The 72,089-nt window shown below is 36.3% G+C and overlaps 2 protein-coding genes across 5 annotated transcripts in view; both read left to right on the top strand.

The window, feature by feature from the left end:
- The first annotated feature begins 4,316 nt into the window (after positions 1-4,316).
- On the top strand, positions 4,317-52,733 carry LOC138692072 (zinc finger protein 664-like). 4 transcript variants are annotated; one of them, XR_011330007.1, is made up of 8 exons: positions 4,317-4,875; positions 6,934-7,029; positions 11,137-11,283; positions 14,570-14,652; positions 39,503-39,600; positions 44,789-44,926; positions 46,557-46,639; positions 49,340-52,733. XR_011330007.1 is itself a non-coding variant. In XM_069814978.1 (5 exons), the coding sequence occupies exons 1-5, from the start codon at positions 4,453-4,455 to the stop codon at positions 33,431-33,433; spliced, it is 855 nt and encodes a 284-aa protein (XP_069671079.1). In that variant the 5' UTR covers positions 4,317-4,452; the 3' UTR covers positions 33,434-33,784. The 4 variants fall into 4 exon arrangements, 3 of the variants coding, with proteins under 3 accessions (XP_069671079.1, XP_069671077.1, XP_069671078.1); XM_069814978.1 differs by lacking the exons at positions 39,503-39,600; positions 44,789-44,926; positions 46,557-46,639; positions 49,340-52,733 and adding an exon at positions 33,328-33,784; XM_069814976.1 differs by lacking the exons at positions 39,503-39,600; positions 44,789-44,926; positions 46,557-46,639; positions 49,340-52,733 and adding an exon at positions 27,478-30,906.
- Positions 52,734-65,185: 12,452 nt separating this feature from the next.
- The window catches only part of LOC138692076 (zinc finger protein 664-like), a 20,595-nt gene continuing 13,691 nt past the window's right edge, over positions 65,186-72,089 (top strand). Inside the window, exons 1-2 of the mRNA XM_069814987.1 lie at positions 65,186-65,271; positions 69,044-69,141. Of these exons, the coding sequence (XP_069671088.1) occupies positions 69,049-69,141 (93 nt within the window). The 5' untranslated portion in view covers positions 65,186-65,271; positions 69,044-69,048. The remainder of the gene's footprint in view (positions 65,272-69,043; positions 69,142-72,089) is intronic.

Raw genomic sequence — 72,089 nt, forward strand, 5'->3', positions numbered from 1 at the left:
TCAAGATCAGCCGAGGGGATGGTGATGACGGCGCCGACGTGCCCCTCATCGCATCGGCCCCTTTTAGTTTTCCTGTTTGTGACCAGATCGGTCACAGTCCCTCCTCAGGTGTCCAGGCTCGCCGCAGGACCAGCAGGTAGGCACTCCTCGTCTTCGTCGCTCGGGTGATTTCGGTTGACGCTCCTCGACGTCGGCCGCCGCGGCGCTCCTAAGCCGGTGCGATGCCGAGACGTTCGCAGTCAACTTGGCTGCCTCCATCCTGAGGGCCGCCGCCAGAGGTGCGTTGATGGTGCGATGCTCTGCTAAGAGTAGCTGTTGTCTTATTTCCGGGTCTCGAACTCCGCTGCCGAAGGTGTAGGCCGCCTCTCCAGCGATGAAATCATTAGGTAGGCCCCTGAGGGCCTTATGGGCCAGTTGTTCCACCGCCATCGCGAATTCTTGTAGGGACTCGCCTGATTGTTGGACCCTCGTTTTTAGTTGGGTCCTAAATGCTGCAGCAAGTTGATGGTCACCATAACGTCCCTCCAGGGCCGCCATTATCTCAGCGGCTGTCCCATCTTCTGGAACGCTGTGAAGAATCTCCGACGCCTGTCCTTGAAGCGCGGTCAGCAGCTGAGTAGTCTTCTCCGCTGGGGTCCACCCATTATGTGCTGCGGTGGCCTCGAACTGGCGACGGAATATCGCCCAAGACGTCATACCGTCGAACTTCGGCGTCTTGACGTTGTGATGTCTGGCTGAAGGCGATGATTCCGCAGGGCCACTATATGGAGTCCTCAACTCTGTGGCCGCTTCTTGCATGGCACGTCGAACCTCCTCGGCAACTATCTGTTTATGTTCTCTAGCTTGGCGATCCACCATCGCGAGAATGTGCTTGTTTTCTTCAGCATGTCGGTCCATCAACGTGAGTATGTGCTTGTTTTCCTCAGCGTGTTTGTCCATCACCTCACTCGTCTGCTCTTGACGACGCTCGAGATCGCGGATTTTGCCGTCGAAATGGTCTACATCCTGTCTCAACTCGGCTACTGTCTCGTTTATAGTTGTAAAATTCTGGTTTAGTTTATCCAGATCGGCCTTAAGTTCGTCTTTCACAATGGCGACAATTCCATCTACGTGGGCCGAAACACTTTCGATTTGTGTAGTGACGTCATCTTTCACTCCGCTTATATCGTTCTTCACTCCACTTATATCGCTTTTCAATTCCGCGATGGCTTGCAGGATCAGCTGTAGGTTCTCCATTGTCGATAATGTCCCGATTCTGACACCAATGTGACTTTTATTAGTAACAACAATGTAATTTATTAGCCACAATAATTCCTTTCTACAATCCACCTTAAACGCTCTCGTCAACAATTGGATCTTCACTCAACACAGTATTCGTTATAGCACTCCACCGACGACAATGACAACTTACTTGGACTATTACGCACAACAATGAACTGTTAATCTTAACTAATATTTACACAGTACTATTTACAAATCAGAACTACCAGTTCTCAGTTCACAGTTCTTCTATCTCAGTCACTCGAGTTCACAGTATCTCGAACCACAGACCTTCAGAGACAGTTCACTGTACTCGAACTCGGGTCCCTCCAACTGCGGTCCACTGCACTCGAACTCAGGTCCCTCCAACTGCGGTCCACTGCACTCGAACTCAGGCCTTCGGATGCTGACGCAGATGCGGACGCACACTCGAGTCGAACTCCGGCACACAAGTCTGGCTTGCTTGCTCTGGCTTACTCACTGACTGAATAACTGCAAACTCTGCTGTCGTTCCTTCGCGACCGTAATTTATAATCACAGCGACGTAGCCTCGAAAATTCGCGAGTCTTCCACTTCGACGGATTTCTGGAATAGTCGGGAAGGTCGTTCCACATTCACTGCGTTAAGTAGCAGCTGCGCGCGCAGCCTCCCCTCGCGTGTAGGCCCCTTTCCCCGTGAAGCCCGCGCGATATGCTCTCTCGCGGGACGCTGGTCGTGAGTTCGAATCTCACGTCGCTGTCACAATATATTTAATACCCTCGAGCCACTAAGCAAACTTTGCCGAATCCCTTTTAATAATACAAGGTTTTTTCTCAATATATATATATATATATATATATATATATATATATATATATATTTTTTTTTTACATTTTTACAAATGGCCAAAAAGCCTAAAAGCAAGTAAAGTCAGATTATCTGTCTCTCTGTATACAATAAAAATAAGGATTACTTCTTAACATAACCTACAAAATATCAGCTTCAAAATAAGCTCCCGTTCAATGTTCTGTATTAATTGGTTCCAGAGTTCTGAGCGCTGAAAGAGGCTTGTTTTTATAAAATACGATAAATTTGTCGCTCAATAATACGAAAACCGTTTGACTTTCGATACTATATTTTTGAAAATGCACTCCCCTCAGCACCTTGTATAAGTAAGGAAAAAATTAGAGTGTATAAAAAATGCGAGGTTTTTTACTGATCGATTTCATGTGGAATAGCCGATTTATATTAATTAATCTATACTAATAATAAATCTGTAACCAAAATTTTTCTAGTAATTTTCGATTTTCCAAAAATAAAAATAATAAAATAAATAATTTATGTTAACATGTATAATTAACCATCCTTAAACCGAAAATCGCTTTTTTGAAATTTTTGTATGTCTGTCTGTCTGGATGTTTGTTACCTTTTCACGCGATAATGGCTGAACCGATTTATATGAAAATTGAAATATAAATTAAGTTCTTTGTAACTTAGATTTTAGGCATTCAAAATACTTTATTTAAAAGGGAGGTTATAAGGGGGCTTGAATTAAATAAATCGAAATATCTCCCTTATTATTAATTTTTGTGAAATATGTTACATAACAAAAGTTTCTTTAAAATGATTTCCGATACGTTTCATTCCAAGCAAAATTTTGATGGGACCAAATTGCACCAAAAACGTATGTTCTGCGAACCAAATGATCATATTTTAATTATTTGCATGTAATAACAATTAAGAAATATGTTAAAGAAATTATCATTGCACTAAATAAGTTGTCTCTGGACCAAAATGTTCGCATTTTAATTATTTAAATATAATTTAAATTATGTGACACATTAAACGACTTATCCTTCCAGCAAACATGAATGTTCCCTGGACCAGATGACCTATTTTAATTATGTAATTACTTTATATTTATTTCTAACAAGTGCAGCGGAGCGCACGGGTACGGCTAGTAGTAAATATAAATCTTGCATGCATTGCTGGAATGCGTAAAGTTGAAAGGAAAGTTATACCACAGTCTACTATATACAGTCGCGAAGCTTGAGGTGTTTTTTGCAAATCTCGTGATAAAGCGCTCCAAGCGGTTAGCAACTAAAAACAATAGACTGTCCATGGTCGACTTTGGACTGTGTCGTATTTCTATCGAGTGCTAGCTCGTTGCGTATTTCACATTGATGCTTGTGAAATGTTCGTTATTGGTTATAATGAAAATGTTAATGGCTAAAATATAATAATTGGAATAATAATATGGGACAAGGAGGAGACGTTTGTAGTGCTATAAATTGTTGCAACAGTAAGAGAAAGAGGCCAGAGTTATCCTTTTTCCGATTTCCGAAAGATTCAAAAAGGTTCCTGGGTTTCCACAAGATTGCTGTGCAGAAACAAAACTGTTAATTTGAAGTTCTTTGTGACTGTTAGAATACATTATATCCTTAAATTTCGCAATGAAATGTTTCAGTCTAACCGAAAGGACATTAGACACCGGTCAAAGTTCTGTCACTTAGGCTGCTAAATTTCCAGAGAAATAAAGGTTTGGTCTACTTTTTTTTTTTTTTCAGAGAATATATTTTTAATTGTAAGTATTAATTTTGTTATTATTTTTATGTGTTACTTTACTAAAGACGTAGAAAAATTAAGTTTGTTTTAATGAACTTTACTGATCACGTTTTATTTTCAATTCTGGTGGGATTATTATTGCTTAGGCCTAATTTTTTCTTCAAAGGGTATGTTTTTAATTATAGCTGTTAATTTTGTTGTTATTTTTATTTGTTGCTTTAACTAGAGACGTAGAAAAAGTCTGTTACAATAAAATGTATTGATCACGTTTTATTTCCAATTCCGGTGTGATTGGTAATTTTTTCCAAAAGAACACGACAACGAAAGTGTAACATATTTTGTCGGCTGCTAGGAGAGAGATCTGCGATGATGAGGCGATAGTAGCGATCCTAGTGGTGGGCAACTACCCCTGTTTGCATTTTTACTACATATTGAGCTTCGCGACTGTATATAGTAGACTGTGGTTATACCGTGTAGATGAACGTTTATTCTCTTTCTCGCAGATCGTCAGCATTAGCCGGTTTGGTTCTCAGCGTACTCCACTACAGGCGGCAGTACTGGTGAAGGGGTTCGTGACGTCATTAATCTGCCTGATCTAGAGCACGTTGTGATGTAAGTCGGTGTAACAGTGGACTTTACATTGGCAAAATGCCGCGAAGGTGCTGTGTCCCACATTGCAAAAGTAATTACACATTAAAAGGTGTTACCGAATATGTGACGTGTTTCACATTTCCCAAAGACTACACATTACGTAAGAAGTGGGTGAGCAATATTTCAAGAGAAGACTGGACTCCTTCAGATACGGCTGTTGTGTGTATTAAACATTTTGAACCAGACTGCATTCAACGGGAAGTTTCGTATCAGGATTCAAAAGGTGTGCAAAGAGTGTTCGTGTATGATAGGCCAAAACTGAAAATTGGCTCCACTCCTACAATTTTTAAAGACTTACCAACATGTGTTTCCGAAAAGCTGCCGTTTAAGAAAAGAAAGAATCCTGAAGAATGGGCTGATGGAAGGGAGTTAATAACGGGAGTTGAGGAGAAATTGGCTGTTACACATTTAGAAAATAAGGTAAGCTTAAATTAATGTTAAGATTTGAATTAATAAATTTGTTCTATATGCTGCTAATTTTGAATCTATATCACTAGAAGTCTATATGAATATAGAACAAAATCTAAGTCTGTACTTATTTTAATCTCAATCCACTTTATTGCCAAGACTTAACCCTTCAGTTCACGCGTACTTTTTGGTAACGTATTTAGTTGCTTGAGGGACAGCTGTCACCCAAGTTATATTCTTGCTTTAGAGAATGAATTTGAACATTCTTTCAATTTGAATGTTTACATAAATGTGTTATTACGAAGTATACACAGATTTCTATTACAACACTATAAATCCAAGGTATTTTATCACGTTCCTATAGCTGCTGGGACAAAATTGCAGTTGAGTTTAGTGCAAACTCCGAAAATATACCTATAAATAAATCATTTTAATTTATTTTTCAGTTATTTTTATGGTAAAAAAGTGGAAGTAGTATGATTACGCAAATTTTAACAGCTTATTCCTTGGGTAGAATACAAACGAAAATGCAACTAACACTTTTTTGGGACGTGAATACTTTTACGAAAAATACCACTTAAACCTACCTGAAATGATGCTGTAGCATAAAATCTCAAAGCAACTAGTATTTTCAGCAGTGCTGAAAATCGGCAAACCTCATGATTGTATTGTGAATTTCGGTGAGAGACACCAGAATATCCACAACAGTGTTCTTGTCGAAACGGTATCTGCTATTAAATAATTGTTGGTTATTCATTGTACATCTCTAAAGGATTTTCCATATCTCTGATATATCTTTTTTGGGTAATTTGCTAGGAGACGTCGTTGTACATAGGCCAGTTTTACAGTAATCCTAAACATTTTATTAAATATTAAACAAGTTCTGAATTATAACCTAAAATATTACACTTTCCCCGACACATATTCATAATAAGGTGAAACGAGCAACGCATGTTGTATTTTTGGTCCAGGGAAAATACTTCGTTTAACTGTGGTCTATATGCAACGACATCTCTTAGCAAATTGCCTCCATGGTATAATGAATCAGCTGATTACAATGCATATGAGGAAACACTTGAGTAAGCTGACAAGCTACCTTACTTGAACAAGTGTTCACTTCATTGGGATTTATGAATTGAAGAGTTCGCGGGAAAAAGGATGAATGTCACAGTTTTCTTAAGGTTGATGTCATTATTTAATTCAATGGATCACTACGAAATTTAATGTTGTTCTTATGAAAAATGGTAAAAAGGAGAATTATCACCACGAATACCTTAATACTTTCCTTTATTTTCTATAGAGACAGCACCACATCTTGCAGTTATAGACTCAATTAGATCATTATCTAATCTTTAACAGAAATGTGACATTCATCGTTTTTCCCACGAACTCTTCAATTGGAAATGATTATAACCAACTGCTTGAGGGTTTCCTTACGGTAAGTGTTGACTATGAATTCGGTTCATACAATCGTAATATTGTAGAATGAACTTTTCAATTTTAAGTATGTAAAAAAAAAAAAAAGAGTTGAAGTTCGAAAAAATGGAGTGTGAGTGGTTCTTTTTAATAGTTTAAAAACTTTCAACTCATTAAGAGCAACAGGAGCAACATTAATGCCGATTGTGAGTTTTTTTTGTGGTCTGTGTTTAATATTTTGTTGCTTTATACTCGTGAAGTGTAAATGTACATGTTACTCGGCAAATTTCAAGCTAGAAGTGATTAAATATGCATAAGTCGTGTAATCGATCATTTTCAATATTACTTGAATGTCCGATGTCGAAACCGGGTATGATAATCACGTGGGATTCAGTCAGTTCTGATTTTCCGCTAAAATTTTTCCTCGCATATAATATACACCCTGGATTTTTTATTAAATTATGCAAGAAAGTGCGTCTATTACTAGAATCAGTACAATAATACCAGCTTCTCCATTCGTCTCACACTCCATTCCCTCCTCCCTTTTAATATACTTATTCTGTAAGTAGTGATCAAGTATTAGCATATAGAACTTGAAATCACGATCGAAACTGCAAATGGATTACTCATTTCTGATGTGTTTGTGATTTTTAGGAAGTGACTTTATTGGATCTGCAATCGACTCAGATAAAGATGGAATGCGAAGACAACTATGATGTCATATCAGAGATAACACAAGAAGAATATCAGGTAAATATCCAATGGTAAGGTGCGATACTAAGGTTAGTTTGACTCATGCTGACACCATCTCTGAACAGTTCTCCAACAGCGCTGTTCTTTATATGAGATGGCTATAATAGTGTTAGTATCTTGATAATTGTTAAGTTTTTTTCTGATAAATCGTAGTTTTGAAGTCTAATTTGATTAATTTATTTTGAAGGAAATCAACTGTCAATTTTATCGTTTTGTAGTATATAGAGATTTGGGTAGTATAATTGACAAGGATGGTGGAGCCTTTGAGGATGTAAAGAACCGAATAGAAAATGCAAATAGTGCATTTGTCCAGTTGTACCCAATATGGAAATCTTATATTATGTCTAGATCTACAAAAATTAAAATCTTTAACAGTAATGTGAAATCAGTCTTATTGTATGGCTGTGAGACATGGAAAACAAGTAAAATTATACAAAATAAACTGCAAACATTTGTTAATAGATGTTTACGAAGAATTTTAAAAATTAGATGGCCAGATATAATCACAAACTCAGAACTATGGAAGATAACAAATCAGAAAGAAATCACAATAGAAATCAAAAGACGAAAGTGGAATTGGATAGGGCACATAGTCAGGAAAGAAGATGGAGCAGTAGAAAGAATGGCTTTGGATTGGAACCCCCAGGGTAGTAGAACAAGAGGAAGGCCAAAAAATACATGAAAGAGAACAGTTTTGGAGGAAATTGCTAGGGAGGAGAAAACATGGAGCGAAGTGAAGAAGTTGGCTACAAATAGGGTCCGATGGAGGCACTTTGTGAATGCCCTATGCTCCTCATGAGGAGATACAGGATTTTGATTGATTGAGTATATAGAGAGTGTTCAAATTTTATTTGAAGCAATTGAAGAGGTAGGTTTGAAAGTAAATCCCGAAAAGACAAAGTATATGATTATGTCTCGTGACCAGAACATTGTTCGAAATGGAAATACAAAAATTGGAAGTTCGTCCTCTGAAGAGGTGGAAAAATTCAAATATCTTGGAACAGTAACAAATATAAATGTTACTTGGAGGAAATTAAACGTAGAATAAATGTAGGAAGAGTTTGTCTCAAAAAGCTGAAAGTTGGGATTTATAAAACAGTTATATTACTGGTTGTGGTTGTTCTGTATGGTTGTGAAACTTGGACTCTCACTTTGAGAGAGGAACAGAGGCTAAGGGTGTTTGAGAATAAGTTACTTTGAAAAATATTTGGGGCTACGTGGGATGAGGTTACTGGAGAATGGAGAAAATTACATAAAGCAGAACTGCATGCATTGTATTCTTCACCTGACATAATTAGGAACATTAAATCCAGTCGTTTGAGATGGGAAGGGCATGTAGCACGTATGGGTGAATCCAGAAATGCATATAGAGTGTTAATTGAAAGGCCTGAGAGAAAAAGACCTTTGGGGAGGCCGAGACGTAGATGGGAGGATAATGTTAAAATGGATTTGAGGGAGGTGGGGTATGATGTAGTGATTGGATTAATATTGCTCAGGGTAGGGACTGATGGCGGGCTTATGTGAGGTCGGCAGTGAACCTCTGGATTCTCTAAAGCAATAAGTATGTAAGTATAGAGGTTGTTCGAGTTATAGGAATGCATTTTCAAATTTTAGTTTATGAATATTGGTGTCCGAAATCTCGAAAGCTTTTACAGTGTGGTAGTAATATAACTGTGCAAGTTTTAACAGCTTATTCCTTGGATTAAGTAAAACAAGCAATTATAATGCCAAATTCGTCCCAAATGAATACTTTTCTCAGAAAAAATATAATTTTTCCCTTGAATGTTAACAGTGTTTCATTTGATAAGAACTAGCTGTATGTTTCTGATTTTTACTCGTATCATTACAGGAAATTATAGTGAATGATTTGTCCCTTTACGGTTTTTAAATGAAATCAACGGTTTTCTTGTAGTAATTAAATAACATATTAACAATTATTGTTATATTCTATCATTAGGAAGGCTTGTAATCCTATTGCAGCACAACAGATGAAATGCTGCTTTTCAGACCAAGTGAAATTATTTATTTGTGCGTCAGCCATAAATGCGTTGTTGCCAGTCTATGCAGCTTTCAAAATTATTTTCTAATGAACCGTGCACTTAATAATCAAAGGCATTATAAGCCCTTTTCATCTATTCAATTATCCAGTTATATCTCTTCCACGCTGTAAATATTGCCATTGCTACATGACATGCATTGGAAAAATTCGTGTCCTGACATAAATGGCATTGAAAATGTGTCAACAGTGCCGTCATTTAGTTCAAGCACGAAAAATCATAATCATTTTCTGTTAACTACATTTCGTGTAGTTAAATTTTGAAGGTAATTTGCTGAACAGAAAAAAAAAATTGAGCTTTATGCTTTCATTAAATATTTCGTAAAAATGGAATGAGTCCAGAAGAATTTGAAGCAGACATGGATGTTACAGTGTAGAATTCCGCTCTAGCTTTGTTCCACTGTGGAAAAATGGTTGGCACTATTTAAACATGGTCGGTAAAATGTGCAGATGTTAAAGAACCCGTGTGCAAAGACGGTATAGCATCATTGGTTTGTGAATATAAGGGGGAGGGGAATATTTTAAGATGTGAACATTGTTTAATTTGAATTTGTGTGTCATGCTATGAACGCTTCAAACAACCCTATTTTAAGGCCCGTAACACACTTTCGCTAGCGAGAAATGTGTTGCGAGAAAGAGGCGAAGAGCCTTCCTCCACACACTTGGCGAGTTCTCGCTATCACAGATCACACCTCGCTATGATCATCTATGCATTGCCTTCATGCAGAAAGCATTTTTCTGATTATAGTAATCACTCGTTGGGGGAAATATTATAGGTTATGTATTTACGTATTTTGTTGTACTTAAATATATAACCTGTAAGTATGCAGTATTGTCCTACTTTACAAATTACGTACGAACGCTATGTTGAATCTGAGTATTCAGTTGATGAGGAAATGGAGTTACATGAACATATTTTGTTAATGAAAAGAAAGAATAGGCCTAAAATTAAAGCCAGAAATATCTGAAAATCACATTGTATCTTACGAAAATAAGGGCGAATTTTGGACACTGATTTCGATTTGAATGATGATACGTTTAGGCGTTATTTCAGGTGGAATGGACCACAGTTTTTTTGTCATTCATGATATGATAGAGGATTCTTTGCTATGTTCTGATTAAAATTATGTAAACCATTAAGACATATAGATACATTATTTTAAATGTTTATTAACACTATTAAATCTCATCAAAATAAAATATAGCCGTATTTATTTTCAGATAATCTGATATTTGTCTCCAGATTTCTTCTTTAAGTTTCGTGTTTTTATAGTTTTCATCCTGTGTATCATATAAATAGGTCTACGGGTGACGTCGTACAAGTTCAATAAGTTTCTGACTGCAATTATCAGCCATCTTTCCTCATTTGAAATAAAGCAATACAATTCATCGCCACCTGTGATATCTTTTTCTACATTCAATCGTCATAAAGAGTATAAATGTCAAAACATCTTTGATAAATGTGTCAAGAAAATTCGCTGAGCTACCGATTCCAGCGAGAAACTCGCGCGAGGTTTTTGCCTCAAGCGAGAATCTCTTCTTGTGTGTGGACGTCCATTTGAATCCATGTTATCAATTTTAAATTTTCTCGCTGGCGAAAACTCTGCAAGTGTGTTACGGGCCTGACTTTAAATACAACTGTTTCTTCTGCCATGTTAGACAGGGATTCCTTTTCTTGGTATTCTTTTAATTGTTTCCTCCTTCAGAAATGTTTGAAATCAGTTTTTAATTTTGTGACAACTCCATTTCACAAGACTTACAGATTCGGATAGAATATAATATAAGATACAGGTTTAACTATTAAAGAAGACTTTACAAATTTATCACATACATTTTGTTTTCCCTCACTCATAATTTCTGTGTTATTTATTCCCTCTTCCCCGTTATTTGTGGCTGCTAAGCTGTCGTACTAGTCCAGAAATAATTTCATAATAAATAAAAGTGAATGCTATGAGTTGTAGTGAACCTGTGGCGAGCCGACTCAGAGAGGAGCTTCTTCTAACATCCTATAATAAATTGTTCATTTAAGGTATCTCGTTTTACTGCAGGAACAAAAGTTTGTGGATGAGCTTGTGACTGGCATAAAGCAGGAATATGAGGACCACAAGGACCACAGTCTTGATGTCACTTCTGAGATTACGTTTGAGGAAGATCCTGTGCCAGTTTCGTTCCCCATGGTGAAACTTGAACCAAAGGTGAGTGGAACACAAGCTATTCACTGCGTGTTCTTCTTCCTGAATTTATCTTGTGTTTTGATTATTAAGAAGTCTACCTATGTACAGTACTTGCAGAGCCTTTTAGTGTGTGATAGATCAAAACTCTCTTCACATTATTTATTATTATTTGTGTAATGTTGCAGAGAATTTAATGTTCACCTGCGATCTGGTTTTATGTTTCAAATTTGAAAACGAAATTGAGGGTTAAACTTAATATGTAACTAGTCGGCGATGTATGCAATGGAGAGGGAGAGGAACTGGCCACCCTACCACATTATCCTCTAGTTGTCTCTTAAGTCGTGCCTTCTTGATATCACTTAAGAGCTTCAGACCTGTCTTCGGACAGTTTACTAAACAATAAACTTACTCTTAAGCTACGCATTTCGGCAATGTATTTGATAATCAGACAGGGAAGGTCAGGTGACTTTGGTGGCCAAATTTGTTTAGAAATAAGACATCCTAAAAGAGACAAACAGATCCACTCATGCTGACGTTAGAGGTGTGATAATGACTTCATTCTGCCTAATTGGAGTTCCTCTTTGTCCCAATTGACAAACTGAAGGGAGATTTGGATCTAGATTGCGGTGTCCACAGTTGTGTGCAAGAAGATGGAACCAATAATGTGGCGCCATGAGAGAGCACACCACATCCCAATTTCTTCATCGTGCAGGATAGGGTTGCCAACCGTCCGGAATTTTTCCGGATTGTCAGGAAATCAGTCCTCTATGCAGGAAACAAATTACATTCTTTTCAGGACGCTTAATGTATGGAATTTTGCTCATTGCAATATTATAATCTGAAATTGTATATTGATATTTCATTGTTAGAGATCAGGCGTAGTATGTAATGGCTTGTAGTAAATCAGTATTTGAATAACTGGAGTGATTCTGAGGTGGGAATTTTTTAAGACGGAAGCACTGAATGTGTAACAAAGGGCCATTGACTAATAGCAAAAATGATTTGATTATGATTCTTCAGTTCTTAATAAAATCACTTTTCTAGGCCTTAATGATACTTTCACATTCAGTGTCCTTACTAAAATTGTGAATATATTACATGTTAATACAGAACTGGACTTTGAAATTGGTGATGCATTGTACCAAGAGTATTGCCTATTGAAAGAGATGATGCCGATACTGATAGATCTACCAACTCTTCAAGAATGCTGAGACACTGTTTTGAAGACATATGGAGTGCCAAACTTAAAGAAAATTGCTGAACACATACATGCTCTTCCAATTAGCAATGCTCATGGGGAGCGAGATTTAATAAAAATGAAGAATCTCTGAATTGACGAGAGGAACTGGATGAGGCCAGAACTTGTAAGATCAGAACTTTTAGTAAAGACGAACTTTAATATGTCGTGTAGAGAATTTTTTTGATTATGTTTCAACAAACAAAGAACTATTTAACAAAGGCAAAGGAAGTAATAAGTATTCTTTCAAACGATGATAATGTAGTCAATATAGCGACATATATACTTATCAACCCCATTATTTGTATTTGTAAATATAGCCTGTTATTTCTACTGCAGTAGCTGATGAGACTAAATTGATTCATTAATTTTCTACATATAATATTAACCAGGGGCGTATATTGCGGATGTTCAAGGTGTGCGGTGGACACCCTGTAAATTCGGTAATCTCATTTTTTATTTTAAGTTGTTTTATATAATGCAACAATAATTTTAATTTATCACCATTTAATGCGTGGTAATCTGATTGGAAGTTGACGTATATAGTTCAAGACTAATTTTAATTCATTACCATTTAAATATTTTAAATGCCTGCTGGTTGAATGTGCACACCATCCCCAGAACGGCTTTCGTTTTATAACGTACGCTCTGCCTGACGAAGTGGGATGAGATCTGGTCTGGTTGTCCTGTCCATACAAAAGAACATCCCCTGCTGAGAGTTACTGCTATAATTATCTGCGTGCAAGGTGGCATGGTGGGGATACTCGCTTCTCTCAAGCTCGCAGGTCGTCCTGTATACAGGCAGCTCAACTTGTCAATAGCGTTACAAAATATTGTGTTTGACGTGTGTGTTTAAGTGAATTTACTGTGTTTAGGTTTTACTAGGGTTCATAGTTGTGTGCCAGCGTAGGTGAACAATTTAAATTACTTATTTAATGATAATAGCACTTGGAAATGTACGCTGTAAAAGATCTTTTGCAAAAGCCATTCTCTTCTCGCCCACTAGGAGAGAAATTACATATAGTGAATAAGGGTAGGCCTACCCCGCCACTTCCGAATTTAGTGCAGCTATATAAGACAAAAAGCGAACAATACACTAGACATTTTTCTATTTCACAATATGGAAATGTAGAATAGTTGGCGGATTATAGAACTTCAGACAGGTTATTTTGCTGGCATGCTTATTGTTTGATCATAAATAATACAATTTTGAATAACGTTATTTGTAGTTGCCTCCTTTCTCCTGCATTTGCAGGCCAGTCATTGAAACAAGGTGATTGATTTTTAAGAAGTTGTGGTGCGAGTACTTTGAATAATATTTAAATGTCATTTTCTTTTAATTTTTTGGCATTTTTCCTTTAGTTTAAGGACATTTTAATGATCATTTTAAGTAGATTTTTAGGTCATCAACATCCGCCTCATTGTTATTATTTATAAATAATACTAAATTATATATTAAAAATGGCAGTTAATGTTGACCCGATATTTCACTTAGGCCTATAACAATTGTGCGAGATAGACCAACTATATATTTTTAACAGAACACGCAAATTCCAGGTTCAGCATACGCCACTGATATTAACACTGAAGGAATAGCGCATTCCTTTTCGTGTTTTACTTCAAGAAATGTCAATGTGTTCTCTTTAACTGAAAAAATAAAAACACAGATACGGAATAAGTAGTTTCCCATTAAACTGATTTAACTAATTAATTCATTGTTTAAACGCAATCAGTAAATCCTGTCTTTCTGTCTTCTCAAGAGTCAGTCGCATTATCTCATGGCATGGATCATTAGAAATATGTTATGATTATAGTTGTGAGCCGTGACTCATATTATGTTTGGTATTAATAATAATTTCCCCTCTCCCTTAAGCCATGTGTCTGTGATATGGAGACTTCCTTACATTCCAGACAGCTGATTGCGAATATGCGAGCTAAGTTCCCCTTCAATTCCTCCATCACAATTGTAGAAGACAGTAGTCATTTCTATCGTGGAAAATAGAACAACTTCAAATGCTGACATTTCTGACATATCACCTTTGCTCAAATTTATTTCTTCTTTATCTTTAGGAAGAGTGGAATGATCCATATACAGTGAACCAGGGAATGAAGCCGGAAGTGAAGGCTGAGGCCAACGAGATTCTGACTTCCAGGTGAGTGTGGTGTGACGGTTAAGTTCATCCTTTGTTTCATTGTTTTTATTTTATTGTAGTAAGTTACTTTACGACGCTTTATCAACACTACTACTACTGCTACTTCTACTACTATTACGTCTACTACCACTACTACTGCTACTACTACTACTACTACCACTACTACTACTACCACTGCTACTACTAGTACTACTACTACTACTACTAGTACAGTTACTGCTATTACTATTACTTCCACTACTACTACTACTAATGCTACTTCTACTACTATTACGTCTACTACCACTACCACTGCTACTACTACTACTACTACCACTGCTACTACTAGCACTACTACTACTAGTACAGTTACTGCTACTACTATTACTTCCACTACTACTACTACTGCTACTTCTACTACTGCTACTACTAATTCTACTACTACTACTGCTCCTACTACTACTACTACTACTACTACTACTACTACTACTACTACTACTACTACCACCACTGCTACTACTACTACTACTACTACTACTGCTACTACTACTACTACTACTACTACTACTACTACTACTACTACTACTACCACCACTGCTACTACTACTACTACTACTACTGCTACTTCTACTACTGTTACCTCTTCTACTACCACTACCACGGTGCTGCTACTACTACTACTACTACTACCACCACTGCTACTACTACTACTACTGCTACTTCTGTTACCTCTTCTACTACCACTACCACTACTACTACTACTACCACTAGTACTACTACTAGTACAGTTACTGCTACTACTATTACTTCCATTACTACTACTACTACTGCTACTTCTACTACTGTTACCTCTTCTACTACCACTACCACTGCTACTACTACTACTACTACTACCACCACTGCTACTACTACTACTACTACTACTACTACTACTGCTACTTCTGTTACCTCTTCTACTACCACTACCACTACTACTACTACTACCACTAGTACTACTACTAGTACAGTTACTGCTACTACTATTACTTCCATTACTACTACTACTACTGCTACTTCTACTACTGTTACCTCTTCTACTACCACTACCACTGCTACTACTACTACTACTACTACTACCACCACTGCTACTACTACTACTACTACTACTGCTACTTCTGTTACCTCTTCTACTACCACTACCACTACTACTACTACTACCACTAGTACTACTACTAGTACAGTTACTGCTACTACTATTACTTCCATTACTACTACTACTACTGCTACTTCTACTACTGTTACCTCTTCTACTACCACTACCACTGCTACTACTACTACTACTACTACTACCACCACTGCTACTACTACTACTACTACTACTGCTACTTCTGTTACCTCTTCTACTACCACTACCACTACTACTACTACTACCACCACTAGTACTACTACTAGTACAGTTACTGCTATTACTATTACTTCCATTACTACTACTACTACTGCTACTTCTACTACTGTTACCTCTTCTACTACCACTACCACTGCTACTACTACTACTACTACTACTACCACCACTGCTACTACTACTACTACTACTACTGCTACTTCTGTTACCTCTTCTACTACCACTACCACTACTACTACTACTACCACTAGTACTACTACTAGTACAGTTACTGCTACTACTATTACTTCCATTACTACTACTACTACTGCTACTTCTACTACTGTTACCTCTTCTACTACCACTACCACTGCTACTACTACTACTACTACTACTACCACCACTGCTACTACTACTACTACTACTACTACTGCTACTTCTGTTACCTCTTCTACTACCACTACCACTACTACTACTACTACTACCACTAGTACTACTACTAGTACAGTTACTGCTACTACTATTACTTCCATTACTACTACTACTACTGCTACTTCTACTACTGTTACCTCTTCTACTACCACTACCACTGCTACTACTACTACTACTACTACCACCACTGCTACTACTACTACTACTACTACTACTACTACTGCTACTTCTGTTACCTCTTCTACTACCACTACCACTACTACTACTACTACCACTAGTACTACTACTAGTACAGTTACTGCTACTACTATTACTTCCATTACTACTACTACTACTGCTACTTCTACTACTGTTACCTCTTCTACTACCACTACCACGGTGCTGCTACTACTACTACTACTACTACCACCACTGCTACTACTACTACTACTGCTACTTCTGTTACCTCTTCTACTACCACTACCACTACTACTACTACTACCACTAGTACTACTACTAGTACAGTTACTGCTACTACTATTACTTCCATTACTACTACTACTACTGCTACTTCTACTACTGTTACCTCTTCTACTACCACTACCACTGCTACTACTACTACTACTACTACCACCACTGCTACTACTACTACTACTACTACTGCTACTTCTGTTACCTCTTCTACTACCACTACCACTACTACTACTACTACCACTAGTACTACTACTAGTACAGTTACTGCTACTACTATTACTTCCATTACTACTACTACTACTGCTACTTCTACTACTGTTACCTCTTCTACTACCACTACCACTGCTACTACTACTACTACTACTACCACCACTGCTACTACTACTACTACTACTACTACTACTGCTACTTCTGTTACCTCTTCTACTACCACTACCAATACTACTACTACTACCACTAGTACTACTACTAGTACAGTTACTGCTACTACTATTACTTCCATTACTACTACTACTACTACTGCTACTTCTACTACTGTTACCTCTTCTACTACCACTACCACTGCTACTACTACTACTACTACTACCACCACTGCTACTACTACTACTACTACTACTACTGCTACTTCTGTTATCTCTTCTACTACCACTACCACTACTACTACTACTACCACTAGTACTACTACTAGTACAGTTACTGCTACTACTATTACTTCCATTACTACTACTACTACTGCTACTTCTACTACTGTTACCTCTTCTACTACCACTACCACTGCTACTACTACTACTACTACTACTACCACCACTGCTACTACTACTACTACTACTACTACTACTACTGCTACTTCTGTTACCTCTTCTACTACCACTACCACTACTACTACTACTACCACCACTAGTACTACTACTAGTACAGTTACTGCTATTACTATTACTTCCATTACTACTACTACTGCTACTTCTACTACTGTTACCTCTTCTACTACCACTACCACTGCTACTACTACTACTACTACTACCACCACTGCTACTACTACTACTACTACTACTACTACTACTGCTACTTCTGTTACCTCTTCTACTACCACTACCACTACTACTACCACTAGTACTACTACTAGTACAGTTACTGCTACTACTATTACTTCCATTACTACTACTACTACTGCTACCTCTTCTACTACCACTACCACTGCTACTACTACTACTACTACTACTACCACCACTGCTACTACTACTACTACTACTACTACTGCTACTTCTGTTACCTCTTCTACTACCACTACCACTACTACTACTACTACTACCACTAGTACTACTACTAGTACAGTTACTGCTACTACTATTACTTCCATTACTACTACTACTACTGCTACTTCTACTACTGTTACCTCTTCTACTACCACTACCACTGCTACTACTACTACTACTACTACTACCACCACTGCTACTACTACTACTACTACTACTGCTACTTCTGTTACCTCTTCTACTACCACTACCACTACTACTACTACTACCACTAGTACTACTACTAGTACAGTTACTGCTACTACTATTACTTCCATTACTACTACTACTACTGCTACTTCTACTACTGTTACCTCTTCTACTACCACTACCACGGTGCTGCTACTACTACTACTACTACTACCACCACTGCTACTACTACTACTACTGCTACTTCTGTTACCTCTTCTACTACCACTACCACTACTACTACAACTACCACCACTAGTACTACTACTAGTACAGTTACTGCTATTACTATTACTTCCATTACTACTACTACTACTGCTACTTCTACTACTGTTACCTCTTCTACTACCACTACCACTGCTACTACTACTACTACTACCACCACTGCTACTACTACTACTACTACTACTACTACTGCTACTTCTGTTACCTCTTCTACTACCACTACCACTACTACTACTACTACTACCACTAGTACTACTACTAGTACAGTTACTGCTACTACTATTACTTCCATTACTACTACTACTACTGCTACATCTACTACTGTTACCTCTTCTACTACCACTACCACTGCTACTACTACTACTACTACCACCACTGCTACTACTACTACTACTACTACTACTACTACTACTGCTACTTCTGTTACCTCTTCTACTACCACTACCACTACTACTACTACTACCACTAGTACTACTACTAGTACAGTTACTGCTACTACTATTACTTCCATTACTACTACTACTACTGCTACTTCTACTACTGTTACCTCTTCTACTACCACTACCACGGTGCTGCTACTACTACTACTACTACTACCACCACTGCTACTACTACTACTACTACTGCTACTTCTGTTACCTCTTCTACTACCACTACCACTACTACTACTACTACCACCACTAGTACTACTACTAGTACAGTTACTGCTATTACTATTACTTCCATTACTACTACTACTACTGCTACTTCTACTACTGTTACCTCTTCTACTACCACTACCACTGCTACTACTACTACTACTACTACTACTACCACCACTGCTACTACTACTACTACTACTACCACTAGTACAGTTACTGCTACTACTATTACTTCCATTACTACTACTACTACTACTGCTACTTCTACTACTGCTACTACCACCACTGCTACTACTACTACTACTGCTACTTCTACTACTGCTACTACTAATTCTACTATTACTACTGCTCCTACTACTACTACCACCACTGCTACTACTTCTACTACTACTAGTACAGTTACTGCTACTACTATTACTTCCACTACTACTACTACTGCTACTACCACTGCTACTACTACTACTGCCATTGCTACTACTACTACCACTGCTACTACTACTGCTACTACTACTACTACTACTACCACTGCTACTACTAGTACTACTACTACCAATGCTACTACTAGTACTACTACTACCACTGCTACTACTAGTACTACTACTACCACCACTGCTACTTCTACTACTGCTACTACTATTGCTTCTACTGCTACTATTACTACTACTACTACTACTACCACCACTACCACTGCTACTACTACTACTACTACTACTACAGTTACTGCTACTACTATTACTTCCACTACTTCTATACTACTACTACTTCAACTACTGCAGCTACTGCTAGTGCAACTACTACTTCTAGAATACTACTGCTGCTACTACTACTACTACTGCTGCTGCTGCTGCTGCTACTACTACTACTACTACTACTACTACTACTACTACTACTGCTACCACCATCGCCACCACCATCACTATCACTGCTACCACCACTCTTGACACTGATGGCACTGTTTCATTATCCTACAAACCTTAAGAACCAAGGAATTGTTTGCATGCCAAACTCCCCCTCTTCTATTATTTACTCGCGAATCTGCCTCCGTTAATTTGAACTGGATTTCTTTAAGATCATGTTCTACACTGTACAGCTACTTTTTTTTGTCATCTACTTTCATTTCTGCACCATACCTAAATAGCTAACCCATTTGAGTCTTCTTTTAGTTGTGTCGCTGTTACTATATATATATATATATATATATATATATATATATATATATATATATATTATTTCTTTGGACTATCATTTATTCTTATTCTTCAAATTTGAAAGCCTTTGTGTAATTATGGTTCAATTTTTATTTCTCTGTTTCATGCATTTAATTTCTATCGCGTCTATTTTCTGACTCTTGCTTAACCTGAATTGAAAATGAATAGTAATAGAACTGAAGAGAATGATTACTTTCATTTGTATTCCCTATAATGTATGTATATCGTTTACATGAGGCAAGTTTCGCTTTCAACTTTTAGATATATTGACTTTTTAATTATCCTCTATGTTTCTAAAATGTCAAATTGCTTTGTGTATTGCTATAATATAGTAAGATTCCCTCACTAGAGGTCCCAAACTACCATTTACTTTAAGTTTGTCTTGGAGTTTGGATGCACATACCTTGAACAATGTAAAAGAGGATTTAACACCTCGCGATAGGTTTGGACTCTTCCAGTGACCTTGATTGACTTTTGTTCCGCTACACTGCATTTCGGTAGTGTTGGCTCCAATTTCTAGGAACTAACAAGGTACACAATCGAAGAGCGCGTGTTCCTCATTCGAAAGTATTGGCAAATGGGTTCATTTAAAATTTGTCAGAGGGCATTTCAGATTAAATTTAGTTTGAGACATAGTACGAAATAGAAATTTAAAAATTGAAACTTTATCTTCTGAAAAGGTGGAAGAATTCAAATATCTGGGAGCAACAGTAAGATATATAATTGACATTCGAGAGGAAATTAAACGCAGAATAAATATGAGAAATGCCTGTTTTTATTCGGTTGAGAACATTTTGTCATCCAGTCTGCTCTCAAAAAAACTGAAAGTTAGAATTTATAATACTGTTATATTACCAGTTCTTCTGTATGGTTGTGAACCTTGGACTCTAACATTCAGAAAGGAACAGAGGTTAAGGGTGTTTGAGAATAAACTGCTTGGAGCAGAGAGGGATGAAGTTACATGAGAATAGAGAACGTTACACAACGCAGATCTACACGCATTTTATTCTTCACCAGTTTTAATTAGGAACATTTCTTTTGGAATAAATTTATATTGAAAAAATTAAGTCGGTGTAACTTTCGTTTAGCTTGTATTGGGATGCAAAATACAAATTCGTCACTATATAATTAGGGAGAATTTGAAGTCAAGTATCAGTTTTCACTGTAATACATACAAATGTCTTATAAATTTTATTATTATTTTTAATATTAGTGTGAATATGTGTACTGCCCCACAAAAAAAGGTATCCGAAATAGGTTAGTAACATTTTGAAGAAAATGATAGCTCTAACGTACAGCTATGTGTTATACATGTTTTCTACGATTTTGTACGACATATTCCACCAATTTTATCATACTAGTGATCACAACATCACACTACTACCACAGTGTAGTATATTCAGTCACGAAGCTCAATACATAGGGAATATGCATGGGTGGGTAACTCGTGCTCTCAAAGTGTCAACACAATCTCAGTGCAGGTAGAACGGACTCTGTACTAGCTGTACTGTCTGTGTGCGGTTCTTTCAAGACACAAGTTCGCTCGCGTCTGCAGTAAGTGGCGGCTCGTTTTAAGTGAAAAATAATATTCCCAGATTATTTTCCTTTAGTTACGAGTAAAAAGAGAATTTTTTTATTAAGAAGAGAGGTAAAGCTTGTATTCTAATACACTTTCTTACGCATGATATTTTATGCTACAAATAAACAGTGAAGGTTTTAATAAAGAAATACTGTCTGCATCTGCTTTAGAACAGCTAAAGGTAAAAACGGGATATCAACATGGTGAGACTGATATCAAATATCGTTAGCACGTTGTGCGTGCGAGTTACAGAATTGCACGACATATGATCGACTAGCTAAGAACATTTATGGATAAATTTGAAATGTGGCAGTATCATGTAGAACATAGACAACTTCACTTTCTTTGACTATAAACTGTCTTGAAGAGTGACAAGAAAATCTTCTTATCAAATATAAGACCCTACTTCAAGACCTACAGCTGAATTCACTGCTAAGTTTGGAGAAACAGTGACAATTGACAAGGAATCGAAATTTTTCTGAAATCTTATTGGCTTACGTCGATAGAAAATCCTGAAAAATTATGGCTTTAATTAATAAATCTACAGAACAGCACGCCACTCAGATTCTAGCAAAATCAGGAATCGAACTGTTCGTAATGTTGCCTAAGTCAGAATTTCCAAACATACTCTTTGCTTCCATATATATACTGTTATGTCCTTGAGGCAAGTTTAATACAAGAAAGAAGTGTAAAAGCTCTGAAAGTTAAGAAAGAGCTCAGAAGTAAGCTTATTTCATCTGCCGTGACATGTTATACTTCCTTGAATTTGTTGTTGTTTGCGAATACAGACTATTACCTTTCTGAGAACAGAGGAATAGCTACCCTTTAATGTATAAAGACTTGTAAATTCTAGCGTTCTACGTTTCAAATAAGACATATAATAAGAAATATTAACAAATAGTGTAATAATAAATAAGTGTTGCAGCTATATTTGTTGTATCTGGAAAAGGTTGTATTCAGTTTGTTTTTCCAGTACTAAACTAATTTACAAAGCTAGAAAATAATATAATTTTGTAATGTGTTCAGGTATAGTCTGTCTGAAATTACTATAATTATTGTACTATGCGTCATTCTGAAATTCAAATCGTGGAATAGATATCACGATCACCTGCATGAGCCGCCAGAGCGTACTGTGGCTTTTGCAGCGAAACTACAAACAACGGAACAACTGGATAATACCCACGCAGAGCAATATCGATAGTCGACGTTACTCGCTGGCCACTAGTCACCGGGCCGTACCGAGCCGTGCCAAACAAAACACAATCGAAATGGTGGTAGTAAAATTCGCTACTATATTCTTAAATAATTCACTGCATTAGTCAAGTGCAAGATTTTATGTAGTGCAGCGGCGGTGTTTTGAACGCATTGAAAGAAATGCAGATGTAGTAAGATCTTAAAGTAGGCTATCACAAGGAAATGAACATGATAAAAGGCGTGTTTGACGGAATATCATTCAAATGACGGAAAGTAAATTTGCGGTTAATGTTTGCCAAAGCGTTAAGTACGTAATTATGACCGCGTTGCCGTTTTATTTCTGGCCTAGAGAAAAATACCTAGCCTTTTACAAAAAAAAAAAAAAATTAGGGTCCATGGTATTATTCACCGCTTTCTTTATAGGCCTGTTATTGTTTATCAATATTACGAAACAAAAACTGTCATAAAGGCCATGACCGACTAAATAAGTTTCAAACAATTATAAAATAAGATAATTTGGTCCAGGGAGCATCCGTTTTTGATGCAAATATAATTCGTTTGGCTTATTTCTTAAATGAAATTACGAAATGGCGTTCCTGTGCTTAACATTTAATAGAAAGAGAAATAATTATAGCAAAACTGTTTTGTCTCGAGACTCTCATCTAAGTCACGTAATAAGTTTCAAACAATTATAAAATACGATAATTTGGTCCAGGGAGCATCCGTTTTTTATGCAAAAGATAATTAATTTGGCTTGTTTCTTAAATGAAATTACGAAATGGCGTTCCTGTGCTTAACATTTAAGAAAAAAAAAAAAAAAAAAATATATATATATATATATATATATATATATAGAAAACTGTTTTGTCTCGAGACTCTCATCTAAGTCACGTAATCTACTTGCAATATATTTGCGCAAATATACCATGTAGCTAACAGTGGCGCTATCTCTCAGTAATGTCCAGAACGAAGGAGGCAGAGAAAGAAAAGAAACAAATTTCTCCCTCCAATGACGCCACATACCAAAGTCGTGTTCTTATGTTGGCGAGATTGTGTATTTACTTAAATTTGGTGCTAAACGTAACGGCACGGTTCAAAGATACCGTGGTAATTCTCCAGTATAGCGCAAACAACTTGTAACTCCTGCTACTGGATCCATCTGCCTTTCTCTCTCTTTCAAGGTTTTTTTTAGCACTTTGGGAGCACGAGTTGCCCATCCATGGGAATATACATTCATAGATAGTTGTTAACCACTAGGATCGCTACTATAACCTCATCACAGACAATGCTAAATAGTACCGGCACAGTCCATTTTTCCTAGTACCCTGACAAGTTAAGTTTCATGACTGTATATACTAGACTGTGCTACTGCACTGTTAAGCTGTGCAGAACTGTTTCGATGTTTGCACGAAATTCGTCGAAACTACGAGGAATGGTTGTGAAGCACTCTCTGTTCTGTATTTCACACGAAATTGCCATCACACAATGACAATTCATACTTAGATGAAAGAGAGATGGAACGGAGAAAAATTCTCTCCGGCGCCGGGATTTGAACCCGGGTTTTCAGCTCTACGTGCTGACGCTTTATCCACTAAGCCACGCCGGATACAATCCCGACGCCGTTTAGAATCGTCTCAGATTAAGCTCCATCTCTTGGGTTCCCTCTAGTGGCCGCCCTCTGCACTACGTCATAGATGTCTATGAACGCTGGACCGAAGTCCATACATGTGTTGAGGTGCACTCAGATGAGTGACTGTGGCGTTAATTCTGTTTCTATGCACATCCTAAATTAATTAAATTAAATACGCACCATTGATGCCACTGGAAGACACAGCAGACCACAATGTCACTTTGTCCAAATGTAATGTAATCCTTAGCGTATCGGATCCGTGCGACGCGTTCTGATTTTTTATCTTTGCATAATTTTAAATGGAGCATCGCCCGCTTGGCCATATTGCTCCCGGCGCCGGAGAGAATTTTTCTCCGTTCCATCTCTCTTTCATCATGTGATGACGCAGAATATCTGCGTGGAAATATCATATGTACTTCGGTACATCAAAATATAATTCATACTTTGTAAAAGATAACGAAAATATCACTGTCTAGAAATCAGCCGACCGGGAACAGCTGTTGAAATAGGCACACCATTCTTGTTGAGACTCTTGTTTGTGCATATGAAGGTTGTTCAGCGAACAAAATTTGTCCAAATTCCCGTGGAAACGTTCAATAACTTGCTCCTTGTACTCTTCTGATGTGGCGTTAATTCTGTTTCTATGCACATCCTAAATTAAATACGCACCATTGATGCCACTGGAAGACACAGCAGACCACAATGTCACTTTGTCCAAATGTAATGTAATCCTTAGCGTATCGGATCCGTGCGACGCGTTCTGATTTTTTATCTTTGCATTATTTTAAATGGAGCATCGCCCGCTTGGCCATATTGCTTCTGTCCGCATAACCAGATTCCGATCAGAATTCTTGCCACAGAATTCTAAACGGCTTTAGTACGGTCCAAGATCGAAATATAGAACATGGATGAATATATAATAAGATGCGAACTACTGAGTTTCCTGTAACACACACTAGAGGCGCTGTTGTAGAAATTGACCTTGCTGCCACCTGTTGGGGGTGGGGCGTTATTACATCTAGCAGCGCACCAAGTAGCGAAAAGAGTAATTTCTCCATGCATTTAGCAGCGCACCTTGTGACGAAAATGTTAAACTGTGCAGAAAGTATTCCCTCCCGCCCTCATCGATATTCAAAACTAACCCAATTTAAAATAAAACATTTACATTCTTATTCCTCATAGCATCTTCTACAGAAAATTCTTACCGGAGCCAACAGGAAGATAAAAGAGACTATGTGTTTTACACTGCCCGATTAAAATATAACCAGACAGAGACAAAAAATAAAGCAGAAGGTTAGGTAATTGGGATTGTATTCTTTGGGTATTTATTGTACAGCGCAATGGAAAAGTCTGCAAGAACTACTTAGATAGTTCAATTTATTATATTACTATTACTTTACAATACATTCAACAACACTATTTTTACAACGTCCATAAACATCACTGTTTAACATACACTGATTATACACACACGTATTACTTTATGTTCGCTTATTAGCATGTTTGTGTTTGCCATCTCCAGTCCTCGAGCAATATCTCGAACGGATAAATAGAGAACTCTGGGTAATGTAGCCAACACGTAGATCTAATGTTCACCATCTTCGAAGTTGGGCGCTGATCATCTTATTTCAGCCCCCCCCCCTCCCTGCCAGATGGTGCTGACTGCAGTTTCGCAACCTATTATATATTTACCCATATATAGAATGTCATCACAGTCTAGTATATACAGTCACGAAGCTTGACTTGTGACAGTGCTTGGAACACTAGACTGTGCTGGTACTATCTCGCATTGTCTCTAATGAGGCGATATTAGCGATCCTAGTGGTCAGCAACTATATTTGGATGCATATTTACTACGTATTGACCGTCGTTACTTTATATACTACACTGTGATGTCATGGCAAATATCGATTGCAAGGTCTCGAATCGAAGGTATAATGAAATATACGACGCGAAGGTTATTTTATTAATTAATGTCGATTGCAACGTCTCGAATCGAAGGTGTATACGACGCGAAGGTTATTTTATTAATCAATATCGATTGTAAGGTCTCGAATCGAAGTTATAATGAAAAATACACGTCGCAAAGGTTATTTTACTAATCAATATCGATTGCAAGGTCTCGAATCGAAGGTATAATGAAATACACGACGCGAAGTTTATTTTATTAAGTTCAACAATATGAAGAGCTTTATAACTTATGAAATTAGAATTATAGTAATGTAATATGGAAAAAGAACATACGGGATGAGATTGAACAGATACTAAATTAACAAGGTACGTCCTTCATAGTTTAAGTTACAGAGCTAATCATTTTATTTCAAGGTTCAGTTGAGAACACTACAATGATATAATGTCCTCTAGCGGTAAATTGCAACACTATTTGATTATTCATTCGAAAATGCGGGAAGTGAGCGATATCGTAATCAAAATCCGAACGCAAGGAACGAATTTTCTCCGGTAAGTGAGCGTTTAGAATAAACTCTGGTATTCGATGCAGATTGAAAATAACGCGTGCAAAATATTGGACTCATGGAATTCTTGAGAATGTTGTATACAGAGTATTTCGGTTACCTTTTTATTGGGCCACACTGTAAATTTGTTGAGACAATCATACACGTTTATGGTATATTTTCGTCATAGGATTGCAGCTACTAATGAAGGAACTGTAACATCAGAATTTGATCCTATTCTATATCAAGAGAAGGAGACCGTATGTGAGACATCAAAGAATTCATATTCTTCCGAAAAACGTGTACGGACTCATGAAGCTGTAAAGCAATTCGAATGCGAATTGTGTAAAAAATGTTTCCCTACATCTACAGATATGAAAAGACATTTACGGAAGCATACAGGCGAGAAACCTTTCGAGTGCCTTGTTTGTGGAAAGTGTTTCTCTCAGTCTGGAACCCTGAAAATTCATGAACGCCTACATACTGGAGAAAAACCATTCCAGTGTGGTAACTGTGGTATGTGTTTCTCGAATAACACCTATTTAAAACGACATGAACGCCAGCATTTCGACAAGATAGATTTCCAATGCGATTTTTGTGGTAGAAGTTTCAGAAAATTGAGTTTATTAAACAAACATAAACATATTCATACAGGTGAGAAGTTGTTTAACTGCAAATTGTGTGAAAAAAAATTCTTCAACAACGCAGGATTAAAACGCCATGAACTTGTTCATACCGGCGAAAAACTATACAAATGCGGATTCTGTGGATTGTGTTTGTCGAATTCTTATGTTCTAAAGTGCCATGAACGTCAGCACACGGGCGACAAAATTTTCAAGTGTGATGTGTGTGAAAGTAGTTTCTATAATAAAGCTAGTTTAAAAATGCATACAATGAAGCATACCGGCGAAAAACCATTCAAGTGCGATGTCTGTGGCAAGTGTTTCCCGAAGTCTTCTATTCTTAAGGGCCATGAACGCCAACACACCGGCGAGAAACCCTTTAAATGTGATGAATGTGGAATGAGTTTTTCAAGAAAGAGTAATTTGAGGATTCATTTTCTGAGGCATACCGGAGAGAAACCATTCAAATGTAATTTTTGTGGCGTGTCTTTCTCGCAGTCATCTAGTCTAAAACGCCATGATCGTCATCACAGAGGCAATAAACCCTTCAAATGCGTTATGTGTGAAGAGTTTTTTCCTACTAAGTGTACTTTAAAACAGCATTTTCTCAAACATACCGGCGAGAAACGATTCATTTGCGCTGTCTGTGGAAAGTGTTTTTCGCGGCCTGTTATTCTCAAATGCCATCAGCGTGTGCATTCATCTGGGGCATCCCTGAAGAATGAAGTGTGTCAAAAGTCATTATTGAAGAAAAGTTGTTTAAACATTCACGTAGCTAATCACAATGGCGAGAATGAAACATGCATTTAACGAAAAAAGAAAAAAAAAACAACTTAAAGATTACTAGTGAACTCTAAACAAATGCAATGTCTCTAGTAAGTTATCTTTGCAATCTTCTTCACTTGAGGGACACTAGTATCGAGTTTTTATTTTAAAAATATGTGAAATCTATTTGTTTTCTTGTAAGAAATTGTTCCTTGAACAGATAAGGAATTCATTAAGTACGCTACATTTTTTGCCTCAAAGTCTCATTTCGTACCTACTTCAATATTGGATTTCGTTCTACAAATTTCTTTTCTGCGAAAGGTACGTTTTTACATGTGCAATACACTGCTTGTATATGCAGTTCTGGCCAAGTTCCATGAAAGTATTTTTCGTGGTTATCAATACATTGACATCTAACATTGCGAAATCTTAAGTATCTGGTAAGTTAACAGTAAAAATATTGATTATGTGAATTCAAATTTAAAATATATATATATAGGATTTTCACAACACAGTATACCAAAACTAAGATGACACGAATTCCCAATATCATAATTATGCCCATGAATCATGGGTATATATATATAATAAACCTCAAGGTATTGTAGATTATGTTTTATTTAACGACGCTTGCAATTGCCGAGGTTATATCAGCATCAGCACTCAAAAATTCAATACCTCTTAAGAATTTTATTATTGCAATATAACATAGGTTGGATATAATCAAATTTCTTTTAAATCTTTTGTGACCCTTTTATTTTGATTATATCCCAAAACTTGCATTCGTCTAGTTAATAAAAATAATCTCGAAACTAGCTGTCCGATTTAGTTGAATATTTCCATACACTTTGTTCGTGATGCATCTTACAAACAATCAAGATTCGAAGAAAAAAAAAAGAATTAAAACATTTCAATATCTGGGACATAAAATTCTAAAAAAAGTCGAATTAAAATACTGCAAAACTCAGTTCTAGTGTCACTTATATGCTATGAAAGGCAGGTCAAGAATGAGAGGACCTTTCAAATGTGATATCTATGGAACCTACTTCTCTCTTAATTTAATTTTCAAGTTATGTAAGGAAATATTAGGGAATTTATTCAAACCCTTCATTGCGACATTTTTTGTTAGACAAGGAACATCCTAAATTTGAGGATCGCAGCGATACAAGCTATAACATATCCACATATAATGTTTAAGGAAGGTTTTCTCTATTTAGGCATTCATCAGAGTTTGTGCAAAGTGTCTGTCGCATGTAGAAAAAGAGAAAAGTGGAACATATTTACGGCAGTTTATTTATATGTGAATTTATAGAAAGTGTATAGAATATTCGGGTAGTTTCAAATGCATGTGTTTCTCTATTGTTGCAAGGAGCAATTCTAACCTGCCTGTGAAAGTGATTCATGAGTCGAACACTTCTCATTTCATGATTCTATGTTTTTGAAATGGCTGTGAGGGTGTCAGTGGCTAACTAGTCATGAACTCACGCATGCAAGCAAATATATTCAGATACCTTGATAATTTACAGCCAGGAAGTCAAAACGAGGCTGGCAATGACCAAGGAAGCTTTTAATAGAAAAAGGAGCTTCTTCTGCGGACCTCTGGAAAAAGAACTAAGGAAAAGACTAGTGAAGTGCTTTGTGTGTAGTGTGGGGCAGATACATGAACATTACGACGAAGTGAAAAGAAGCGAATAGAGGCATTTGAAATGTGGATGTGGAGAAGAATGGAATGTGTGAAATGGACAGACAGAATAAGAAATGGAGTTGTGTTGGAAAGAGTGGGTGAAGAAAGAATGATGCCGAAACTGATCAGGAAGAGGAAAAGGAATTGCTTGGATCCCTGCCTGAGAAGAAACTGTCTATTGAAGGATGCACTAGAAGGAATGCTTAACGAAAGAAGAGTTAGGGGGAGAAGAAAATATCAGATGATAGACGACATTAAGGTATATACGAGGAAACAAAAAAGAAGGCAGAAAATAGGAAAGATTGGAGAAAGCTAGGTTTGCAGTGAAAAACCTGATCTTGGGCAGAACACTGAATGAATGTCCTGAAAGTTTTGTATGTCCTAACTGTTCCTTCTGGAATGTACTCCTTTACAGTTTCAATAAATTTTTGCATATATTATAGTGTATGCTGTCTGATAATTCGGATTTTATTTGAATTCTAAGTGGTAACTTTCCTTGTATTTCTTTTGTATATTGCTTCCATTTAACTTATTAAAAATTCAATGAGATTTTTTACTTTTGTTTTCTTACTTGTTTCATTTGTTTTATATCAACAATTCCAGCTATGATTAGAATCCAAAGTATCTGAAATTTTTCTAAGCAATCTATCAGCTGTATTAGAAGAAAGAACAAGTAGACTGGATTGCTGTAAATCCTGTGTGATGTATATAATTATGTTCCATCTTGCTCTTTATGAAATATTAGTTTTAAACTGTTAATACTTATCCGATCTTCCAATATTTTACCAGCTGTATTAGTATCATTATAACCCCTTGTCATTGAATGTGTTTTAAAATTTGATTTGATTGCAGTTTTATGTGAAATTTCTATATGATTTAAATCAAGTATATTTTTAGGTGGATTCTATATACAACATTTATGAGAAAATATTTCTTATTTTTCCATAATCCTATTTCAGATATTTCCCTTTTATCTGTTTCATCCATTTGTTTCCCAATTTTGAAAGTTTATTAATTTCAATTACAATTCCGCTAGCTTTTTGTCTTTTTTTGGAAGCGTAATGTCCATTCATTTTGAGAATTTTTTTTTTTTTTTAATATTGTGGTGTTGGCTTCCATGATTCCAACAACATCTAATATCTTTTTATGTAATAATAGCAATTTAATAAGTTCTGTTTTCTTGTAATGACTCAAACCTGTTCATTCCATTGTAGAATATTCACACCTTGAAGTTTTAGATGTTTGCCTCCAAAAGTAGTCCCTTCCTATAGATCCAATTGGGGAACCATTTCAGCTCTGGAATATTTTACTTTGGGAGTCGTAACTTCATATTTTCTTCAGCAAGTTAAAACTGCTTTTTTTCTTTCTTTCTTTTTGACTACAGCTTTTCAGATTAGGTACCTGCATCATCCAATTTCAACCCCAATATGATCGCAGGATAGCATCTACCAGTGGCGGCTCGTGAACTTGTGGATTGGGAGAGCTGCAGTAGATTTCGGTACATACAAATTTCACTTCTTGATACCATTACTAATAAGTATAGGAAAAAAATAAATGCACTACATATCGAAAAACCAAAACTTCCTGAATTAGTTGGGAGATGTCTGTAGGACCATTTGCTAATCCTTAAGAAAAACTAATACCATCGATTTCAGTCTGAATTTCAGATCGGCAGACACTCAACTTGCAATCTACCAGTTCATTCTGAATTGTCTTAGAATAACCTTAAACAGTGACATGTTCCAAATGATTTTTGAGAGGCTCGTTTAGATTACTCACGAATTGTAGCAACCCACGAAACACATCAGGGTTCTTCGAATCGTTTTTTCATCATGTCCCCTAAGGGGAAGTTCATATTGGCCACAAAATTTGATACAATCAATTTTTTTTAAATAATTTCACGACTTTTTATCACTTCTTGATTATGTTTGAGAATGTTTGTTCTGTTCGTTTCACTTTATTGCACAGCAGTATGAGTTACGTAACATAGCCAATGAAACAACATTTTTCAGGTGAGACTGCGAAGATTCGTGCATTTTGCTTTTTAGGGGCAAATGTCCTAAATCTGTCACATCACTCCTAGTCCATGCAGCATCACCACCGAAGAGGAGGCAAGGAAAACAAAATACAGATTTTTTTTTTGTTCACATCCACGTAACCACAAATGCTTAGCGTAAATTTCATTGTTATATTTCCTTACATATATATACACTATTTCGGCTGGATGAAGCTTAAGTAAGATTTAAGTCGGGTAACGGACGACCCTTTAATTTCACTTCATTACATCAGTATTCTCCGCAAGGGAAAAATAAAATTAATATTCTGTAATTCACACACACTCATGCTTCCACATTTGCACTGGTTAAGTTACGGTATTAACACGTCACACCAAAGCAACACTCAGATATACTGATGGTCAACAATTTTCTAAAACTGGAAAAGAAGTTTCTTTCGTATTTTACGTGCTATATCAAAAGGATTCTACTCGTGCAATCATTTTGAGTTAAGGCAAATATTAGGTTCTGCTGGAGGCTGGATATATATTCGTAATAATAAGGCAAAAGAGAATATTAATTTCGTTATATTAACTCGATAAGATTCTACAACAGTAAGTAGTACGCAGTATTACAATAGCGGTGTGGGAGGAGAGGAAAGATCCCTTGTTGCCTGGCTCTGCAAGCCACTGCAGCGAAATATGGGTTTTAAACAGGGGCAGTTTTCCTCTGCTCCCCTTCACCTCTCTAACCCCGACCAAGCGAGACTCTCTATGAGCTGACCACCCTGCAGGTCCCAGGACGACTTTGAATGCAGTGTCAATTCCAATACAGTCGACGCGCTAAAAGATTATGCATAAGATAATAGTACATATTCCCGGCCAGATGAAATATAAAGCAATTTACCAATAAAAGCTGTAACAAATCTTCTAAAAATTAAAATAAATATTATTTTTATTTTCCTGTCAAAGCAGGGAGTGCTGCAGCTCCGCAGCTCTTATGGACGAGCCGCCCCTGGATCTACTATTGGTCAGCAGGCTGCCTCAACCTAGTCAGTACTGTCAGGACTGTCATCACTAGACATCACTAATATTGTCGGGTAAAACATTATATAACTTCTTACAAATCTCTACAAAGCTGCTATTAGTAGTAGTGTAGTTACATTGTCCTTTTCTTAAATCACTTTTATGCCTTGTAGAATAGCTATGCACTGAGCTATTTGTAGTGAAATTATTAATTTTTGTTTGTGTACATTAAACAACTTAAAACATACAAAGACGGTACAGTTAAAATTTCAAGTCTCCGAAATAAAGTTTTGCAATGTGTACGGTTATCAACATTACAAACTATTCTTACTGCCCTCTTTTGTAGTTTCAATAACTTTATTATTTTAGGATCATTACCCCAAACTATTATTCCATACGTCAGATGGTTATGGATATGAGCATAGTATACGAATTTTAGCATTTCAATACTAACTTACTTACTTACTTACTTACAAATGGCTTTTAAGCAACCCGAAGGTTCATTGCCGCCCTCACATAAGCCCGCCAGCGGTCCCTATCCTGTGCAAGATTAATCCAGTCTCTATCATCATACCCCACCTCCCTCAAATCCATTTTAATATTATCCCCCCATCTACGTTTCGGCCTCCCCAAAGGTCTTTTCCCCTCCGGTCTCCCAACTAACACTCTATATGCATTTCTGGATTCGCCCATACGTGCTACATGCGCTGCCCATCTCAAACGTCTGGATTTAATGTTCCTAATTATGTCAGGTGAAGAATGCAATGCGTGGAGTTCTGTGTTGTGTAATTTTCTCCATTCTCCTGTAACTTCATCCCTCTTAGCCCCAAATATTTTCCTAATCACCATATTCTCAAACACCCTTAACCTATGTTCCTCTCTCAGAGTGAGAGTCCAAGTTTCACAACCATACAGAAGAACCGGTAATATAACTATTTTATATATTCTAACTTTCAGATTTTTGGACAGCAGACTGGATGATAAGAGCTTCTCAACCGAATAATAACACGCATTTCCCATATTTATTCTGCGTTTAATTTCCTCCCGAGTGTCATTTATATTTGTTATTGTTGCTCCAAGATGTTTAAATTTTTCCACCTCTTCGAAGGATAAATCTCCAATTTTTATATTTCCATTTCGTACAGTATTCTGGTCACGAGACATAATCATATACTTTGTCTTTCCGGGATTTACTTCCAAACTGATCGCTTTACTTGCTTCAAGTAAAATTTCCGTGTTTTCCCTAACCGTTTGTGTATTTTCTCCTAACATATTCACGTCATCTGCATAGACAAGAAGCTGATGTAACCCGTTCAATTCCAAACCCTGCCTGTTATCCTGAACTTTCCTAATGGCATATTCTAGAGCGAAGTTAAAAAGTAAAGGTGATAGTGCATCTCCCTGCTTTAGCCCGCAGTGAATTGGAAAAGCATCAGATAGAAACTGACCTATACAGACTCTGCTGTATGTTTCACTGAGACACATTTTAATTAATCGAACTAGTTTCTTGGGAATACCAAATTCAATAAGAATATCATATAAAACTTCCATCTCAACCGAGGCATATGCCTTTTTGAAATCTATGAATAACTGATGTACTGTACCCTTATACTCCCATTTTTTCTCCATTATCTGTCGAATACAAAGAATCTGATCAATAGTCGATCTATTACGCCGAAAACCGCACTGATGATCCCCAATAATTTCATCTACGTACATTTGTTTTTAATTTCCTTAACATAAAAATACCTTTGTTGAGTTTCTTAGATAGTATGTCAATATGACAGTCCCATTTAAGTGTAGTTTATACATGCACTGCTAAAAATTTTACAGAGTCTTTACAGTTGATTCTATTGTTTAAGAGAAAACTGTAAGTTCTGTATTCTGCAAAGAGAATGAGCTGAACTCCAATCTCCTATTTTTCTGTTGATTGCATCAAGACCATTAAGAAATATAATTATTTAGTTATGATATTCATGTAAATTATGAATAACAAAGAGGATAGTCGTACTCCTCGGTTAATTGTTGATTTTAACAGATATTAAGTTGTTTCTATTTAAGTTAGATTAAGTATCGACGTAATATCTGCTGACGTAAAGAAAGATCTCTCATTCTGTAAACCAGTTAACCAGACGAGACTTCGGATTTTTAGGTTCTAAAAATGTAGATTTAGGCACCTGAGATAGGCTTTAAGAACTGTAAAATATATTCTAAAAAAGAATTTTAGGCTTTTAAGAAAGTGTAATACCACATAATATCACTATCTTTAACAGTAAAATGGACGTAACAAAAAAAAAAATGTAAAAATATTGTGACAGCGACGTGAGATTCGATCTCACGACCGACGGAGGATAGGCACCTGCTTCCTGGGACATGTACTACGGCGGAGAGAAGAGAGGGGAAAGGGCGACGCGGCGATGGGAGTTTGCGCGCGCATCTTCTGCTTGCCTAGAGAGGCCGAGAAGTCCGTCGAAGTTGAAAAATCGCGAACTCGATCTTTCTCGGTTACGTCGCTGTGGTTATAAATTACGGACGCGAATGAACGACAGTTTCAATCATGATTAGTCAGTCAGTAAGGCAGTGTTGTTAAAGACAGTGGAGAGCAAGCCAGACAGTCTTGTGTAGCAGTGAAGCCAGCTTCGAGACCAGAGCGCGACTTGAGTTGTGTCCGTAACTGTGGAGCCTGAAGCCCGGAGTTCGAGTGCAGTGGACCGCAGTTGGGGGACCTGAGTTCGAAGTGTAGCGGGTCATCTCTGAAGGTCTGGGGTTCGAGATTCTGTGAACGCGAGTGACAGAGTCAGAAGAACTAGCCAAGACAAACGAGCTGTGAACAGAGAACTGACAGTTGTGTTGTAAATAGTGCTTTGTGAATATTAGTTAAGATTAACAGTTCATTGTTGTTCGTAATAGTCCAAGTAAGTTGTCATTGTCGTCTGTGGAGTGCAATAACGAACGCTGTGTTACTGTGTGGAGAGCAAATCCCATTGTTGACGGGAGTGAAATTAAATTGTAGGGAGTAATAATTATTGTTGAGATAATAAAATTACATTGTTGTCTAGTAATAAAATTTACAATATTATATTTTGTTTAACGGCGCTCGCAACTACCGAGTTATATCAGCTTCGCCAGTATGCCGGAATTTTGTTCCGCAAGTGCTCATTTACATGCCAGTAAAATACTGACATGAGCCTGTCGCATTTAAGCACAATTAAATCCCATCGACCTCGCCCAGGACCGTACCCGCAACCTCGGGCCAGAGTTGCCACATGTCCCAATTTGGCGGGACATGTCCCGATTTTCATATAAAAATCCTGAGTCCCGCTTCGATTTGAGGCGGGACGCAAAAAGTCCCCCCTTTAGAAAATTAACAACTCTTGTGTGATCTAATGGTTACCTAGTAACTATTTTCTTCTAGGCCTAAATAATGAAATTACATTTAAAATTTTTGTTTTTTAACATTGGAAAAAACGAATATTTTGGCAAGTGTAAGATTTGTAGCAGCGAAGTCAGTGGTGAATATATTTCTAAACATTTAAAAAGAGACGTTCATCAGAAATGCGTGGCACAGGGAATGGATAAAAGCTTGTTGAAAATGCTAAACTCCAATGATAAATATGTAGGGCCTATATAAACTCTGAAAATGTATACTGTATGTTAAATGATGGGTTTTGTGCAGTAATATGCTAAGGCACAATATAAAATGTCAATTTAGATATCAATAAATTTTATGTCATTGTAATCAATTAATAAACACTGAAAATTAAATATTTTGTCACACGTGATCAATCTTTTGGAATTTGTGCTTTATTGTTAATAATATACAGCTGGGGAAGACTATCAGAACTACTATTAAACCATTAAGTTAATAATTTTACATAAACATATTGCCACAAGCCTTCAAAAAGACGCCAGAGAAATGTTGTGTAACTTACAGCCAGATTAATATTGCTTTGTGCTTGTAAACCTGTGCCTAGAATTTGACTTTTATTAAAATTGCTATTCATACTAGGTACTAACTGCTTACACATACGTAGAGGGATAATTTATTATTTTTTTTTAAACAAAAGTAAGTGCTGTATCAGGTGATGGAAAAAAGATGTCCCTCTTTGGTATATCTAAAATCTGGCAACCCTGCCTCGGGCATAGAAGACCAGCACTATGCCAACTCTGCCAACCAGGCCGACGATGTAACAAATATTAAATTAACAAAAGAAATAACGTTAATTAACTAGATTAAATCCTTTTACTGGCCACAAAATAAAATGTTATTATTGTCATGTTTTTACATTATTTCGATGCTCTCATTTTCCTGGTGCTGAACTATTCATAGTTGACATTGTAATACATCACAATTTTATTATTATTATTATTATTATTATTATTATTATTATTATTATTATTATTATTATTATTATAGATTTTCAGGTGTTAAACTGCATCTTTTATCAGAAAGAATCATTTTGTAACCTGAAAAAGACCTTTAAATCGACACTGACGTGATAGGTACGTATTTGAACTTGACTATATTTATCAGGCTTATTTGTTTCTGGAGACCTACATCCTCCCTATTCGTAACATCACATACATTATTGAAAATTGGAAATGCAAGATTTATTTCTTAATACATTACTCCATTTATCCCTAACCTTATCACTAATCCTCCTTGTTGCACTTTTTGCTTTAGCTTCTGCTTCCCTAATGATTGAAATTGTTCTTGAAAGGATTTTCCTTTTGCTTCAAGTTTCATCATATAGTGAGACAGAAGTGAAAAAAATTTTATAGGATATAAACATTATCACTCTTTAATTTAGGCAATTTCAGGTCAAAGACACAAAATAGGTACTAATGGGTAGAATAGGCATTTTAGGCATATTTAAATCTGCCAGGTTATATAACTTTTCATGAAACGTGTACCTACATCATTAGTTTTTATTTATGCCTTCGGGAAATAATGGGCATAAAATCTAAAATCCGAGGTTTAGTCATCTTATCGCATATCCATTGACTGTATTTCCTATTTGCCGTGTAAGAAAAACATTAATGTTGTGGTAGACCAGCGTGGTGAAATGGCATTACGCCTACTTCCTTTTTTTGATGGAATGGTTATATCGCTGTGACTCGGCCGCACCACGGGAGGGAGAGGATGGTAATTGAGTAGAAGAGGTTATGGAGTACATTTAACTACTCACTGTAACCCAGAGTGTTATTTGCGGTTGGAAATTGCGACTTTCTTTTGGTAATTATATTTCATGATTTTGCCTTTTACGTCAAATTGGATCACGGCTGTCTTGATCTCTGTAAAACAGAACCAGATAATATGAAATCAAGTTTCAGTAAGTATGTAGTGCAGAACTAGGAGCCTGAGAGTATTTTGATACAGAACGTTGGTGACAGGTATATACGTAGATCTATAATTTAAGTTTCTATAAAATGACGCATATTATTACAGTGTTTATTTTGATTAAAATCGAATTGGTAGCAAATTATGTAACTTAAACGCTATTTATACAGGATGGTTTACATACCGGTACTATCTCTAGGGACACGTGATATTTTTCTTCTTTAATTTCACAGTTTTTTTTTGTAACCCGTACAACTTCTGTAATTTACCGCTGATTATATTACTTTTGAGGGTATTTATGCGTTTTATCACATTTTCCCTTGTATACTACTTCTAATATAGTATGCTATTTTTATCTACGTTTCTGTAAAATGGCCATGTTACTGCTGAATATTGCAGAAGCGTTGTTAATAAGGTACAAAGGACAAGCTATTATGAATCCAACACTTAGGAGTCAAAGTTAGACTTTACAAAAAATATAAATTTCGAGTTGTCAATCGCAATAGCTCCTGAAAAAGAAATAACCAACTTATGTAGGATAAATTAAACTCAGAAGTTCCCTGTAAATTAATCTGATATAGTATGCGTTTTATGTCTCAATAAATAGAGGTTTAATTAATCCAGGTTCATGTTTTTTGGAGGATGTCGATGTTTCCACGAAAAATAAAAGTTCAGAATTTTTGTTCTAAAGTACTTCTTATACTCGTAATAACATAAAGCTAAGAAGTTTTCCCACCTGTTGAAAGTTTTCATGTGAATGAATTTGTTAATTATTTCTTTCAGTTATGATGGATGTGGTCGAACTGGAAGGCATGGTCGACATGTCGGCAGCAGAAAGAAGTGATAACACTGATTTAGAAGACAAGCTACTTTCGTCTGAGGTATATTGATAATAATAATAATAATAATAATAATAATAATAATAATGTATTACGTATGAAATTTATAGGAATTAGGCCTACATTAAAAATATAAAGGTATACATCGTGCAGATTATTTTCAACAGACATGAAGTAAATAAACTCTAGTCTAGAGTCATAGCCTACCATTATTCCACATGTTTTTTTTTTTTTTTTTTTTACCGATACGCTTTGCGAAATCTTATCAGCTTCTAGGTTTTAAGTATAGTTAATACGACACAGTTTGAATGTAAGTTCTTTTCATGGACCATGCAAATCATTTGAATTTAATAGAAAAATATTGGAATGGATTCTTGAAAGCAGGGGGAAGAGAGGAAGGCCATGGACTACGTAGATGTAGGAGATTGATGAAACTAACATAAAACATTCACAGAAGAAGACTGGGATGATAGAGCAGAAGAGAAAAGAAAAATTTTGGCGCAGGAAGATGCTTAAGCATTGTTTACCTGTAATGTATACAGGATGGAAAGCAATCTATTACATTAATTGACAGAGGTAATAGATGAAGTCAATACGAACAAGCTTTGTGAAATAAGTTTTTTGATACGTCCAGTAGTTTTGATAGTACAAAACTTAATGTGTTTCAACGCTGTAACCCTCCTTGAGACGTTTTTCTTCGCATTCTCCTCTCGCAACTCAAAAAACTGTTGTGGTTGTTGTTATCTAATGCTAGGCCTTGGCAGCGAAACCATTAATGCTCTTGCTCTCCAATATTTCTCTGTTGTGGATCCCTCAGGTAGAAGTTCACAGATTTGTACATGATCTTCAGTCATTTCTTCTTCTTTGTTGCATAGAGGACAATTTGGATTTGTGTAAATTCCTATTTTATTCAAGTGTTTGGCCAAATAATCGTGTTCTGTAAGCAGTCTGAATTTTGCTACTGCAGTTTTACGTGGGATTTCTGGAATAATTTCTGTTTTTTTTTTTTTTTTTATATGCTCAATTTTTTTTATCTTTGGCTTTGGTACATAGTGCTGCGCCGTTTATATTTCGGCACGTCTTTCTTTTCCTTCCTATTTCTTTTCATTTTTCTATCTTTATAATTTTCTCTGTTTGTTCTAGTTCTTCTTACTCTTCATAGATGGCCTGTAGTTTGTTCCTTTCTAATGTAAGTCTTATTTCTTTTATATAGATGGCTTACTTTCTCTCATCTTTCTGTTTTTCCGTTTTCTCTGGTTCTGTTCCTATAACCTGTGATGAGTTGTTACCGGGGGAGCAGTTATTATTTTATCGAGGGAGCAGTTAATATTTTATAATAGCGCTTGCTGATTGGTTAAGATGGTGGCGCCAGTTTATATTTTGCCTGTGTGGCCAGTTATTGTTTTAGAGTAGCGTTCTGTCTGGTGGTGGCCGGCGTGCTAGCTGGAAGTGTACACGTTGTTGCGGGAACCTACGATTGGATCGTGGAAGAAAGAGTGATAGAGGATGGTAACGTTTACTCCCGGGGTCGGGAAGTTATACTCAGTCATTTGATGTGCTACCTATATTGAACTGGATGCGATTTTCTGTTTAGCTATCGGTATTTTATTTGCTGTTCTGGTCTCTCAAGCTGTGATGTAACTAATAGTCAACCACGGGCTACTAGAAGTTTTATTGCCTTATTCGGGAACGTTTTACTTAGAGATTTCACCAATAAACTTTGTACGAGTATGGAATTCAAAATGGAGGCTTTCATTGTTGTGTGACGTGTGATGGGTGTCCATTTTCAGTGTAACGATTATATGTGTGTTAAGTATTGGTTATGAGTGAGGTGAGTCGACAAGATGGATGCCAACAAAGAGGAATTACCATTCATGTAAGGTAACCAGTTGGGTTTAACATTACGCTGTGACATATATATAGTCTGTGTGACGCTATTATTTGGTTTATTTTAAATAAATGTCTGTCTTTAACGTAGGCAATGTGTGTTCTCACTTAATTACCTCAGCGAACTGATTACCATCCTGATCATAACGTTTCATGGCAGGGTTATTTAGTATAATTATTATGATATTTATCATTTATTCCACCGATCAAAAGTTCTACCAGACCCAGCGGTGGTTCAGTGCTTGGTTTTGCTTGATTTTTTATTTGATTTTAATTAGTCTTTTCATGAATGTGAAAGGTAGACCTAGGCTTGTATTTGTATTCTGAATTAAATTTGATCTTTTTTTTTGCAAGAAAATCAGCAGTTTCATTTCCACCAATTTCATTGCAATTGAATTTTTTTTAATGTAGTTTTTGAAGTTGTTGAATCATTTTGTGATATCCTTTAATTTGGATTGGCATCATTTTATATGAATTTAATTTATTGCACATAATTCTCCTCTAGAATCAGAGACAATGACAGCAGTTCTAAATTTATCTATTCTGTATAGTAGATGTTGGAGTGAGATATGAATAGCCATTATTTCCGCATCAAGATTTGTTCTATGATATCCTGCTGGTTAATAAAATGAGAATAACGCACATGTAATTCCTGAATGTGAGTTGTCGATAGTAGATCCAACTGTGTAGATATACTCAAAAAACTTCATTTGACAAAACTTGTACAGTTTAACTTCATCTATTACCTCCGTCAATTAACGTAATAGGTTCCCTTGCGATCTGTATTTATTTTTTTTTTATTTTATTGGGTTATTTTACGACGCTGTATCAAATCTCAGGTTATATAGCGTCTGAATGAAATGGTGATAATGCTGGTGAAATAAGTCCGGGATCCAGCACCGAAAGTTACCCAGCACTTGCTCATATTGGGTTGAGGGAAAACCCCGGAAAAAACCTCAACCAGTTAACTTGCCCCGACCGAGAATCGAACCTGGGCCACCTGGTTTCGCGGCTAGACGCGCTGACTGTTACTCCAAAGGTGTAGACTCCGGTCTGTATCAATCAATCAATCATTCAATCAATCAATTAATCTTATTAATGTATCATCTGTTTGCTGACAATATAAAGTCCACTCTAGTCTATTCAGTTGTTGTTTTTCATGAGAAATGAGGGGTATTTTGATCGGTGTTCATTATAGATGCCTATTGCTAGTAGCCAGAGGTGGGGTGTAGTCAATATATACTGCAGGGCTGTGTCTTCTGCAACTGGCACTGATGATTTTAATTTACTTCTTTTGTGGTTTATGGATGGACAGTATAGAAGAATGTGTTCCAGATCTTCATCATGATACCCAATACGAGCAAATGCTGGATAACTTTCGGTGTTGGACCCCGGACTCATTTCACCGGCATTATCACCTTCATCTCATTCAGACGCTAAATAACCTGAGATGTTGATACAGCGTCGTAAAATAACCCAAAAAAAAATTCATCATGATTATTACACCACAGACAAGTAGGATTATCAGAAAGGTGAAATCGGTGTAGGTACAATTGAGTGACAATGTGACCTGTTCTGGCTCTTGTTAAAAATGTTTGAACATGTCTGGGCTAGTTATTGTACATTTTGAGGTCACTTGGTTTCTTTTGTACGAACTGTAAAATTTTTCCTGTGTTAGAAGAGAGCCAGTTGTTGATCCATAGGTTTATAAAATGAGACTTTACTGAAGCAAAGGCACTGGATAGAGATATCACATGATTCACTGCATGGTGTCATCACATCGATTCAGCCACAGCATCCAGTTCTGACTGGAGACCTGATTCACCACCTGCCTGTGATGTTGTTCTGCAGCTTCCTCAGATCGAATGACATGTGTTTGCAATTCATCTGTTTGAATCTGCTGCACCCTTAACAAGAAAAATATATCGTAGTCGATTCCATGATTCACCAAGGCGCCATCTGTCCGAGGGAGCCTTCACTATCCCGGTCGTCAGCAATCCGCTTAAAAACACCTGCGACTTCACTGGATATGTGCAGCTCCCGCAGACATATGCCACCTATAGGCAAATTCTGGAATTACATCCGCCATGTCCTCCTGGTCAACTTGTAGACTATTAATATGATTCATGAAATCATGTTAATGAAGGCGAAATAAGTCCTTGGTCCAAAGCCGAAAGTTACCCAGCAATTCTGCTTCAAGCAATTGAGGAGAAACCTCGGGGAAAAAACCCCAACCACGTAACTTGTCTCAAACGGGATTCATGGCTTTGAATGCTAATTGTTACTCCACAATGGTGGACTTAAGTATAACTTACAAATGGCTTTTAGAGGTTCATTGCTACACTCACATAAGCCCGCCATTGGTCCCTATCCTGAGCAAGATTAATCCAGTCCCTACCATCATATCATCGGCTTAGAGTGTAAACCTGCTAACCACCAAAAAGAAAATTTTACAAGTGAACCAAATCACTGAGTTTAAATTAACTCTGAAGCTTTAGGATCAAATCCAAAGTACAGGTGGCATTTGTACCTGTACTTTGGATTTGGTCCTAAAGTTTCAGAGTTAATTTAAACGCAGTTTTGTGCTTCATTTGTAAAATTTTCTTTTTGGCAGTTAGCAGGTTTACACTCTAAGCCGACAATATGCCACTTTCCTCAAATACATTTTAATATTATACTCTCATCTATGTGTGGCCTTCCCGAAGGTCTTTTTCTATACTGCCTCCCAACTAACACTTTATATAGATTTCTGGATTGACCCATACGTACTACATGCCCTGTCCATCTCAAACATCTGGATTTAATGTTCCTAATTATGTCAGGTGTGCAGTTCTGTGTTGTGTAACTCTCTCCATTCTTCTGTAACTTCATCCCTCTTAGCCCCAAATATTTTCGTATGGATCTTATTCTCGAACATCATTAACCTCTCTTCCTCCTCTCGAAGTGAGAATCTAAGTTTTACAACCATAGAGAACAACCGGTAATATAACTGTTTTATAAATATGAGATAAGTATTACCAGCAATTATCTTGAAATTCCTTGGATGTTTTCTCCTTCAAAATATTGTACATATGACGAGTTGTTTCAAATCGGTTTTTAAATTTGAGACAATTGCATTTCTGGAAGTAATGTGTGATAGAATACAAGAGATACGTCTTATGAATAAAAGAAGACATATACAGATATATTGTGTACATTTTTTCCTTTCACTCATAATTGCGGTGTTATTTTTTCAGAAGTAGCCTAAATATTTCCTGCTCTCTGTCACTTTTGAGTTGTAATGTGAAGTATTAGATCAGACCTGTAATAAATTTCTTTTTAAAGATGTTTCGTTTTATTGCAGGAACAGAATGTTTTGGATCATCATGTGACTGGTATAAAGGAGGAATATGAGGACCAGAGCCTAGATCTCACAACTGAGATAAAATTTGAGGAAGATCCGGAGCCAATTTCGTTACCTATGGTGAAACGTGAACCAGAGGTGAGTGGAGGACAAGGAATGCACTGTGTGTTCTTCTTCCAGTGTTTATCTTGTACAGTAGAATTCCTCGTATCTGACAACTGTGGGAAAAAGCCGCTTCTCGATAATGATTTTGCTAGATAATTGGATAATATGTTTATATGTTATGTAAAGACACACTGTACTGCTCAAACATTTGCCTAGGCCTAAATCTGGCACTTATTGTCGGCTATTTTGAACGTCAAGTTCGAATTACATCGTATGCAAAAGTGTTGTTATTCATATGAAGATTCTTCTGAAATTCTTAGCATTGTGGGAACAACTACAACCTATACATGATCAGAGAATGATCCTAATACTTCCGAAAGGGTGCTGGAAACGAGGGACGAGGAAGATATTAGCGTTGATGATGAGGCAAGGGATGTAGGTTATTTTACGACTCTTTATCAACATCTTAGATTATTTAGCGTCTGAATGAGATAAAGGTGATAATGCCAGTGAAATGAGTCCAGGGGCCATCTCCGAAAGTTACCCAGCATTTGCTCATATTGGGTTGAGGGAAAACCCCAGATAAAACCTCAACCACGTGACTTTCTCTAACCAGGAATCGAACCCGGGCCACCTGGTTTCGCGGCCAGATGTGCTGACCGTTACTCCACAGGTGTGGACGCGTTAATGATTATGATTATGATGATGATTATGACCATGATGATGATGTGTATTTCTATTAGGTGAGTTTTATCCCAGATGACATATAGATTGCTAATTCCTATGTTAAAATCGGTTGCACTTTGAAGAGAACAACTGCCAGGATCGCCACCTGTCCGCCGTAAACGAACACGAGATGGCAGTAAAGTCGCTAAAGCTATTTAAATGTGAGTTATGACGTGACACCTTATGTAACAACTTAATGGCAGCATAGTAAACCTGGCAAGAATTGTTATATGATGTAGGGTTTTATTAACAATTTCTTATTTCTCTAATATCTTCTCTCTGAGCTTATTATTGCGATATAATACTGTACACTTTTTAATGTAGGTGACATACTTAGGACTATCGTTTTTAGCGATTTAAACTTTTGCCACTCCTGGCCATTTTCGGGATCATTTGTAGCCACTTTTTTCCACTAGGTGTTGGCAACACTGAAATGGAACCTTGTATGTAGTACCAAATTTGCGCCAGTTTGGTGAAACCAGTACGATATTGATAACTGCTTTTATGTATGTAAATCACTCCAACTCATACGTCGAGTTTGATGGCATAACTAATATCACTTGAAAATGTAGAAGTCACATCAGCATCTGCTAGTGTTAGTAAAATTGAGACACAACTTCAAATACATGACCTACAAAAAATGAGAAATGTATTTAGTTGCCAACCGCTACTCATATGTTTGATATTAATAATAATTTCCCCCCTCCTATAAGTGACGCCAACATCGCGAGGTGACTTTGCTGTCTTGTTTACAGACAGCAGACTGCGAATTTGAAAACAAAGTTGCCCTATATTTCGAGAAGCATATTATAAATACTGACCTGTCCATTGCAATGGTAAAAACAGTCATATCGTAGAAAGTATAACAATTTCTAATACCACAACGTTATTTCAGATGAATCACATTCTCCTAATTTCTTTTCCTCTCAAATTTTAGGAAGAGTGGTGCAATCTGTACACATTGAAGGAGGAAATCAAGCTCGAAGTAAAGGCAGACGACAACGAGATTTTGACTGATAGGTGAGTGTGATATGAGTGTTAACTGTATTTTTCCTTTTATTGCTTCATTATGTTGATATTGTGTTACGTTGATTTGCCTCCTAAGTTCTCAATCATAGGCGTGCAAGCAACTGTTCTTCACAGGAACGACTGAATACATTTTCGTACTGAAACTATATCCATCTTAAAATTGTCACTACCTCCACTACTGATTTCACTTCTATTGCCATTACTACTGCCACTGAAGCTACTTGTTTCATTATCCTACCGAAGCTTAAGAACTATGATATCATTCCAGTACCAACTCTATTTTCTATTTATTCGCGCACTCTGCCTCAATTCATTTAGCCTTCCCCTGTTATTGATCATATTTTATAGCTTACATTGTGTTCTGCAAATCTGGTCTGGACCATGCTTAAATAACGATCCCTTTTAAGTTTTCTTTCAATTGTGTTGCTGTAACAGTATATTTTAACTTCATATGTAGATGAAATTATTGGATATCATCAGTGTGATTTTAGGCGTAATAGATCGACTAATGATAAGATTTTTTGTATTCGACAGATATTGCAGCAGAAATCGGAATGTAAGGGTACAGTACATATGTTATTCATACATTTCAAAAAGGCATATGACTCGGTTAAGAGAGGTTCTATATGATATTCTTATTGAATTTGATATTCCCAAGACACTAGTTCGATTAATTAAAAATGTGTCTCAGTGAAATGTACAGCAGAGTCCGTATAGGTCAGTTTCTGTTAGATACTTTTCGAATTCACTGTGGGCTAAAGCAAGGAGAAGCTTTTAGAGTATGCCATTAGGAAAGTCCAGGAAAACAGACAGGGTTTGCAATTGAACGAGTTATCTCAGCTTCTTGTCTATGCGGATGATATGAATATGTTAGGAGCAAATCCACAAACGATTAGAGAAAACACAGAAATTCTACTTGAAGCAAGAAAGAGATAGGTTTGGAAGTAAACCCGGAAAAGAGAAAGTACCTATATGATTGTGTCTAGTGACCAGAAATGGACATAAAAAAATTGGAAAATTATCCTTTGAAGTGATGGAAAAATTAAATATCTTGCAGCAACAGTAACAAATATAAATGACATTCGGGAGGAAATTAAACGCAGAAAAATATGGGAAGTGCCTGTTATTATTCGGTTGAGAAGTGTTTGTCATACAATCTCTTAAAAACCTGAAAATTATAATTTATAAAACAGTTATATTACCGGTTGTTTTGTATGGTTGTGAAACTTGACTGTCACATTAAGAGAACAAAGTTCTTAGGAAAATATTTGGGGCTAAGAGAGTTCAAATTACAGAAGAATGGAGAAAGTTACACAATGCAGAACTGCACGCTTTGTATTCTTCTCCTGACAGAATTAGAAACAATAAATACAGACGTTTCAGACGAACAGGGCATGTAGCACGTATGAGTGAATCCAGAAATGCCTATAGAGTGTTAGTTGGGTGGCCGGAGGGGAAAAAGATCTTAGGGGGGTCTGAGATGTAGATGAGAGAGTAGTATGAAAATAGATTTGAGGGAAGTGGGATATGATGGTAGAGACTGGATTAATCATGCTCAGAGTTGGGATAGATGGCTGATATGTAAGGGCAGAAATGAAACTCTGGGTTGCTTAATAGTAATGTGCGTTACAAGAGCGGTATGTTGAAGCTTTCATGTTCGAGGAAAAGTTTGAAAAAGCGAAACGTAGTTGAATTGAAAGAAAACATACCGCTCATGTATCATACATTATTTTGTGCGAAGATCGTTTATTACATACCTGAAAGAGGAATTTCTAATTAGGTGCAATGAAATCTCCATCTTGGTTTCTGTTCAATGACGGCAAATTTGCTCAAACAAAATATCTCTCTTCAACAATTTTGCTATAAAATGTATACGTCTGCCTTTTTTGTTCCCCCAGTCTATAAATGCGAACTTAAAACAAACGGTAAGGTTATGTAATGATTTAGAGGTTACTTAATTTTTGGAAATATTTAAAAATAATAATTAACAGTGCAATTTAGGTGAAATTGCTGTGGTAAGTTTCCAATTTATAATTATTACTCTATTGAACGTCTCTAAAAAAATATGTTAAAAGCCTAAAGCAGTAAAATCAATACGTCACATAAGCGGTAAGAAGAGGGAAATTGTTGTGTGTGTTAGGTTGGGAATACTGAATGTGGAATTTTAGACTTTCCGTGGATTGGTTTTGTGCGAGAACCAAGCAAATACCCACGTTCTCGCACAAAATATTTTCTATAGTCCATTATTTAATCTTGTTCTGCATATAAGAGTACCGCTCTGTAATAATTGCGGTTCACTTATTTTTAATTATTTCATTACTTTATTTTCAAATACGTCCATATTCTGACATTGTGTACCTTGAGTTGAAACTGAAAATGATTAGAAATTATGATTTTATAGTCCGGATCAGCTTACTTAATATCTTAAGTGTTGAACTTAACCAGTTTTACTGCATATACTAGTGCGTTATAGTGATTTTCTAGATATCACATTAAATGTTTTTACCAACTTGGTTTCGAATGTCAAATTCTGACAAATACAACTGGCAGTTATTTTCGAACTATTATGTTGGCAGTAATAATTTTGGTCTTACATGGTATGTTATATGTAAAACTCTCATACTTTTTATATAGTGAGAACGTTCAATATATTTTTTGAGACTATCTTATAGTCCGATAATTTCGTCATAGGATTCCAGCTACCAATGATTGGACTGTGCCAGAATACGTCAGCAATCCACATGAAGAGAACCCGACTATATGTGAGACTCCAGAGGATCCATGTCCACCGAAAAAACCTTCTCGGTCTCATGAAACTGAAAAACAATCAAAATGCGACTTGTGTAACAAGAGTTTTTCGAAATCAGCATATCTGAAAAGCCACTTAAGAAAGCACACAGGCGAGAAACCTTTTAAATGTGATGTCTGTAAAAAGTGTTTCTCGAAGAAAACAGATTTAATTCGCCATGAACGGAAACATACTGGCGAAAAACCATACACGTGCAATGTGTGTGGTGTGGGTTTCGCTCAGTCGTCGCACCTAAAGACTCATCAACAGCTGCACACAGGCAAAAAACCTTTTAAATGTGATGTGTGTAAAACGTGTTTCTATAGGAAGAGTAGTTTAAATTTACATTTCCTCACACATACAGGCGAGAAACCTTTCAAATGCGATGTTTGTGGGAAGTGTTTCTCTAATAAATCTGATTTAATTCGTCATGAACGGATACATACTGGCGAGAAACCGTTCAGATGTGATATTTGTGGTTTGAGTTTCGCTCAGTCGGCTAATCTGAAGTCGCATCAACACCTGCACACTGGCGAAAAACCTTTCAAATGTGTTTTCTGTGAAATGTGTTTCTCTCGACACAGTAGATTAAAAGAGCACTTTCTCAGACATACCGACGAGAAACTTTCTTAACGTAATTTGTGTGGCGTATCTTTCTGCCAGCCTTCTGCATTTAAGTTTGATCGATAGAGGCGAAAAACATTTCAAATTTGATAAGTGCGAATCGTGTTTTACTCCAAAGGTTGATTTAAAAGTGCATTTCTCACACATACCGTGAAGAAGCCTTTCAAGTGCTCCTTCTGTGGTATGTTTTTCTTGTATTCTTTTACACTTAAGGGGAGTGGATGGTATTTTTAAACTCTTTTTTCCTATTAGGTGTAAAATATTAATTATTTGTATTTAGAGAGCTCACAGCTGTAGCAACTCAACCAAAAATAAATATTTTGAAAAAAAAAAATCATTTGGGGGCCCTGATTTGAAAAAAAAATTAAAGTGTGCCCAATGCAGGATTTTACTAAAACCGATACATTTAAACTATTTTTAAAGGTAGATTCATCCCGGTTTTTGCAATGTACTTTCAAAAGCATGCTCTACAAACTGTCTGTAACAGAATGTTGATACTTTCCCCTACGTTTGTAAAATAGACAAAATTTTATAATACTTTTCTGATTTCATTTCTTGCAAACAAACGGACGTAGTTTTAAAATGAAATCAATTAATAAAATTCTGTTAACAGAGAAAAGTTGGCTAATGGTCTAAAGAATGTGTGTTCTAAATTTCATGCATGTATCTTTAATAGTTCAGAAGTTATATCCATTTTTGTCTGGCAATGTAGAAAAAAATGAAGTTACTGTAAACCGATAAAAGGGAGCGAGTGATTTAAAAATCCATAGCCCAGGAAGATTAAAAATGGCGTCTCAACATCTGATAAGGGCGCAAATACCCACAAAATATTACGCTATGCTTGCCACACATATCACAGAGTATTTTAAAGAATTTTTTTTTATTTACTCAATTTTCACCAAAAAATACCGTCCTCTGCCCTTAAACGTCATACGCGATATGCCTCTCAAACCTGCCGTGTTTCAAAAGTGTCCATAGAAATAGCGTAACTTAACCATGCATATACTTATTTACACTAGCGAAAAGTAAACCATCTATTTACGACATCTGTTAAACACTTTTTTCAAATGAGACTATCTCCAATCAATAACGGAAACGGTTTAAATGACACACCTGTGGTAATATATATTCAAAATGTACTTCACTTACAGGCCATGATCATTCAAAAAGTATTTCAGCCTTGATGTCTGCGAAATATTTATCTCGCATAACACAATATTTAACAGCAGAATCCGTATAGGTCAGTTTCTGTCAGATGCGTTTCCAATTCACTGTGGGCTAAAGCAAAGGGATGCACTATCACCTTTACTTTTTAACTTTGCTCTAGAGTATGCCATTAGGAAAGTCCAGGATAACAGAGAGGGTTTGGAATTGAACGGGTTACATCAGCTGCTTGTCTAGGACGATGACGTGAATATGTTAGGAGAAAGTCCACAAACGATTAGGGAAAACACGGGAATTTCACTTGAAGCAAGTAAAGAGATAGGTTTGGAAGTAAATCCCGAAAAGACAAAGTATATGATTATGTCTCGTGACGAGAATATTGTCCGAAATTGAAATATACAAATAGGAAATTTATCTATTGAAGGGGTGGAGAAGTTCAAATGTCTTGCAGTAACAGTAACAAATATAAATGATACTCGGGAGGAAATTAAACACACAATAAGTATGGGAAATGCCTGTTATTATTCGGTTTAGAAGCTTTTATCACTTAGTCTGCCGTCAAGAAATCTGAAAGTTAGCATTTATATTACCGGTTGCTCTTTATGGTTGTGAAACTTGTTCTTTCAATTTGAGAGAGGAACATAGGTTAAGGGTGTTTGAGAATAAGGTGCTTAGGAAAATATTTGGGGCTAAGAGGGATGAAGTTACAGGAGAATTGAGAAAGTTACACAACACAGAACTGCACGCATTGTATTCTTCACCTGACATAATTAGGAACATTAAATCCAGACGTTTGAGATGGGCAGGGCATGTAGCACTTATGGGCGAATACAGAAATGCATATAGAATGTTAGTTGGGAGGCCAGAGGGAAAAAGACCTTTAGGGAGGCCGAGACGTAGATGGGACGATAATATAAAAATGGATTTGAGGGAGGTGGGATATGATGATAGAGAATGGATTAATCTTGCTCAGGATAGGGACCGATGGCGGGCTTATGTGAGAGCGGCAATGAACCTCCGGGTTCCTTAAAAGCCAGTAAGTAAGTATGTAACACAATATTTAAGGTCCATAGCGGAAAGTAACGAACTGTAATATTTGTAGTGCATCTGCGAGCAGATCTGAGTAGAAAACTGCAACACTTTATGCATAACCCATCCATCGTTCTACATGACAATGCTAGGGCGCATACAGCAGGAGTTGTGTCTGAATTGTTGAATTGTTGAGGCTGAGAAGTGCTTTATCATCGTCGTATTCTCCGAATATAAGGCTCTGCTACTTCGATCTAATCCCTAAGATGGACTCACTTCGCAGGATTCGGTTCTGAACAGTTGAACACTTTTTGCAGACAACCGAGCATTAAGCAGTGCCAATGGTATTCAACTGCTTCCGCAACGCTGGGAACATGTTATACGCAACGCTTGTGGCTACATCGAATGCTTGTAAAACTTATAACCATGTAAATATGCTTTGTCTCGAGAAAAAAAAAATAGTTGCGAGAACTAAAAAATTCATCTTGTGTATTTATTATGTAGAATAAAAATATGAGAAAATAAATAGATTTTAGAAAATTTATTTTACGAAATGTAAGATCGATGTCATCAGTTGCCTAATGTCATAATTTTGCACGTCAATAATAGGTCCATATCAAAAATATGATCTTCATACGAGGGGGATCCAGGAAATAACGACCGTTTTGTTGTAATAATTAAAAAAATATATTTATTTGAAAAAACAAAGTCTGTTACATAACTGAAGCTTCCTTTACTTCTCTACATAATCACCACCTACATTTAAACATTTGTCGTATCTGTTCACTAGCTTTAGAATTCCCGTGTTATACTCCTCTGCCGCCAGTTCATTAAGCCAGGTGTTCACTGTCTTCTTCAACTCTTCATCACTTCCAAAACGCGTACCACCCAGAAAGTCTTTCAGCTTAGTGAAAAGGTGAAAATCGCTAGGAGCAAGGTCTGGACTATAGGGCGGATGATCAAAGATTTGGCAACCGAATTGATCCAGCAATTCTCGAGTTGAAGCAGCAGTGTGCGGGCGGGCACAGATTTTGTGGTAGCCAAAATGTTGCGACACAATTTCACCAAGCAAAGAACGAGAAATGTCAGGAAAGGCAATATGTAATTCGTCGAGTGATGTGCGGCAGTCTTGCAAGATTCTGTTGTTCACTTTAGTCTTCAGGTCTTCTGTGATGAGTGATGGGCGTCCGGGTCGAGTTTCATCGTGGACATTTGTTCGCCCATTGTTGAACATTTCGCACTATTTTCTCACATTTCTTTCATTCATTACAGTATCACCATACACTTCTTTCAATTGCCGGTAAATTTCTGCAGGTTTCAAATGTCGGGCATTCAAAAATCGAATCACACTCCTCACCTCACAGTCGGTGGGATTATCATTCACGTCGTTCATTTTGAAGTAACAAAATGCACAATGACGACTTGTTGCAACAGTACTCACAACATTATGAGAACACATGTTAAGGAAGCCATTTGACCTTCAAACAAGGAAGGGGAGTCAGCTGCGCGGCGGGTAAGCGCGAACGGTCATTTTCTGGATCCCCCTCGTATTTAATATACATAAAGGTATTTAAGATGAAATGTAGTGTATTAAAACAATATTGTAATATAACGTTGAAATTATGTTTTTCTTTAAATTTAATGACGAGTGTTTATTTTGAATATGTCGCTAATGCTCATTAGCTGAAAATACGCACATATTTATTCGTAATGCTCCATGAAAAGGTTCAGTGCCCTGCCACCAATGATGTAGGTTTCAAACACGTGCATTTGTTTCGTTGCGGAGTATTCTTGTATTGAAGAATGATACTACTACTGCCAAATCACATTCTTTCAGAAGTGTTAGGTACAGATATTTTTATGACAGTTATATTGCTAATTCTGTATTATCTTAAAAAAAAGTGGTGATCTCGTGTTTAGAACACGTACTTCTGGAAAGAAATAAGTTATTAAAAACTACATAGATAACAATGATTTTATCCACATGACTTTAAACTAGAGCTGAGAAATCAATGTAGAACTGTAGATAATGCTTCTAGCTGTATTAGTGTCTGAGAATAAGGTACATATTTGTGAATTTTTAACTTCCGAGAAATGAGCGAAAATGTAAACATGTACCAAGGGACCACAAAATAACATTTCATTTATCCTCGTTCTATGATTTTGTATTTACCCCAGAAAGTGCTCGCAAAATATAATGGCATTACTGCTGGAATGTTCAGTCTTTCAAAAGTAAAAGATTGTTGCGCTAGATTACCTAACAATACAGACAATCCATTCAACAAGGGCAGACAGTGAGAGAGTGGAAAAGTACATAACTTCAGAAATTAAAAAACCGTTTTACTAGGAAGTATTGCAGTGGCCATCTATGGTGCCCGATGATATGCCAATAGAAGACTTCTCATTGATTTTTGTAAGTTATTTGTCATTGTTTTAATCATTTTTGTTTTTAAATTCTTGCTTACTTATAAAAAACCTCGTGCATACATTTCGAAAAGGGCATATCTCCAAAATAAAAAGGCAAAAAAAAAAATGATAATGCTAACTGTAATGTTTTGTTATTCTAGGTACAATGGTTTAAAATTAGATTATGTTTTTAATTCCTGTGCACTTACCAGTACTTTGCAGATATGTGCTCTTTTCGAAATTGCACATTCCATTGGTTTACAAGGCTAGATTACAGTATATAGAACAGAACAAAAAGATGCTCCAGTGGCATTTGAGATACCGGTATTGTATTGTATTGTATTTATTAACATTCCATGGTATTCATACATGCTAACAGCTAGAATATGGAACAAGTCAAAAAACTTAATACTATTATAAAATCTTAATTTATAGTCACAGTCTAGATGAAATATATACAGACGAGATTTACAATATAGTCTACTAGTACAACACAAAGTTTTAGTATCAATTTCGTGAAGCGTTATTGAATGTCATGAATTCACCTACAGAATAGAAGGCGTGAGAAATTAGATACTTCTTTAATTTGGCCCTAAATAATCTTATGTTTTGAGTTTCATTTTTTATATCGATAGGGAGGCTATTAAAAAACTTTTACTGCCATATAACGCACTCCTTTTTGATAGCACGATAGACTTGCTGATGGAGTATGAAAGTCATTTTTTGACGTGTATTTATGCTATGAACTGTTGAATTAGTTACAGAGTGTTCACGATTACATACGAGGAAGATTATTAATGACAAGATATACTGACACGCCATGGGCATTATATGTACTGTTTTGAAAATAGTCCTACACGATTCCCTAGATTTGGCACCTACTATTAATCTAATTACTCTTTTTTGTAATAGAAATATATTGTTACTATCTGTGGAATTTCCCCAGAATATTATTCCAAAACTCATTACCGAGTGGAAGTATGCAAAGTATATTGTTTTGAAGGTATTGATAATAACTATTTTTTGCATAAGTCTAATAGCAAAACAAGCTGAATTTAGTTTGGGGGTAATTTCTTTAATATGATTTTTCCAAGTTAACACATCGATTTTTAAGCCAAGAAATTTGGTTGTTCTATTAATTATTGCGCTAGACATTTGCGACGTTGAATTTGGACAGGATTTAAATTGAATTATGTTAGTTTTGTTACAATTTAATACTAATTTATTGACTGAGAACCAGTCATATATTTTGAAGAGAATTTGCTCTGATGAAGATTGGAAAATTCCCAAATATTCAAATATTTCCAACAAACAAAAAGAAATAATTGTAATTATTAAAAATCTAAAGTCAAAAAACTCCGGTAGGGTACATTAAAAATATATGTTTCATTTAGTACATTATTTAATCAGTAATCAGTCTCCTGGTAGCCATATTAAAGTGCCAATCAAAAATAACCGGTAACAATCGATTAACCTTAAGAAAATAATGAATTATCTCTGTCCAGCCTTAACTAAGGATTCCAATAGTGTTTATGTATTCTACAATCTTTGGCCCAGCTTTTCTGTATTCGAGCTGAAATATTCAAGGAAATGGGTAAATTCTCATTGTTGCTAAAGTTCTACCTAGAATTTCAAATACAGTTGATCTTCATCGGGGTTTGGCTCTGCATGACGTCATCAAAGGGCTCCGTGAGCTACTCTAGATATAATTCTGAAAGAAATCAATTCAAGAAATCCATTTAATATCTCAAAATAATGGCACAATCAAGTGTTTCACTGCAAAATTGATTATGTGTGTCGAAGGGTTGAAAAAAATTCTGTCATTTTATGTCCACGTGTACCTTTTTGTTGGTGTTTATTCCACTGCAAACATGTTGATAACGAAGCAGAGGAATTTATATCTACTCAGATTCCTCGAACAACAAAGAATCTCAAGTATAATTACATTTATTTTTCTTTTGAATGCAGTAACACAAATTACAATTTGCCTGATTGTGTTATATGCAGGAAAATGTTACCAAATAGCTCTAGGTTACTTGTGAAATTACTCTGTCAACGAAACCAACAAAATATGCCAATTGAATATTTCAAACGGAAGTGCGATTGTATTTATGTTTCAAATGTAACACACTGAAAATGAAGAGGCACCAGAAACGTTTTACATAGGCTCACGTGCATCAACGTCGGTTAGTGTAACCATCGGTTAAAATTGTCACATAACCCCTGGTTAAGCATTTTTACGGTGGATCGACCTCGGTTACGACTTAAATAAGAGGTTAACCACAGTAATCTCTAACCGGCCATATTCGAGCGGTTAAAGGAGATAACCAGCGATTAGTAGAGTAAGAAAAGCAAAATGGCGGCCAGAGCCACAGGTGATTATTTCGAAGACGATTATTATTGTAGAGTATTTGAATATCTTGGATAGAGATGATGAGAGCGTGAAGTTTCTTTAGTGGAAAGAGAGAATTATTATGAGGTATTAGGTGACAGAAAATTTCAGGAGGGATTTCGTGTATCAAAATCTACAAATGGATCACTTGAAATAACACAAGAACAATCATATTTCTCCTACGGATCGGCTGCTTATATTACGATTCTATGTAACTGTTATTTTCTGTATTTTAAGAGGGAATACTTGAATACCGGCATCTCTTTCTCTATGTCATTGGCTGAACAAAGAGAAGTTATGGATGGATTTTAGGATAATGCACAATTCCCTGGTGTAAATGGGGTCCAAGATCGTACACACATTCCTACTAATTTTCTGCATCCTTTTCCTTTATGGATATTCCATCTTTTTTATATAATACATTTATATCTAGTAATTAAGTCTATCGATACTTCAACCTCACATTGGAATATAATCATTTTTGCATTCAATTTTCCATTTTGTACGATTTTAACCTAACAGTACTGAAAAACAAAGAAATGGAACTCGCAAATATAGCAGCGCCTAAAGGCAAACAAATGCAACGCGAAAATGTAGGATACGTTCATTTCGATGTAGAACATAGTGAGCACAGTCGTTTTTAGACGTTGACTATTATCTTTGCAGCGGTATGGATGCTTTCCTTTAGTCATTTTGTAGAAACAGTGTACCATCATAGACTTTACTCTGGTTAAATGAGGTGTCAGCTAACCATGTTTTAGTAATCGGTGATTATGAATGGTGCACAGAAATTACATTTTAGCCACGGCTACTGTTTAACCGTCGTTTCGTAATCTGTGATTACTGCGTTTTTAACCGATGTTGATGCACTTCGCCAATAGTCAGTTACAGAATTGCTCAGGTAGGAGAGACTCATTATTGCAGAAAAACTCACCATGTTAGTAGGCAGAACATGTTTTGGATCATGCCTGTGCGTTAATAACTTAATCGAATCATTGCAAACTAACCTTTAACTCCCCACTCTACCTTATCGGCAGTGACAATTTTGTTTCGTGCTGATATGAATGCACAGGAAGGCAAGCATTGCTTATTGATGGATTTTATAAGACATGCATCATAGCTTTTGCCTCTCGCTGGTCGTCTAAAATCCATCACTGATGCATCGTGCTTCACTGTGTGTTCGTGTCTAAAGCAGTGAAGCAAAAAGGACATGGGCAGAAGTACCTCCTTTCCTTTTCTCTTCCCTTTTATGTCCGGGACTGATTTGGCCATGATACGTATATTTAAGAAATGGTAATAAAGAAGTAGAGGTGACATCTAGTAACTAATATATTAACTTCTTGAGTAATAGTTGAATGAAAAATTATACGTGTGTATCCGGGTACTAGGAAAATACTAATGAACTTTGAGAGAAAGTTCAAACTGTGGGGTAAAGCCTTTTGTGCGAGATCGTGCGTATTTGCTTGCTTTCCGCACAAAACCAATACGCGGTAAGTGTGAAATACCACATTCAGTATTCCCAACGTAACACACATAACAATTTCCCTCTTCTTACCCCTTAAGCGCCATATTCATTTTACTGCTTTAGGCTTTTAACATATTATTTTTAGAGACGTTTAACATAGTAATAATTATAAATTAGAAACTTACCACTGCAATTTCACCTAAATTGCACTGTTAATTATTGTTTTTAAATATTTGCAAAAATTAAGTGAACTCTACAACACCACAAAAGTTACTGCATTTGTAATGCAAGTAACATTAAGGAAGCCGTGAAAAAATCAACAAGATTCGAGACGCCGATGTTATTACTGCAATATGTTATATAAATAATATTGTTAAAATATTAAAATGAAAAAGAAATCATTACATAACCTTACCGTTTGTTTTAAGTTCGCATTTATAGACTGGGGGGGGGGGGAGGACAGACGTATATGACGACCTGCTGGAATATAGTAAACACAGAAAACAATTTATAGCAACAATGTTGCAGATAGATATTATCGTTTTTAAAAGTTGCCGTCATTGAACAGAAACCTAGATGGAGATTTCATTGCAACTAATTAAAAATTCCTCTTTCAGGTATGTAATAAACGATCTTCGCACAAAATAATGTACGATACACGAGCGGTATGTTTGTTTTCATGTTCTCGGAAATTAAAAAAGCTCAACTACGTTTCGCTTTTCAATCTTTTCCTCGAAAGTGAAAACATCAACATACCGCTCTTGTAACGCATATTACTATATCTCACTAGTGGAATAAAGTAATGTTGAATAAAAGCCTACTTTACACACGCAAAAGTATTTAGTAAAGACATGTTTTTCGTTATGGTCATGGATAAACTTATTTATGTTACAAAAAAGGGGAATGTCTGCTAAGAAGACGTCTATATACCCAATGATATTTCGAACTCTATATTGTATTTTATTTATTCTCTCTTTTTGTCTTTCACACGTCGCCTCTACTGTTACTATTACTACAAATCCTAACGGATTATCTTGTAATAATTTCATTTAATTTATTGTATTCCGTGTATCTTATATTAGCATTGAAGCTTTAAGTTGTCGAATTAGTCAAATAACATATTTTTATGTAATGTAAAATAAGCAAAACGTTTAGTTTTTTATACCAAAATTTGAATGTGTTCTTAATTGGAAATTGATTTTAAACTCCTCACCTTAATTAGACGCTTCCGCGTATAATGACAACATGTCTGTAACAAATTCAATGTCGAGCCACTAAAAAGTCAGGTCACACCATAATATATTTTTCTCGTACATAAAATAAATTTATAAAATCCTTCTAAATTCGTGAATTGAAGATGCTTTTTTAGGTAAAGAAAGATTTCAAACGCAATGAAAAAATGAATAGGGCAACATTTGTATGTACTAACGAACAGTTCACACTAAAGGCCTATGGTATGCTGCAATGGAACTAGCTCTAAGTTCGATTATAGATCTTCCTGTCGAAAATCACACTAGTAAAATCTGTACCTAAAATGGTACAATTCCATTATTACTTTAATTTAATACAAAAACTAAATATGGGTGTAAGATAATGCAACACTTATGTTCTATTTTAACATATTGTAAAATATGTTCATATTTAGGAGGATGCGAAGTAAAGTCTGACGATCAAATATTTTATTCCCCCGAATATGTGGAGATAAAATGATTATTTCATTATATTGTTTATTTGAAGACAAGTGCATTTTGCTTATAATTTTTAAGAGAGAAGATACATTTTGGAAGCTTCCTCTTAGTTCGAATATAAGATAATAGTACATTATGCAACGAGCCTATAATGGTAGTAATTAAGACGCGAGTATGTTTATGACCATATTTCTAACTTGAAATTATTCATAAGTATTCATGTTATTCTTATGTGACTGAGGAGCGGAACTGACCTTGTGCAATACCTCGTAAATTGTGAGATGTACGCAGACGCGAAAGTATTGATTTTTTCCGAGCAACAGATGTCGACATTGACCTTGACATTGAAAAACGAGATGACAAATTGAATTTATTTGAATATTATTTACAATTAACGCTAATTATTATAGTAACAGAACTGCCTTTATTTCAAATATAGGTGATTTATTGAGTTATTGTTGTCTTTCGATTGCATATCCGAGAATAATCGATAATTGCTCTTTCATATTGCTACAATGGTATTTTCTGATTGTTGGAACACCTGAACTTTAATGAATAGGTGTACTTTAATGAGGTTCATTAAAGGGCTGCTACCAGGTGTATAATTACTACATTTCGGCATGGTCGAGCATAACATATCTTTAATGCGTTCAAATTTCTGTTCAACTTATAGTACTGCAGTCCCTATTGCTTTTCTTAGTTTATTTCTCGTAAATCATGCGCATTACTCTACAAATATAACATAATAATGAGTAAGCCTAGACTACCCTTTTCCCGTTTTTATAGGCCTGTATAATTTAACCCATTAACGCCCAAATTATTTTTATTTAAAAAAAAACGAAAATAATATATCTATTTCATAAATTTAATCCATAAGATGACAAGAATATGTTTTGTTTCTTCTGCCGTGCAGCAAGTAGCTGAAAATCACCCGGTCTATAAATAGACCGCTGGGCACTTACAATATCTGAATATTCATTTGAAATAAAGTAAATATATTTTTTGTTTATTTAATGTTTTATAACCAGAAACATTTACACCAATATAAATAAATTTATTTATGACAGTTTTAGTATTTAATGCAACAATACAATGCTGCAGCAATAATGAACACATTTATTTTAGTATTATCTGTCTTTACCGAGTGTGGTAAGGCTCAAAGCATCTTTGACAGAGAGTTTCATCACACTTCTTGCGGAATGTTACTGGTCTGCATTTGCACCATTCCATCGGGCAGTGTTTCTGAGAGGGTCGTTTTGCCATGAAATGACCTCTACTATCTATCCTCATACCAAATTTCATTCCTCGAGGTGATGAAATAGGGCGCTCCATTCTCTTGCAGTTCGAAAACTTCTAGAGATATTGAACAGCCAAGGATCGTCGGAATTCAAGTAGGTCCAGGGAGTCTCGTCCATGTATTTATCTGTAGACAATCCAACCATTTACTATAGCCATATCCAGCATTCTGACAAAGAGATCTCAGTACCACTTTTTTCCATGGATTGAAGTGGCATATTACCTGCTAACCAATCATGATGGTTCACTCCACCCATGTACTTACCGTATTTCTTCATGACCTGTGAAGTAACGGTTAGCGCATCTGGCCACGAAACCAGGTGGCCCGTGTTCGATTCCGGTCGGGGCAAGTTACCTGGTTGAGATTTTTCCGGAGTTTTCTCACAACCCAACATAAGCAAATGCTGGGTAACTTTCGGCGCTGGACCCCGGACTCATTTCACTGGCATTATTATCTTCATCTCATACAGACGCTAAATAACCTAAGATGTTGATAAAGCGTCATAAAATAACCTACTAAAAAATATGACCTGTGGTTGCTGCACACTTATATTCTGTCTTACATTTATGTCCCACCTGCTTGCAGAAGCCCCTACATCACAGTTTGATCCTACAGGTACACATCTGTTGTCATCCCACTTCACGAACAGAATTTCACTATTAGTGCCAAATGTATAATCGTAGGACTCTCGTACTGCATTCTGTAGTAATTTCGTATCCTGAAGAGTAAAAGCATCCATTCTGTTTTCTCTCACAGTTTCTGTAACCGGAAACCAAGATCAAATTAAGTGTCGCGAGCATGAGGATGTACAATGCAACCGAGCACATTCAGCACAACTCTGCTAAGTCGTGCCTATCACTGACGTCATTTCAGCTGTGTCCTTACCAGAGATTTTTTTACACAGGGAATAGAAAGCCTCAATGTGATGTTGGCCACAGAAGAAATTAGTCAAAAGTGATACCATCTGACATAATATTACGGAAGAAAATGAAGCAATATATCGTAAAAAAGTAAATCCTTGGCGCTACAGCCCATGAAGGACCAAGACCGACCAGCCGGCTGCTGACCTCACGTCCACATGCCGAAGCAGAGGTGGACGATCATCCAATCAGAATGGAAGTATCGTGTGGTTAGCACGATGATCCTCCCAGCCGTTATAGCTAGTTTGTGAAACCGGATATTCGCTACCTATCGTAGCTCCCTAATGGCGAAGTGCATCAACATTGATTAAAAATGCAGTAATCATAGATTACGAAACGATGGTTAAATAGTAGCCGTGGTTAAAATGTAATTTATGTGCACCATTCATAATCACCGATTACTAAAACATGGCTAGCTGACACCTCATTTAACCAGAGTAAAGTCTATGATGGTACATTGTTTCTACAAAATGACTAAAGGAAATCATCCATACCGCTGCAAAGATAATAGTCAACGTCTAAAAACGACTGCGCTCACTATGTTCTACATCGAAATGAACGTATCCTACATTTTCACGTTGCAATTGTTTGCCTTTGGGCGCTGTTATATTTGTGAGTTCCATTTCTTTCTTTTTCAGTACTTTTAGGTTAAAATCGTACAAAATGTAAAATTGAATCCAAAAATGATTATATCCCAATGTTAGGTTGAAGTATCGATAGACTTAATTACTAGATTTAAATGTAGGCCTATTATATAAAAAAGATGGAATATCCATAAAGGAAGGATGCAGAAAATTGGTAGGAATGTGTGTACGATCTTGGACTACACCAGGGAATTGTGCATTATCCTAAGATCCATCCATAACCTCTCTTTGTTCAGCCAGTGACATAGAGAAAGAGTTACTGGTATTCGAGTATTCCCTCTTAAAATACAGAAAATAATAGTAACATAGAATCGTAATATAAGCAGCCGATCCGTAGGAGAAATATGATTGTTCTTGTGTTATTTCAATTGATCCATTTGTAGATTTTGATAAACGAAATCCCTCCTGAAATTTTCTGTCACCTAATTCGTCGCAAGAATTCTCTCTTTCCACTAAAGAACCTTCACGCTCACGCTCTATCCAAGTAATTCAAGTACTGCACAATAATAATCATCTTCGAAATAATCACCTGTGGTTCTGGCCGCCATTTTGCTTTACTTGCTCTACTAATCGCTGGTTATCTCCTTTAACCGCTCATATTTGGCCGGTTAGAGATTACTGTGGTTAACTTCCTATTTAAGTCGTAACCGAGGTCGATCCACCGTAAAAATGCTTAATCGGGGATTAGGTCACAATTTTAACCGATGGTTACACTAACCGACGTTGATGCACGTGGGAATAAGTGCATCACGATGCTGGGTGGGCACCGGTCCCATACACTGGCCGAAATTTCATGGCAAAATTTCTTCCCCCATGAGGACTCGAACCAGCGTGCATTCCGTAACGCGAGTCCTAGACAGGATGCCTTAGACCACGACGCCACAGCACGGGACAGCAATATATCGTACCATTACAATATTGAATTTTTTCCTGTTTACTGTTATAATATGTTGGTGAAAATAGGATGCATGGTTTTCTTTATTGGTCGAGAAGTATTATTGCATATTTTATTGACCACTGTACTTAGAAATAAAAAGGAATGTATCCATTGTTCAAAAATGTATACACTGCAGACGTTCACAGTATCACATTTATTTCCTATTTAGGGCATACAATAACACGTTCTGGAGATCGAATAAGTGCTATTTATCTTTCAGATGCTAATCTACTTGCAATAGCACAGTGCTACTGCCGACAGTCACTTGCTGATATCAACTGTTACGGTACAGAGTGCAATGACACACCTTTCTGCACTGTTATTTTCACGTGATATCGTAAGTGCCCAGCGGTCTATTTATAGACCGCAGCCGTTTCAGTTCATATTGCTCCAATTATTTTACATAAATCTGTGTTTTTCTTGTGTGATGCAATAGTAGTGACCTTGACACTACTAAATCACAAATCAATAACAATATCGGGACATTATAATACGGAAAATTAATTATATTCTTTACACAGTGTGACATCATTTTATACCTAACTAATTCGAACTAAGATACCTTAATGAATTCTTATTTTTGAAGGAGGATAAAATGTTGGCAAGTTTAGTTAACATCTTACATGATATAATTATGATGATCATTAATATTGAATCAATGGGGCGCCAATAAAAAAATCTAATGTAGTCGAGTGTGCAAGGGTCTATAAATAGACCACTGGGCGTTAATGGGTTAAGGGCCACATCATAGCCCAAAAGTAATCACTAGACGCAGTGGTCGTCAGCACTTGCTGAATGGGTAAAGGGTATACTGTGCAACATTTATGCCCCGTCGTGGAGCAGGCAGATAGGGAGAAAGCATAGCCGCTAGCAGCTACGGATTCACCATAGTGCAGTCTCTTATCCGCGGGGAAGAGACGCTAGCCCGAATGTACACTGTGCTGATGACCGCTGCATTAGAGGAACATTAAAGCTAAGCAATTTGTGGTTATATTGCCCACAACTTTAGACGTAGATTTTTATTTTGTGATATGATTTTTCCATATTATGAAGTTTTACAGTTTTTAGAATTGTACGCCCTTTGTAATTCCATGTTAAATATCTATATGCACAACGAAGCTATAATTTCAAAAAATGAAGATAATTCGTGATCTGGAATCACGGCAGCCTTGATCACACAGCATGTTGAACATGCAGGTAAATCAATTTTACACTTCATCGTAGTAGTATTGAAGTTGGTGAATATTTCACACTGGACTCTGGAAAAAGGTAATAATAAAAACTTATTTCATTTCAGAATGTGCTTCTATATTATCAATCATATTAGTTGACAAGATTTTCCGCACTCTTCAGGATATGAAGTTTGTAATGTGCATAATCCGTACTTCAATTCAATAACCAGGTGAAATAGGCTAATTCAGCTAAAATAATTTCACTTAGGAATATAATTTATGGTGAATACTTTCATGTCTTAATAGTTGACTAATTTGAGCTTAGTATGAACCGTCTTCAGAACTAGTGAGGTCCTTGCAGCTTCCAGTTTCTACAGTGTTGTTTTGATGAGGGTGTGTTCTGAAATTCAGTTATGTCTTTTTGTTTTTTTATGTTTGTATATTTGGTAGTTATGGTGTGTTTAGTTTCTGGTTTTTCGGTTGGACATGTAGAATTTCCATGTCTGTGTCTGTGTTGCTGTAGGTGTGTTTGGCGCTTGTGATGTGTTCTAGATGGGTTGAATGATTTAGTTATGGCTGTGATATGTTCTTTGTAACATCTTTGAAATGATCTCCCTGTCTCTCCGATGTAGTAGTTGTTCCAGCTATATTGCATATGAGTTTATGTAGGTAGATCTACATCTGTTAAGTTGTATTTGTCAGTTTGTGTGTTGAGGTGCTTTCGTAGGGTATTTTGTGTTCTATATGAGATGATGTAGTTTAATTTCCTGAATGAAGATGCGATTTTGTGTGTTTTTGTTTCTGTTTGTTAGTGTGATTTACCGTATTTTTGTTCTTGTATGTGTGTTATTTTTCTTGTAATTAGGTATTGTATTTTTTATGTTGTGGTTGTATTCCTTTTATTGTGGTTATATATTTCTTCTTTGTAGTCTTGCAGGCTCATTGAGATCTTCAGTAGTCTGTGTACCATAGCTCGAAATTGTGATCACCATAAATTATATTCGTAAGTGATATACTACCGTTAAAAGTTGTGTAAACAAGTTGTATAAAATTATTTACAGGATATTCACTTTTGCAGATGTTACATGTTTTACTGAATTTATGCGTTTAAAAAAGGAATACACTTGTCATAATGTACATACTTTTGTAATTAACACCACTATATTATAATCCCTTTGGTCTAAATTTTCTACAGATTATCTCACGCATGTTTCGTGTGTAATGCATAACTGGGCAAATGTCTATTTAGGAATACTTTATTCTATGTGTGTTTACCGGCAAATTTATTATCCACCTCTAAACCAGGAAACGTTTTATTTGAGAAAGTATGTATTACCTATGTAATAATGTAGGAAAGCAGAACATTGACATTATATGAACTAAATTTGATTACTCAGATTTCATCAACGTTAAGTGGTAGATTATATGCAGTAAATCCTTCATTGTTATATTTAACATTGTATCAGAAGCCTTTAAAAAGAAAGCGATCGTGTTCTTTACTCGAGATAATGGCATCTCTCTCATTTGCAAACATGATTATGCGTTGATTAAATCATGTTTGAGACTAAACCATTAGTACAAATTTGAAACAGTAATTTATCTGAAGTAGCTCTGTAGGGAACTCAATCTTTAATTTATCGAAATTCTGAGTGAGTAACTTTGCTAAATTGATTTACCATTGATAATATCTATAGAATTGCACTCAACTTCGTTTCTTAGAATTATTGTTATTTTTTTCTACATCTTATCGGTAGGCCTAATACTTTCCAGATGGTGTATCTGAAACAAGATTTGAATTTTGTCAGAGAAAGTTTAATTCCATGACATTTGTATTTATGCGCGCACATACACAAACACATCAGGGAAATGTGAACTTGCGAATATCCAAGCGTAATATTCGTATTGACTCACTCATGAATACTAAGGATAGTAGATAGCATGGTATATGGACATTTTGAACGACCAGTAAAAGTAAACACAATTTTATTTTCAATTGCGGCAAATACACTCAGGGACAAAAAAAAAAAACCGGACACTTCAATATTTGCTGGTATTTTGCAAAACATTATCTTCTCATACAATATTATGGTAGCCATCTGTTGTTATGGAGACGTGTATACATTGTTGATTGTTTTTTGTTTTATAAACAAGCCATTACAACCAAATATTCCAATTTTGCTTTCGGAGTCTCAGCTATAGCAATTTAGTCTCAACCATTTTGTGCTTCATTATCGTTATCATTCGTTATTTCTTTATTTTTACATTTTTTGAGTTTAAGTGGGGTTGTAACATTTGTCTTAAAACAAGATGCGACCTGAAGATGTGGCTCGAGCTGTAGCCCTTTACGATGATGGACGCATTGTACGTTACATTGCAAATGTTATGAATATGGCTAGAAGCACAACCCATGATGCCATAAAACGGTATAGAGAGACCCTGGAATATACCAGAAGACCAGGTTCGGGTCGTCCAAGAGCTACAAATCCAAATGAAGACAGGTATATGGTGTTGAGAGTTCTTAGGGAGCGCAATCTGCCAGCTACTAGTGTAGCCCAGCAATTTGTTAACATGCATGGACGCCCAATTTCAGCCAAAACAATTAGAAGGAGGTTGAAAGCAAGTGGACTGATATCAAGTAGACCTGCAACTGGTCCCAGACTTCTCAGGATGCATCGAGTTGAACGACTGCATTTTGCAAATGATCACAGGGATTGGAGAAATGGACAGTGGAGCTGTGTTCTGTTCACCGATGAGTCCCGTTTCAATCTGTGCTCACCTGATGGACGTGAAAGAGTTTGGAGAAGGAGGGGAGAACGATTTTCACAGTGTTGCATTTCCGAAAATGTGCCGTATGGAGGTGGTGGAGTGATGGTTTGGGCAGGAGTGTGTACGGATGCTCGTACAGAGTTGGTTTTTGTTGAAAATGGAAGACTAACAGCTGATAGGTATATAAATGAATGTTTGGCTGATCATGTGCCATTTGGCCAATTTGTAGGCGATAATTTTGTTTTAATGCATGATAATGCATGGCCGCATATTGCCCATGCGGTCGGAGATTATCTCCAAGAAGTGGGAATCCATGTTCTTCCATGGCCAGCAAGGAGTCCAGACATGAATTCAATTGAACACGTGTGGGACATGCTGGGATGGCGTGTTAAGAATAGACGACCGAGACCAGAATCGTTACAAGAGTTGAGGCGAGCACTTGGCGAAGAATGGGAACTTATTCCTCAAGAAGACATTGCTAACCAAATTGAGAGCATGCCAAGACGTATGAATGCAGTTATTCAAGCCAGAGGGGGTAATACCCGTTACTAAAAAGAGTTTTTAATGTTTAAGGCACCATTAAATGAAAAAACAGTTAGACCAAACAATGCCATAGTTATACGCCCTTTGTAATTTTTTGTAAATTTTCTCATCGGAGATTTTTTTTTTTTTTTCAAATGTTGTCGTATAAGGTGCTAAATGAAACATTATTTTGTTTAAATGGGTTTTGTTTCATTTTGAAATAATTGGCAACAAAATACAAGCAAATGTAAAAGTGTCCGGTTTTTTGTTATCCCTGAGTGTAATATATACCGCCAAAAGCAAGTCGAAAAATGTGGTTGAAAAGTTTCAGGGCGAACATAACCTAAACTAAACGAAGATTACATAGTTTAATTTCCTGTTAGTGAAGTGTAGTTTAAAACATAGCTGAATGGAAATCACAGTAAGGAATAGAGAAATAGTGGAGACGAATCGTATCGATAAACTAAATAATTACGGAATATTCCATTCCTTTATACATATATATCCAAAAAAAAAAAAGTTTTGTAACACAAAGGTCAGATTTTGCAAATAAATTTCATTTTCATAATCATCTCTTTCAGTTGTGATGGATGCGATCAAGACTGAACCTGAAGTTGATCCTTTAGCAATACAAACAAATGATGACGCATATATGGAGGAGAGTAAACCTTTATCACAGGTAAAGATTCAATCATTACTTTATTAACTCTGTGGCATTTATAGCTATTTTCCATGCTACAGAAAACTGTATGTCACTCACATTACATTCTATAGACTAGTTTTAAATTATAGCAAACCAAGGCTAGAACTCCTCGTCTTATTGCCCATAATGTCATGTAGTATGTTTATTTTATACTACAGAGTCATTCCAATCAGTGGAGGGAGAAAATGGGGTCAACACTCTGATCTTCATCTTAGAAGCATTTCAGGTACTTGTAATAAACAAAATAATGAGCCAAGAATCAGTCAGTGTTGCATTTATTCTACTCTTTGTGGTCGTTACAAACTGCCATTCCTCTCGGCACATCAATATTGGCAGTAAAGCTTTGGATAGCATAGCATAGAAAATGGTCGAAGATCATTAGGAACGTTAGAACGAGAATATATGAAGAAAAATAGTTGCGTTTGTGTGGTGTATCATTGTTGCTGTTATTGCGAGTTTAAAAGTGTAATTATCTCCGTGGTAAAGTACCATCTTTCAGAAAGAAATGCTTAAAGACAAATATATTACATATTATTAACTCTGTGATTAAAGAAGCATGGCTTCTGAGTGCTGCAACATGAAAAGATGGCAAGGAATATTTAAGATGGGGAAAGAAGAATTGTCTATGTGGCAACCGAGCATCTACTGCCAGCAACATGACGTTATTTCCTGTGTAGTCACTTCATAAAGTTGAAACTACTATACAAGTGAGCCAACGATATGTGTAATAGCTGCTCAGATATAAGACGTGGGTATAAAATACTAGAGTCGACGGCATTTGGGAAAGGGGTCGTCTGTTATATGCGCCGTAGTATTTAGTAGTAGTAGTAGTATTTATTTATTTAACCTGGTAGAGATAAGGCCGTCAGGCCTTCTCTGCCCCTCTACCAGGAGATTCCAACTACAATATCAACAATAAAATTACAATTAGTATTAAATTTACAATTACAATTACAAATAATATTACAATTACTATTAAATATACAATTACCAGGGAACGGATTTATATGGACTAAAAATATATGAAATATGTAAATATATATGTAGTTATTTTTACCAAAATATGGAATTAAATATGGATTTTTACCAAAATATGGAATTAAATATGGACTTAAAATTATAAAAAAATGACTATGTACGTTAAATATTGGTACATTTTAATCAAACTAAACAAATAATATAATGGACGTACCTTATCTTCCAATGTAGTTTCAACAAAACACAATTTTTATTGTCTGTTACCATAACAATAGGTTACAAACATTTCTTTCAAGTGCTGAAAAGTGAATCTTCTTCTATTGTCTCTGAGGATAGATTTATACTGACTAAAAGAGCGTTCGACGTCACAAGAAGTAACTGGTACATAATTCAATTTCACAATGTCTGCTGGGGATAAGTCCAAGTTAATCTTCACTGTTGATTCACCACTCATCACAGCAACAACCTTTTGTAGTTCTTCATATCCAGGGTTTTTTGAAAGTACAGTGTCCACCTTAGCTCTTACTGCATCTGCAACTTTACCTCTACCACGATTCAGTTGTTCCACAGTACTATTTATAATTTCAAAACTTTCAGATAGTGAAAGGTGCCTATTTTGGAGACTTTTGAGCGTTTTTATGATGCATGAAAATGTATGCTGAATGTGAGCTAAGTCATTCTTCACACTTATGTCACAGGTAACTGTTTTCGCAGTATCAATTGAGACTGCATCTTCAGAGTCCAATGCAAGGAGAACATTGTTAATAGAGTCTATATGTTCGGCATAATATTCAACTGCTTCTAGCCATGTACCCCATCTAGTTAAAATTGGCTTTGGTGGCAATGGAATTTCAGGGTACATTTCTTTCAACACGTTAACTCTACTGGGAGCTTTGAGAAATACTTTTTTCACTGATGAAATCAACAAATCTACTTTAGGGAAATTGTCTCTGACCACTTCTGCCACACGATGAAATGCATGCGCCACACAAGTAAAATGAGTCAATTTAGGATATACAACAGATAATGCTTGTCCAGCTTTGACCATATAAGGGGCAGCATCGCTAATAAAGAATAACACATTATCGTACATAATACCCTTTGGCCACAGGATACCCATAGCTTCGTTGAACAGTTTAACTATAGTTTTGTTATTGCACTTTTCTAGAACATCACAATGTAAAAGAATTCGTTCAGAATATTGTTCACTTAACAAACCGATAACTACATTACCAACAAGTCTACCTTCTTTGTCGGGAGTCTCATCAATGGAAACCCAAATTGAACTATCTTTAATTTCATCTCTTATCTTCTGTATTGTCTCATCGTAGATGGATGGAGCATACGTCTTCCTAAGTGTTGACTCATCCGGGATTGTATGTTGAGTATATTTTTCAAGGAATTCCCTGAAGACCTTATTCTTTAGTTTGTAGAGAGGAATATCAGCAGAGATGAGAGAACGGCACAGGTCGATGTTAAACTCAGATCTTACATTCGATGTTGTTGGTTGTGTTAAAAACAATTGTCTCTGCTTGGAATTTAGTTGTTTGTTGGCCTGATGTTTACTAGTTGTAATGTGTTGTTGCACCAGGAACTTTTGTGTAGATGATATTGCACACTGACACAAATTACAAAATAATATTTTATTGTCAGTTGATAAACCATCTTCTTTAAATTCTGAAATGTAACTTGTTAGTTTTGATTTTAAATTGACTGAATGACGTACTTTTGGCATATTTACCGTCTTTATAGTATGATTTACAAAACTGAACCTATGTGTACTCTGACTGGCATTTAACTGTTGAGCTGCACAACTGAAGTCTGTTAAAAATTTTAAATTAAATTAATACAGTTTTGTAACTTACTTTCCCATTGTTGACAGGACCGCTAATTTTCAAATAACTCTGATGTTAAAGGGATTACTGAACATGTGTTTAAATCTCTAT

Source organism: Periplaneta americana, chromosome 16 (assembly GCF_040183065.1).
Source record: "Periplaneta americana isolate PAMFEO1 chromosome 16, P.americana_PAMFEO1_priV1, whole genome shotgun sequence".
NCBI lineage: Eukaryota > Metazoa > Arthropoda > Insecta > Blattodea > Blattidae > Periplaneta > Periplaneta americana.

What these genes read in the sequence shown, in the direction of transcription:
- LOC138692072 (XM_069814976.1), top strand. Translation starts at nt 4,453, where the DNA reads ATGCCGCGAAGGTGCTGTGTCCCACATTGCAAAAGTAATTACACATTA. An exon ending in TGGTGAAACTTGAACCAAAG is followed by an intron (nt 11,284 to 14,569) that starts GTGAGTGGAACA and finishes CTTTATCTTTAG; the next exon opens with GAAGAGTGGAATGATCCATA. An exon ending in AACGAGATTCTGACTTCCAG is followed by an intron (nt 14,653 to 27,477) that starts GTGAGTGTGGTG and finishes TTTTCGTCATAG; the next exon opens with GATTGCAGCTACTAATGAAG.